Below are 72,089 nucleotides of genomic sequence, written 5' to 3'. Positions count from 1 at the left end.
TTGCAGAGAGTTGTGGACATAGCCCAGACCATCTCGCAAACCAACCTCCCTCCCATTGACTCCATCTACACTGCACATTGCCTCAGCAAGGCCACAAGCATAATCAAGGACCAGTCTCACCCCAGTCACCACCTCTTCTCCCCTCTTCCATCAGACAAGGGATTAATAAAAAGACTACATTTTAGTTTAGTTTATTTCACGAGTACCGTGGTACAGTGTAAAGCTTTTTTGTTGCGTGCTATCTATTCAGCGAAAAGACTATACATGATTACAATCAAGCTGCCCACAGTGAACAGATACAGGATAAAGGGAATAACATTTAGTACAAGATAATGTCTAGTGAAGTTCTATTAAAGATAGTTCGAGGATCTCCAGTTGTTGATAGGATGGTTCAGTTGCCTGATAACAGCTGGGAAGAAACTGTCCCTGAATCTGGAAGAGTGTGTATTCACACTTCCGCTTCCCCTGACAGGAGAGGGGAAAAGAGGGAGTGACTAGGGAGAGACTTGTCCTGGATTATCATGATAGCCTTGCTGAGGCAGCGTGAAGTGTAGATGGAGTCAATGGAAGGGAGGATGGTTTGTGTGATGGTTTGGGCTGCGTCCACAATTCTCCCCAATTTCTTGCGGTCTTGGATGGAGCTGTTCCCAAACCATGCTGTGATGCATCCCGATAAAATGCTTTCCACGGCGCATCTTTAGAGGTTGGTGAGAGCTGTCGGGCGCATGCCAAACTTCCTGAACCTACTAAGAAGCAGAGGCATTAGTGTGCTTTCTTGGCCATTGCTTTGATATGGCTGGTCCAGGAGAATTTCCTGGTGATATTTACTCCTAGATACGTTCAGTATTATAGTCCTCATCATCTCCAGTTAATAGAAAGTATTCACACAAATTACAGATCTGACACTCACAGCACTATTGTTATATTTTGTCCGATTTAATTCATGGTGGGCACTGTTCAACTAATCCACATTGAAGCTCATTGTTTTAAGATACAAATGTTTGAGAGTTTGGCCATGTTTGCTGGCTCCACTTCATTGCATTCACTCAGCTCACAATGTACTTACTGTTCCAAGGCTGATTCAGTTGCATGCCTGGACAAAGTCACGTTCGATAACAGTCAACTAGTCGTTGGTAAAAATGCAGCGCGGTGGCACAGCAGTAGAGTTGCTGCCTCACAGCGCCAGAGACCCATCTTTGATCCTGACCTCAGATGCTGTCTGTGTGGAGTTTGCACGTTCTCCCTGTGACTGCTTTGTCCTCTTCAGTCTCCCTTTTCTCTGTAACTTTCAACGCTTTGTTTGACTTTGAACCTGTCTTAGTTTTGATGAAAGGCCATTGCTGTGAGGCAGCAGCTCTACCAGCTGAGCCCTTTATTGAAAGGTGGAGTGTCCTGGGAGGATATTTGGTCATTTCCAATTTCTTCTGTTCAAAAACGTAAACAGGGATGTGTGTACTGGGAAGTCCATTTGTATAGCTTTATTCAACTGCAATCAGTAAAATAGCATGATATTGTTTTTTAATACGAAAAAAGTTTTTTAAAAAATAAAAAATTTCATGAGTCAAGCAAGAAAAGCAAAGCAAAGTTTTAGCTTGTAGCAACTTGATGACAAACTAATTTCGATCAGTTCTGGGAGCATGATTCACGTCCACAATGGGAGCAAGGCAAGCCATATTATTCAGGGAGGGGTTAGATGTCAATTTATGTTAAACAATTCTTGTTTCTTAATCCTCACCTGAAAATTCCTTTCCAAAAATAACTTTTGATACTACATGGTTATAGTGTAGATTAGACCAATTAGAACGGTTGCGCAGCGGTATAGTTATACTCCTCATAAAGAGGAGGAGCCATCTTGGTGAACGGCTGCTAGCAGCAGCCGTCCGTCTTAAATTCGTTTTTTTTTTTAGTTTTTAGTGAGTCCTGTTTTTTTGTTTGTAGGGGATATGGTCTTTTAATGTGGGGGGTAGGTGTTACTTTATTTATAGGTCCCTACCTGGTCGGTGTGGCAGCCTTTTTTCCGGGCTGCCCGTCGACCCGTCGTCGTGGCCTACCAGCGGGCTTGGAGCGCCGTTTCTTGGCGGGAACCACCCAGCACCTCGGCCTGCGTGGCGGCACTGCATTGGAGCGCTGGAGCGCTGGAGCGGAGCGGAGCGGGCGATGCCTTGCCTGGGTCGCCGCGCTGGAGCTCTGGCGAGCTGGACCGCCGTAAGCAACATCTCCGGGCTGCGGGTTTGCGGAGCGGAGAGGCGGCGTGCGGAGAGACGGCGTGCGTAGAGGCGGCAAGGCGGCAGTGCGGTGAGCGGGCGCCGACTTTTTCATCTGGATCCTAGGAGCGCCAAACCGGCGCGGCCTTGTCGGCTTCGGCAGCCGCGGGCTCCAACCAAGAAGCGGCCGTTCCAGGTGGCCCAGCCGCCGAAAGGACTCTCCCGACGCCGGGGCAAGACCACCCGGTGAGAACGGCCAGGGACATCGGGCCTCCGTAGAGGCAACTGCGGTGGCCCCAATAGGCCTGACTTTGGGGTGAACATGGGGTGGGGACTGGACATTGTGCCTTCCTCCACAGTGCTATCCACTGTGGGGGGATGATTTTTTTTGTCTAACTGTAGTCCTGTAGGTCTGTGTCCAAGATGGCTGCCGTGAAGGGAGAGTGGACGCTGGCACGATTTGGTTGCCGCTGCTCTCTCTTCACACTGTGTTTTTGATTTTCTGTTTTTGGATTGAATTCTGTTTTTAATTTGTGTCATTGTGATGTCTTTAATTACTTGTTTTACTCCGATTATATGTTTTTATTCCGATTACTATGTAAGGTGTCCTTGAGATTTTGTATGAAAGGCGCCCATTAAATAAAATTTATTATTATTATTATAGGTGCTGCCTTACAACGAATGCAGCACAGTGGCACAGCAGGAGAGCTGCTGCCTGATAGTGCGAGAGACCCAGGTTCAATCCCGACTACGGGTTCTGTCTGTACGGAGTTTGTACATTCTCACCGTCACCTGCGTGGGTTTTCTCCGAGATCTTCGGTTTCCTCCCGCAATCCAAAGATGTACAGGTTTGTAGGTTAATTAACTTGGTAAATGTAAAAATTGTCCCTAGAAGGTGTAGGATGGTGTTAATGTGCGGGGATCGCTGGTCGGCGCACACCCGGTGGGCCGAAGGGCCTGTTTCCGCGCTGTATCTCTAAACTAAACTAAACATAGAAGTGAGAACAGTATAGCACAGGAACAGGCCCTTCAGCCCACAAAGAACATGGTGTCAAGAGAAATAGCTATCTATCTATCTATCTATCTATCTATCTATCTATCTATCTATCTATCTATCTATCTATCTATCTATCTATCTATCTATCTATCTATCTATCTATCTATCTATCTATCTATCTATCTATCTATCTATCTATCCTATTACTAAAACTTTCATCTTGACCACTTCCGGTCTGCATAATTAAATTTGCGCAAAAACGATCCCCCATAGCGCCACGATTTTTCGCCACCTTACTCACCATTCTCCTCTGCTGCAAGTCAAATAAGTTGTTCCGATTGGTGAAATATTAGAAAAGTTATTGGTCTGTTATTTGCCAGGACAGCGACGCCCCTTCAACCCCCTCCCCTACAACTCCCCCTCTCCCATTCAACCCCCTCCCCTCCCCCTCCCCTACACCTCCCCCCCTACACTGCAGGGCTGCCAACACTTACGCATTGAGCGTGAGACTCACGCATTTCGCCCAATTCTCACGCTCTCACGCTGATCACAGAATTTATCATGTGTTCAAGAAGGAACTGCAGATGCTGGAAGATCGAAGGTACACAAAATTGCTGGAGAAACTCAGCGGGTGCAGCAGCATCTATGGAGCGAAGGAAATAGGCGACGTTTCGGGCCGAAACCCTTCTTCAGACTGATGGGGGGTGGGGGGGAGAAGGAAGGAAAAGGGGAGGAGGAGGAGCCCGAGGGCGGGCGGATGGGAGGGTGGGAGGAGACAGCTAGAGGGTTGAGGAAGGGGAGGAGACAGCAAGGACTAGCAAAATTGGGAGAATTCAATGTTAATGCCATCCGGACGCAAGGTCCTCAGACGGAATATGAGGTGCTGTTCCTCCAATTTCCGCTGTTGCTCACTCTGGCAATGGAGGAGACCCAGGACAGAGAGGTCGGATTGGGAATGGGAGGGGGAGTTGAAGTGCTGAGCCACCGGGAGGTCAGGTTGGTTATTGCGGACTGAGCGGAGGTGTTCGGCGAAACGATCGCCCAACCTCCGCTTAGTCTCCCCGATGTAAATCAGCTGACATCTAGAGCAGCGGATGCAGTAGATGAGGTTGGAGGAGATACAGGTGAACCTTTGTCGCACCTGGAACGACTGCTTGGGTCCTTGAATGGAGTCGAGGGGGGAGGTGAAGGGACAGGTGTTGCATTTCTTGCGGTTGCAACGGAAAGTGCCCGGGGTGGGGGTGGTGCGGGAGGGAAGGGAAGAATTGACGAGGGAGTTGCGGAGGGAGCGGTCTTTGCGGAAGGCAGACATGGGGGGTGATGGGAAGATGTGGCGAGTGGTGGGGTCACGTTGGAGGTGGCGGAAATGGCGGAGGATTATGTGTTGTATTTGCCGGCTGGTGGGGTGAAAGGTGAGGACCAGAGGGACTCTGCCCTTGTTGCGAGTGCGGGGATGGGGAGAGAGAGCAGTGTTACGGGGTATGGATGAGACCCTGGTGTGAGCTTCATCTATGGTGACGGAGGGGAATCCCCGTTCCCTGAAGAACGAGGACATTTCCGATGCCCTGGTATGGAATGTCTCATCCTGGGAACAGATGCGGCGTAGGCGGAGGAATTGGGAGTAGGGGATGGAGTCTTTACAGGGGGCAGGGTGGGAAGACGCGTAGTCCAGATAGCCATGTGAGTCAGTGGGTTTGTAATGTATGTCGGTCAGGAGTCTGTCCCCTGCGATGGAGATGGTGAGGTCAAGGAATGGTAGGGAAGTGTCGGAAATGGTCCAGGTGTATTGGAGTGCCGGATGGAAATTGGTGGTGAAGTGGATGAAGTCAGTCAGTTGTGTGTAGGTGCAGGAGGTGGCCCCAAAGCAGTCGTCAATGTAACGGAGGTAGAGGTCGGGGATGGGGCCCTGGTACGTCTCGAACAAGGATTGTTCAACGTACCCGACAAAGAGGCAGGCATACCCCGTAACACTGCTCTCTCTCCCCATCCCCGCACTCGCAACAAGGGCAGAGTCCCTCTGGTCCTCACCTTTCACCCCACCAGCCGGCAAATACAACACATAATCCTCCGCCATTTCCGCCACCTCCAACGTGACCCCACCACTCGCCACATCTTCCCATCTCCCCCCATGTCTACCTTCCGCAAAGACCGCTCCCTCCGCAACTCCCTCGTCAATTCTTCCCTTCCCTCCCGCACCACCCCCTCCCCGGGCACTTTCCGTTGCAACCGCAAGAAATGCAACACCTGCCCCTTCACCTCCCCCCTATTCAAGGACCCAAGCAGTCGTTCCAGGTGCGACAAAGGTTCACCTGTATCTCCCCCAACCTCATCTACTGCATCCGCTGCTCTAGATGTCAGCTGATTTACATCGGGGAGACTAAGCGGAGGTTGGGCGATCGTTTCGCCGAACACCTCCGCTCAGTCCGCAATAACCAACCTGACCTCCCGGTGGCTCAGCACTTCAACTCCCCCTCCCATTCCCAATCCGACCTCTCTGTCCTAGGTCTCCTCCATTGCCAGAGTGAGCAACAGCGGAAATTGGAGGAACAGCACCTCATATTCCGTCTGGGGACCTTGCGTCCGGATGGCATTAACATTGAATTCTCCCAATTTTGCTAGTCATTGCTGTCTCCTCCCCTTCCTCAACCCTCTAGCTGTCTCCTCCCACCCTCCCATCCTTCGCTCCATAGATGCTGCTGCACCCGCTGAGTTTCTCCAGCAATTTTGTGTACCACAGAATTTATCATGCTCTGTCGTGAGAAATTCTGTGATGAACGAGAATTTCAAAACAAATATCAACTGCTTCTGTGCGCGTCTGTTGACAAGGCAGCAGCATTCTTATTCTGTCAGTTATTTTCACGACCGACAACCACCACACACTTCCAAAGCATGTCCCCATACAAATTTACATTGAATGACACGGACTGGGCAGTGAATGAGTGTCACCCAGCGCAGCAAGTAAGGCCATGTCCTGCTCCCGGCGGCAGTCGGAATTTAAGGACTTCCAGGAAGCGGCTGACATGAGCGAGGCTGGCGAGCAAAGATCATAGTGGGCTGCCAGACGTGAGTGGCGAACTGAGGCCAGTTGTCCGCGATGTTCGGACCCCAATGCTCAGCGCTTCGTGTTTCGGAGTTGGCTAATGTTATTGATTTGTAATTAGCCTCAGTTGACAAAACCTTAATTTATTAATCCAGAATATCCAGGGGGATGGGATAATATTAAAATGACATGCAAGGTGTCAGGCTGTCTGTCACAACATACAGTCCCGATAAACCATTCTTTCCCGAAGTTAAATATTGGGAAGGTAGCACTATTTGCCACTCAACTATTATGTTTGTTTACCTCACTGACTATCAATTGTGCTGATACTGACTCCAACCAACCACGTAATGAATATCATCCATTCAGGGGGTTATATTGTTCTGATGCCATTTAAACTTCACTTGGATTTCAATCACTTCAATGTAAAAATAATTCGGAATGGGGAGCATTGGAACAAAAATTTGCCTTTGGTACATAATAACTGTAATATAATAATGTATGCATGTTGGTAGGTGCAATCAAAAAATATTTTTTTTTTTCATTGTTATGTTATGAATACCACATAAAATATTATTTACTCTCAAAATCACATTAAAGAGAATATTATTGCTTAAATATTTATTGTTATTGGACTTTGCATTTCGAAAAAGTCCCAGCTGAGAGGAAGACAGCAAAATACTTAAAATATTGGGGACGCAAATGACTTCAGGACAGTTTGTTAGGAAAATGAAGGAAATGGTAACAGAATACATACAGCTGAGTGAGTATAATTTTATGGATAAGAAATTGTGTTCAACCAATTGATAACTTCTTTGACAAAGTAACCAGCATGTTAGATAACAAGGAAGCCAATGGATGTAGCAAATTTTGTTAAGTGAAATTTTGTCCGTGAAGTGCCCCATAAAAGATTACCGCATTAGATAAGCAACTGTGAACTTGAACAAAATTGGTTAAGTCCAGGGGGTCAGATATGGGGCTTTATGTGTGGGCCAGATATATTGTCAGAGCAGAGGGGCTAGGAACAAGGCCAAGTGTTCATCCAGTGTCAAGGTCTGGGATAGTACTAGGTTTGCAGTCAAAGCTGGGACATTGGGAGTGTTCAGCACTGGGAATCTAACCAGGTAAGCAGCTATGATCAGGGTAGAATAGGGGGGCAGGTGTAAGGCTGGACTCAGGTTTGCAACTGGAGTCAGGGTCAGGAGTAGTACCAGGTGTGCAGTGAGACCTAGGTTGGTCAACATGGGCCAAGTGTTTGATTATAATCTGATTTCGATACATGAATATGCTAAGATCATTCATGTGCTGCACGTGTTGATCAGAGCCTGGCTCAACTGTGGAATGTAATTAGGAATGTAATTTAGCCTAATCCAATTTAAAGCATAAATGTTGCATTCAAGTGTAAGTTAAAAGACTCGCTACAGTATGCACCAGATTGCACAATTTCAAGATGAAAAATGCAAAAGCTCTGTATCACACCCTCCCAACAACCTCTCACTACTCGGTCGCTACGCTCCCTCGGGCTTGGTCTCTCGCAATTTCTCACTCCCAACTCTCAACCAATGTTGGCAGCCCTGCCCTACACCCCACCTCCCCTACATCCTCCCTCCCCTACAACCCCCCCTCCCCTACAACCCCACTCCCCTACAAACCCCCCTCCCCTACACCCCACCTCCCCTACACCCCCCTCCCCTACACCCCCCTCCCCTACAACCCCCCTCCACTACAACCCCGCTCCCCTACATCCCCCCTCCCCTACAACCCCCTCCCCTACACCCCCCCTCCCCTACAACCCCCCTCCCCTACATCCCCCCCTTCCCTACACCTGAATCCCCTACACACTCCGCCCCACTCCCCGCTACAACACACATCCGTCCCCCCCCAACACACACACCCCTCCCCCAACCACACACACCCCTCCCCCACACTCCGCCACCCCCCCTCCTCCCCCCACACATCCCCCCCCCCCCCCCCCCCGACAGGCCCCGCCTGAAGTCGTCTCCCTCCCCTGGCTCTAGAGAGAAGGAATAGGTGATGTTGCGGGTCGAGATCCTTCTTCAGACTGACCATATATATGGTAAAGGGTATATAATTTAGTGCAAGATAAAGTCTGATAAAGTCTGATTAAATATAGTTCAAAGGTCTCCAGTGAGGTAGATGGGAGGTCAGGACCACTCTCTATGTGATGAGAAGATGGTCCAATTACCTGATAACAGCTGGGAAGAAACTGTTCGTGAATCTGGAAGAAAGCCACAAAAAACTGGAGTAACACAAGGGTCAGGCAGCATCTCTGGAGAAAAAGGAATAGGTGATGTTTCAGGTCGAGACCCTTCTGCAGACTAAGAGTCAGGGGAAAGGGAAACGAGAGATATAAGATGGTGATATAAATAGATATAGAGCAAATGATTGAAAGATATGCAAAAAAGTAACGATGATAACAGAAACAGTCCATTGTTGGATGTGGGCTCGGTGAAAACGAGTTATACAGACAATGAAACTCACCAGGATGACAGTGAAACTAGTACAACTAGTGGGGGAGGGACGGAGAGAGTGGGAAAGCAAGGGTTACTTGAAGTTAAAGAAATCAATATTCATACCACTGGGTCGTAAGCTGCACAAGCGAAATATGAGATGCTGTTCCTCCAATTTGCATTTAGCCTCACTCTGGAGGTGACCGAGGACAGAAAAGTCTGTGAGGGAAGTGGGGAATGGGAAGACAATTTAAAGTATATAACAACCTGGAGATCAGGTAGGTCCAGGCGGACTGAGCAAAGGTGTTCAGTGAAACAATACGTTTGGTCTCACCGATGTAAAAGTGTACACACCCTGAACAGCGGATATAGTAGATGAGGTTGGAGGAGGTGCAAGCGAATCCATGCCTCACATGAAAGGACTGTCGGGGTCCCTGGACAGAGTCGAGGGAGGAGGTATACTGTAGGGTCAGGTGTTGCATCTCCTGCGGTTGCAGGGGAAGGTACCTGGGGAGGGTTGGGAGCTTGGGAGGGATAAGTTAACCAGGGGGTTGTGGAGGGAACGGTCTCTGTGGAAGGCAGAAAGGGGTGGATATGGCAAGATGTGACTAGTGGTGGGATCCTATTGGAGGTGGCGAAAATGGTGGAGGATTATGTGTTATTTGCAACGGCTGATGATTCTGCAAGTATGTGTTTTTAAACTTCTGTACCTCTTGCCTGATGGAAGAGGGGAGAAGAGGGAGTGACCCGGGTGAGATTGGTCCGTGATTATGCTGGTGGCCTTGCCGAGGCTGAGTGAAGTGTAAATGGAGTCAATGGAAGGGAGGTTGGTTTGTGTGATGGTCTGGGCTGCGTATACAATTCTCTGCAATTTCTTGCAGTCTTGGATGGAGCTGTTGCCAAGCCAGGCTGTGATGCATCCTGATAAAATGCTTTCTACGGCGCATCTGTAGAAGTTGGTGAGGGTTGTTGGGGACATGCCAAACTTCCTTAGCCTTGTAAGGAAGCAGAGGCATTGGTGAGCTTAGTGTGTTGGTTTTATTTTCTATCTGTGGGACCTTGTGGCCCTGTGTCAAGAGATCTGTTATTCTCCTGTGTCACTGCTGAACCCGTTAACTGGGATGTGTCTAGGTGCCTTTAGATCTGTTCCTTAACATTGACCTTTCCCATAAATGTTCTGAAGAGCAGGAAAAGGAACTGGAAATGTCCTCCCATTGACATTGGCTGCTGGCAGGAAAAGCTGGCTTCTAGAAATGGAAACCGGGTGGAGCTGAATTGTGAACTTTGCGTCAAAATATTAGTTTAGTTTAGATTAGTTTAGTATAGTTCAGTTTCGTTTGTCACTGTACCGAGGTACAGTGAAAAGCTTTTTTTGTTGAGTGCTATCCAGTCAGTGAGAAGACTATACATGATTACAGTCAAGCTGCCACAGCGTACAGGATATAGGGAATAACGTTAAGTGCAAGATAAATTCCAGTAAAGTCCGATTAAAGATAGTCCGAGGGTCTCCAATGAGGTAGATGAGAGGTCAGGCCCACTCTTATGTTGGTGATAGGATGGTTCAGTTGTCTGATAACAGCTGGGAAGAAACAGTCCCTAAATCTGGAGGTGTGTGTTTTCACACTTCAGTACATCTTGCCTGATGGGGGAGGGGAGAAGAGGAGGTGTGACTCCTCCTTGATTATGATGGTGGCCTTGCCGAGGCAGCGAGAGGTGTAGATGCAATATAGACCTGACTTCACTGTTCACGCAGCCATTCACTTGCTTCCCATCCTACTTCACATTAGACTTGCAGACAAAAGGGAAAATTACCACAGGCCTCAGCATCTCACAACCAAAGGAAGATCCTGCCACATCTGGTGAATGGTGAGGTACCATTTGTACTGCGTGGGTTTCCTCCAGGTGCTCTGGTTTCCTCCCACATCGCAACGATGTGCAGGTTTGTAGGTTAAATTCCCTCTGCAAGGTTGCCCCTAGAGTGTAGAGCGTGGGTGCAAAAGTGGGATAGAATTAGTGTGATGGGGTGATCGATGATTGTCGTGGACTGTATGGGCCGAAGGGCCTATTTCCATGCTGTATCTCTAAAAGAGTTTAGTTTAGTTTAGTTTAGTTTAGCTTAGAGATACAGTGAGGGAACAGGCCCTTCGGCCCGCAGAAGTCTGCACAGACCAGCAATCTCCACACATTAACATTATCCTACACACGCTAAGGACATTTACACTTATACCAAGCCAATTAACATACAAACCTGTACATCTTTGGAATATGGGAGAAAACCGAAGATCTGGGAGAAAACCCACGCAGGTCACGGAGAGGACATATAAATTCCGTACAGACAAGCACCCGTAGTCAGGATTAAACCTGGGTCTCTGGAGCTGCGAGGCAGTAGCTCTACTGCTACGCCACTGTATCACCCTAAGTTAAATTGTTATTTTAAACTTGTTTGGTGTTGGTACTGGGTTTTTTATTCTCAAATGTACCAAGATACAATGAATAAGTTTGTTTTGCACACTATCCAGGCAACTCATATTATACACAAGTACAACAGATTGTGCATAAGAGAAAAAAAAGAGAGTGCAGAATCTCTGTTGCAGCTGCAGAGAAAGTACAGTTTAAAACAATGTTCAAGAGTTGCAACCAGGTAGATTGGAGGATCGGGAATCCATCCATAGCTACTGAGAGGCCATTCACTTTATCTTGCACTAAACGTTATTTCCTTTACCTGTACCTGTACACTGGGCGGCGTGATTGTAATCATGTATAGTCTTTCCGTTGATTGGATTGCACGGAACAAAAAAGCTTTTCACTCTACCTCGGTGCATGTGACAAACTAAACTAAATTAAACTAAACTAAACTAAACTAAACTAAACTAAACTAAACTAAACTGAACTAAACTAATATTTTGAAGTGGAGTTTGCAATTCATCTCTACCCTGTTTCTAAACTAAAAGTAATCCTAACCATTTCCCTCATTGGAGACCCTTGAACTATTTTTAATCGGACTTCACCGGACTTTATCTCGCACTTAACATTATTCCCTTGATCCTGAATCTGTGCACTGTGGACGGCTTGATTGTAATCATGTATAGTCTTTCCACTGACTCGATAGCACACAACAAAACATTTTTCACTGTACCTCAGACTGAAGAAGGGTTTCGGCCCGAAACGTTGCCTATTTCCTTCGCTCCATAGATGCTGCCGCACCCGCTGAGTTTCTCCAGCAATTTTGTCTATCATCTACAGGGAGAAGTTGGACAGACTTGGATTGTTTCCTCCGGAGGTTGTAGGGAGACCTTTTGGAAGTATATAAATGATGAGAGACATGGATAGCATAGACGGCCAGAAGCTTTTTCCCGGGATGGAGAAATGCAACAGCAGAGGGCATAGCTTTAAGGTGAGAATGACAAACTTAAAAAGAGATGCCTCATAAATGATGCTGTTCGAATTCAATCTGCATCATTTCAACCGTGACTCATCCTTCGTCAGTAGCTCAAGGCTTTGAATTCTACAGAGCATTTAATCATTTATGTTTCCATACCACCTTCAGTCTTCCTCTTAAGCATATATATTTAATCTATTTTTAAAACCTCGATGGCAATGACAGTCGAAAGAAGGGTCCCGACCCAAAATGTCACCTGTTCCTTTCCTTCAAAGATGCTGCCTGACCCATTGAGTCACTCCAGCACTTTGTATCTATCTTTGGTATAGAAATAATTAATTTACCTGACAATTCCATACACTCATCTCGTGGGGGAGGAGCTCCCATCATATAAAAGAAGGAATTAATTTTCATTTTACCTTACTTTGGTAGTTTAGAGATACAGTGGGAAACAGGCTCTTCAGCCCACCGAGTCCGCGCCGACCAGTGGTCACCCCGTACACTAACACTAACCTACAAACTACACACCAGGGACAATTTACAATTTTACTGAAGCCAATTAACCTACAAACTTGTACGTCTTTGGAGTATGAGGGGGAAACCGGAGCTGGGAGAAAACCCGAGCGGTCACAGGGAAAACGTACAAACTCCGTACAGACCCTTCAACCCATTGTCATGATCGAACCGGGGTCTCGGGCGTTGTAAGCAGCAACTCTACCGTTGCGCCGCTGTGTCCCGCAAAGCCTCGTCAAGGCCACCAGCAGAATCAAGAATGACTCTCACAACGGCCACTCCCTCTGCTCCCCTCCATCATCAGGCAAGAAAAACCGAAGTGTGAAAATGCAACTTCCAGATTCAGGGACAGTTTCTTCCCAGCTGTTATCAGACAACTGGTCACTGGCAAAGGGCGGTCACGGTGGCGCAGCGGTAGAGTTGCTGCCTTACAGCGAATGCAGCGCCGGAGACCCGGGTTTGATCCTGACTATGGGTGCAGTCTGTACGGAGTTTGTACGTTCTCCACGTGACCTGTGTGGGATTTCTCCGATTTCCGGTTTCCTCCCACACTCCAAAGTCGTACAGGTTTGTAGGTTAATTTGCTCGGTGAATGTAAAAATTGTCCGTAGTGGGTGTAGGATAGTGTTAACGTGTGGGGATCACAAGTCGGCGCGGACCAGGTGGGCCGAAGGGCCTGTTTCCATCCGTGCTAAACTAAACTAAACTAAACTAAACTAAACTAAACTGAACTGTCCTATCATTCAACTAAAGAGCGGTCCTGACCTACCATCTACCTTATTGGAGATCCTCGAATTATCTCTAATTGGACTTTACTGGACTTTATCTTGCACTAAACGTTATTCCCCTTATCCTGTATCTCTATACTGTGAACAGCTTGATTGTAATCATGTGTAATCTTTCCGCTGACTGAATAGCATGCAACAAAAAAGCTTTTCACTGTACTTTGCTACGCTTGATAATAATAATAAACTCCACTAAACAGCTCCAATGAGCAGGCATCAATCATGACCTCCTGTGTGGTCTGTGTGAAGTTTGCACCTTTACCAGTGGATTTCCTTCAGGTGCTCCAGTTTTTATCCACAGCCTAAAGTGATGTGGTTTTAGTAGGTTAATTGGGGCCAAGGAAAGAGCGTTCACGTCGCGGCCCTGTTTCAACCAATCTTTCCCCCACCACGCACAAGAAGCACAAGAAGCGCAAGACAGACACCATTGTGCAGATGCCGAGAAGTGTGTTCAGCTCTGGCTGAACAACTTCTAATCTTGTGTGTGGACTCGATAAGAAGAAGAAGTAGGTTAATTGGGCAGCCCTGGAGCATTTGTGAATGGCATAATCTGGGAGTATTGATGGCAATGTAGTATGATGCGATCGGCACAAAACGCTCTCTGTCCAGCTGAGTTACTCCAGCATTTTGTATCTATCTGCGGTGTAAACCAGCTGTTATGTAAAAGTTTCTGCATTTCCTTCCTACACAGAGTATAATGGAGTCAGTGTAAAAGGGTTGACATGGACTCAATGGGTTGAAGGGCCTGTGTTGTCCCACACTCCAAAGTCGCACAGGTTTGTAGGTTAATTTGCTCGGTGAATGTAATTTGCTCGGTGACACAGTTTGTCTCAAGTTTGCGCCGCATCACAGCGATCTGCACGGATTGGGGAAGCGCGTCGGTCCCGGGCAGCGGGTGCCAGCGATTTTGTGAGCTGTCTACGAGCGCTGCGCTTTCGGCTTGCGCGGCAACCTCGCTCCCTCCCTCCTGCCCGTCTACGAGCGCCAGCGCCGCCAATCCATGCTACACCGTGCACGCCAGACTCCCCCATTGGGCGGCTGGAGAAAGAGAGGGAGGGGAGAAAGGGAGAGAGTGAGAGAGTGAGAGAGAGAGAGAGAGAGAGAGAGAAAGGGAGGGAGGGATGGAGGCAAAGAGAGACAGGGGGAGGGAATGTAGAAAGGGGATGAAGGAAGGGAAGGAGAAAGGGGAGAAAGGGGAGAAAGGGGAGAAAGAGGAAGCGTGAGGAAAAAGAGGGAGGGGGAGAAAACAGGGAGGAAAGAGGGAGGGAGGGGGAGGATGGAGGGGGGAAGGAAAGGTGTGTGTGTGTCTCCCTGTGTGTGTGTGTGTGTGTGTGTCTCCCTGTGTGTGTGTCTCCCTGTGTATGTGTCTCCCTGTGTATGTGTCTCCATGTGTGTGTGTCTCCCTGTGTGTGTGTGTGTCTCCATGTGTGTGTGTCTCCCTGTGTGTGTGTGTCTCCCTGTGTGTGTGTCTCCGTGTGTGTGTCTCCCTGTGTGTGTGTGTGTGTGTCTGTGTCTCCCTGTGTGTGTGTGTGTATTCCTGTGTGTGTATGTGTGTCCCTGTGTGTGTCTCCCTGTGTGTGTGTGTGTGTATCCCTGTATGTGTGTGTGTGTGTGTCTCCCTGTGTGTGTGTGTGTCTGTCTCCCTGTGTGTGTGTGTCTGTCTCCGTGTGTGTGTGTGTGTGTGTGTGTGTGTGTGTGTGTGTGTGTGTGTGTGTGTGTGTGTGTGTGTGTGTGTGTGTGTGTGTGTGTGTCTGTCTCCGTGTGTGTGTGTGTGTGTCTGTCTCCCTGTGTGTGTGTGTGTCTTCCTTTGTGTATGTGTCTCCCTGTGCATCTGTTGTCATATCCTGGCCTTAGACAGGGCTGCCAACTCTCACGCTTTGAGCATGAGAGTCACGCATTTCAGCCTATTCTCACGCTGATGACAGAATTCTCACGCTGTCTTCAGTCCCTGCACAGTTTGTCTTTTTGCGCCATATCACAACGATCTGTGCGGTCTGTGGAAGCGCGTCAGTTGGCAGCTGTGAGTGACGTCGCATCTCTTCTCTTCTCTTCTTTCTTGGTTGGATGTGCAGCCGCCGACAACATGAAGCAGCCGGAGATAAAACTAACCAGGTGAATCGGTTGTAAAACATGGGGAGGACCACAATGAGGCCAAACATCTAAGACAGGGTTCGGCAACCTACGGCACACGGGCCGTAACCCAAAAAATCCTCCCTCCTCCCATCCACTCACCCCCTCCAGTCGCGACGCTCCCTCGCAATTTCTCACTCTCAACTTTCACCCAATGTTGGCAGCCCTGCGTGTAGTCTACATAGGCAGATACAGAAAGAAGCATGCAGACATGCAAATAAACACACAACGCTCATGCAAATACAACGTCACACAAAAACACACATATACACATTAATTGACACTTAGACAAGCACACATGCATACAACATTAACAAAAACAGTCCCGAAAATAGTGGAGAGTGTCAAATATATATTTTCTATGCTCACAAGAGCTCAGGGTCTAGTCCTGCTTGCCACTCTTTGGCTTGAATGATTGGTATTTTGAAGGACCTAAAACCTTTTGCATAACATGTCCAATAATTTTGCAAGACAGATAAGTGGCAAGGCAGTTTTGTTTTGTTTAATGGTAGGAGCGAACACGACTGAGTATGATAGCAATCGACACTGAAAATGTCTGGAGATTTTGCACAGTTTTGCACGGATCAGTCTGAAGAAGGGTCTTGACCTGAAATATCACCTATCCATCTTCTCCAGAGATCCTGCCTGACTTTAGACTTTAGCCTTTAGAGATACAGTGTGGAAACAGGCCCTTCGGTCCACCAAGTCCAGACACACTAATACTATTCTACACACTTGGGACAATTTACAATTAAGGGTGTCAGGGATTAAGAGGAGAAGGCAGGAGAATGGGTTTGAGAGGTTTGATAGATCAGCCATGATCAAATGGAAGATTTGACAATGGGCTGAATGGCCTAAATCTGCTCCGAGAACTTTTGAATTTAGAAACAATTTTACCAAAGCCAATTAACTTACATGCCTGTATATCTTTGGAATGTGGAAGGAAGCCGGTGCACAGCAGCTGTAATCAGGATCGAACCCGGGTCTCTTGCGCTATGAGGCAGCAACTCTACCGCTGCAAGTGTGTGGCTTGGTTGATCAGAGGTTATATGATGAAATTGCCAGGAATATGTCAAACAGGAATTAGCAATTCTCACTGTAAGCTTGACATGAAATGAAAACTCTTCATCTATTTCAGGCTTCCACAATGTGAGATCAAAATAGGAAATTGTCTCCAGTGACATATAGGTGCACACAAACACAACATACACACACTTGTACAATCACACTTACTCCATACAAGCACACACACCTACATACATTCATCTTGTAGGCCCCCCTCGGTCATGACTGACCATGGGTGATGCATTCTGGTCGGATGCAAGCCTGGGCAATGTCATATGGAGGACAGGCTGTTGCCCATGCAGCACATCCCTCCTCTCCACGTCACTGATCGATCCAAAAGATCAGCAGGGCCACTACAGTTTGGCACCAGCGCCGTCGCAGGAGCTGCCAGAGCGAGGTTGTAGACAACAACAAACTGCCTTAGGGACTCCGACTCCGGATTTTCTTGAGGTTTATTCCTGGAGCCTTTTCCATGACTGGATATGGCCACAAGGCAGTGGAGGTTTTAAATCAGATTGTGTGCATACATTCACATGCACACACATAAAAGCATACCTATGCACATGTACATACAAACACACATGTGCATTCACTTTTGTACAAATATACAGCGCACACGTGTACACACACACACACACACACACAGTCTCACTCACTCACTCACCCATTCAAACCCACCCACTCACTCACTCACTCACCCACCCACCCACTCACACACTCACTCACCCACTCAAACCCACTCACTCACCCACCCACCCACTCACTCACTCACTCACCCACTCAAACCCACTCACTCACCCACCCACCCACCCACTCACCCACTCACTCACTCACTGATACCAACCCACCCACCCACTCACCCACCCACTCACCCGCTCACAGAAAATGCCACTTAATAGTCTGTGAGATTCTCCTGCATTTCGGATTAGATTTGCAAGCACCAGAAAATTCCATAGCAACAGCTGAAACAGAATAATATTTATTCACCCTAGGATAAAAATAAGCCAATGTTTCAGTCGTGTGGTGTATGTTAAACAAGACAGAAGGGCAAGCTGCTACAGGTACAATACTAAGGCCATGTTATTGAATGATAAAGTCCCAAGGCAATTTAAATCCTGCATATTTAAATGAACCTGGAATTATATTCCAACTAGAATCTCCGGATCATGAAATGACTGGGTGTCATCATTTAGTTTAGTTTAGTTTAGAGATACAGCGCGGAAACACACCCTTTGGCCCACCGGGTCCACGACGACCAGCGATCACCAGCACTATCCTACACATTAGCGACAATTTACAATTTTTCTCAAAGCCAATATATCTTTGGAGTGTGGGAGGAAACTGGGGCACACAAGAAAAACCCACAAAGTCACAGGGAGAACATACAAACTCCGTACAGCCAGCACCCGTAGTCAGGATCGAACCCAGGTCTCTGGCACTGTAAGGCAGCAACTCTACCAGCACACTATTGTGCCGCACCCAAGATTCTCATAAATCATCTCTGCACCCTTTCCAGCTAAACGACATCTTTACAAAAACATTGAGACTGAAACTAAACACAATACTCTAAATGTGTAGGAAGGAACTGCAGATGCAGGTTTATACCAAAGATACACACAAAATGCTGGAGTAAATCAATGGGACAGAAGGTCTGAAGAAGGGTCTCGAACCAAAACCTCATCCATTCTTCCTCTCCACACTACTCTAACTGTGGCCTCACTAATGTCTTGTACAACTGCAACATGACCTCCTAACATTCCAAAGAATGGATCGACTGGACTTGTATTCACTGGAATTTAGAGGGATGAGAGGGAATCTTATGGAGACATATAAAATTCTTAAGGAATTGGACTGGCTAGATGCAGGAAAAAAATTCCCCATGTTGGGGGAGTCCAGAAACAGGCACAACTTAAGAATAAGGGGTTGGCCATTTAGCGCTGAGATGAGGAAAAACTTTTTCAGCCAGAGAGTTGAGAATCTGTGGAATTCTCTGCACCAGGAGGCATTCAAGAGAGAGTTAGATATAGCTCTTAGGGTTAACGGAATCAAGGGATATGGGGAGAAAGCAGGACAGGGTACTGATTCTGGATAATCAGCCATGATCAGATTGAATGGCGGTGCTGGCTGGATGGGCCGAATGGCCTACCCCTGCACCTATTGTCTATGTTTCTGATGGATGATGGCAAAGCCTCCAAGGATGTGAGGAAGAGCAGGGAGTGGACATTGATGGAGGTCTCCCCCTGCCACCACAGTCTATATCTGATTCCCTGGGCTTTGTCCTGTTGTTTCTGCAGGAGCAAGTTTAAGGCTGCTCCCGCTGGGAACTGCATGCAGAGTTAATCCTCCATTTCCTTTGCTTCATTTATGCAGCAAGAGTTAATTAGCCTTGCTCAGAAAACACCTTCCTCGTGTCGTGCCGGTGAGAAGGTAAACAAGTCCAGTCACTGCCTTGATAATTGGCAGGCGGAGACCACGGAATGTGCTGATCTTTCTTGAGTGAGTGAGGCTGAAAGTTTAATCATCGCTCGCAATGGCGATAGGCACATTCCACACTCCTGCTGGTGTTGCAAATGAACTTTATTCAAAATAAAAAATATGTACAAAACACACAAACTGTGTAAAAGTACACAGAGTGCTGGAGTAACTTGGCAAATTCACTGAGGAAGTGCTTGAGGCAGAACTATATCATTGCTGGGAGATTTTCTGTGCAATCACCCTAGGCCTCTGAAAAATTAAATGGCCCTGGCCATTAAATATTGGGAACTATCAAAGGAGAAAGTATTGCTGGAAGCAAGGAAGGTATACATGCATTCTCACAATAAGTGTTCATAGAGTCATACAGCACGGAAACAGGTCCTTCGGCCCAACTTGCACATGCTGACCAAGACGCCCCATCTACACTAATCCCACCTGCCTGCATTTCACTCATATCCCTCTAAACCTGTCCTTTCCATGTACCTGTCCACATATCTTTTCAATTTTGTTGTAGTACCTGCCACACGTATCACACCCGTTCCACTCCCTCTTCTCCCATCTCCCATCAGGCAAAAGGTACAGAAGTGTGAAAATGCACACCATCAGATTCAGGGACACTTCCCAGTTGTTATCAGGCAACTGAACCATCCAACCACAACCAGAGAGCAGTGCTGAACTTCTATCTACCTCATTGGTGACCCTCGGACTGTCCTTGATTGGACTTTTCTGGCTTTACCTTGCACTAAACGTTATTCCATTTATCATGTATCTATACACTGTAATCACTTGATTGTAATCATGTATTGTCTGACGTGATTACGCAACATAAGCTTTTCACTGTACCTCGTTACACGTGACAATAAACCAAACTGAATTACCTCCGCCGGCAGCTCGTTTCACATATCCACCAAACTCTGTATGAAAAAGCCCCTCAGGTTCCTTTTAAATCTTGGATTTCATGGATTTTTTTAAAAAACTGTAGATGCTGAAAATCTGAAACAGAAAGAGAAAATGGAGGAATTTTCAGGGAAAGTAGAGTTCTCAGATGGTTAGACGTTGGAGTAGAATGAAGAAGGAAAGAGGGATATTGGAGAGGCAAAGGTTGAAATCTGAGTGTTTCTGGGTTCCACTGGATGGCTGACATTATTACTTTACTTTTCTTCAGAGATACTGTGCGGAAACAGGCCCTTTCACCCCGCCAATCAGCAATCACCCCATACACTAACACTATTCTACACACTAGGGATAATTTACAGCTGCCAATTAGACTACAAACATGCACGTCTTTGGAGAGTGGGTGGAAACCGGTGCAACTGGAGAAAAACCCACATAGTCACTTGGAGAACGTACAAACTCCATACAGACAGCACCTGTAGACAGGATCGAACCTGGGTTTCTGGCATTGTAAGGCAGCAACTCTACCGCTGCGCCACTGTCGTCCTATTAAATGGCTCTATATCCACTTAAGATTAGAGTCACAGAGTCGTACAGCACAGAAATAGAATGTTTGGCACACCCCGCCTAAAACGACCATCAAGTACACGTCTACATACTGGGATTAACTAATTATAGGTCTAGTTGAGAAATAATTGAAGTTGGAGGGTGGCAGCAGGAAAGCTCAGGGTTGGCAGCTTATCAAGTTAAAAATGTTGAGGGTTTTTTCCAGTTCTATAATTGCCCTACACTTAGCTGCTGGTTCATATCCTTTAATTAAGACTGCAGGCAAGCTGGTGTGGAAGGAAGCACTAACAACTACTCATTGTAAAGGTTAGGATGTGTTTGTTAGTCTCCTGGTGAGCGGTTGATTTACACACTAACGGAAGGGCCACAGCCAGCTAATGAAGAGAGGACAACGGCAAATAATAAATGTCTCCCTCCCCGGTTAACCCTTCGAAGCCCAGAGGTTGCAATTAGTCAAGAGTAAAGAGAAGCAAGAGTGTTTTATTGTCATATGTCGCAAATAGAACAATTAAATTCTTACTTGCAGCAGCACAACGGGATATGTAAACATAGTACACTGTAAACTATATATATATATGTGTGTGTGTATGTGTGTTTACATACATATATATGCACATACACACGCACATACACAGACACACGCATATCTTTAGTCTGAAGAACGGTCTCGACCCGAAACATCACCCATTCCTTCTCTCCAGAGATGCTGCCTGTCCCGCTGTTACTCCAGCATTTTGTATCTCCCTATCTATATATATGTATATATATGTATACACACACATGTATATATATGAATAGATTTGTTTAATATCAGTCTGAAGAAGGGTCTCGACCTGAAACATCAGCATTCCTTCTTTCCAGAGATGCTGCCTGTCCCACTGAGTTACTCCAGCATTTTGTGTCTATCTTCGATTTAAACCAGCATCTGCAGTTCTTTCCTACACGTTGTTTATTATATTGTTATATATACATATGCATACACACTAGGGACAATTTGTCTAACAATTTGACAAACCTGCATGTCTTTGGTGTATCGGAGGAAACCGGAGCACCCGAAGAAAACTCACGCAGTTTATACAGACTCCATACAGACAGTACCAGTAGTCAGGATCGAACCCAGGTCTCTGTCACTGTAAAGCAGCAACTCTACGACTGCAGGATTGGATTATCCACCTGTTGTAGTTCTTTTCTGTTGAGATGTAAAGTGGAAAAAGTCCATATCAGGTCCATATCCTATCTCTCTGCTCCCGCCCGACAGAAGGTACAGAAGCTTGAAAGTGCGCACCACCAGACTCAGGAACAGCTTCTTCCCCTTTGTTATCAAGCTTCTGAATGGTCCTTCCATAAGATAGGGTGCAGTCTGATTCACCTCTACCCCATCGTTGACATTGGACTTTGTCTATGGAACTGGTGCACTGCAATGCTGAGAACTATATTCTGCACTCTGTGTCATCCTCTTTGCTCTACCTATTGTACTTGAGTTTGAACTGATTTTATCTATGTATGGGATATCTGATCTTTTGAATAACATGCAAAACAAAGCTTTTCACTGTCCCTGGATATACCTGACAGTAATAAATCTAAACCTCATCATATATTGGGAAAACACAAGGTGCTGGAGTAATTCAGTGGGTCAGGCAGCATCTTTAGAGAACATGTATGTGATGTTTCAGATCAAGGGTCCCGAGCTGAAACGTCATCTATGCATGTCTAACGAGCTGAGTCACTCCAGCATTTTGTATCTTTCATTGGTAAACCAGCATCTGCAGTTTCTACCTTAACCTAGATTACCAATTTTACACTCTCATTGATATAGGGTGAGTCACTGTCTGAACGGACCAGAAAAATCACACACAGATTGCGTACAGAGCCTTGGGCAGCCATTCAGCCTGACGTTTCCATACTAGCTCCATGTAAGCGACAGTGTATTCCCACTTGACTTTTCCTTCACTTGTGGATATTTTTAAATTGAGGGCTCATGTGTGTGAGCCAGGACTGTCGACCTACACCCTCCCCTAATTTGTGGAAGTACATTCGTGCCATTGAGGGAGTGCAGCATAGGTTCACCAGGATAATGCCCGGGATGGCGGGACTGACATATGATGAAAGAATGGCTTGTATTTACTGGAATTTAGAAGGATGAGAGGGTATCTTATAGAAACATATAAAATTATCAAGGGATTGGACACACTAGATACAAGAAACATGTTCCCGATGCTGGGGGAGTCCAGAACCAGGGACCACAGTTTAAGAATAAGGGGTAGGCCATTTAGGACTGAGATGAGGAAAAACCTTTTCACCCATGAGTTGTGAATCTGTCGAATTCTCTGCCACAGAAGGCAGTGGAGGCCGATTCAAAAGAGATAGAGCTCTTAGGGATGGCGGAATCAAGGGATATGGGGAGAAGGCAGGAAAAGGGGTACTGATTGTGGATGATCAGCCATGATCACATTGAATGGCGGTGCTGACTCAAAGGGCCGAATGGCCTACACCTGCACCTATTGTCTATGTATCTATGTTTCTATGTCAGTATTTCCAGTCTTGAGGTAAACAAAGCAACCAGGGGGAATCTATACACATGACCCCCATGAGGTCACCACACATAGCAACCGGGCCAAGGTTCCACCCATCCCTCACAACCCTTACACTGATGACTATTTAACACCAGTGTCACCTGTTGCTGCCTGCAGCCTCGGGCAAGATAGGTTCACACAACGAATCAAACCATGTTCAATTGTAGGGCTGGTCCTGAACTCTATTTACAGTCACCTTGATTAATTTTCACAAGTAAAATCTGATTGCCTTAGTGAAGTATCTCGGCTCCATTAAGAACCAGCTTATTACCTAAACGCAATGCTCGCTTTCTTTATCGATGAGGAGTGGACTGATGGAACTTTCTGAGTGAAGGTGTGTGGAGGAACAACATTGTTTATACCCTGGCAAGAGGATTCCTACAAGACTACACCAGGCCTCTCCAAGGGGAGAATGGAATCTTTGCTCATCAACACATCCCAGCCACCTTAGTGGAAATAACAGCAGCTAGGGCAGAACAGGAGGAAACTCAACTCTTTCTGTTTGTACTGACTTTCTAAGTGCTATCTCCTTGCTGTCTCTCCATATTAGAGTCACAAAGCACAGAAACAGGCCCTTCGGCCCAACTTGCCTCGGCCAGCCAAGATGCCCCATCTACACTCGGCCCACCTTCCTGCGTTTACCCATATTCCTCTAAACCTTTCCTATCCGTGGACCTGTCCAAATGTCTTTCAACGTTGTGATAGTACCTTGCTTCAACTACCTCATATAGTAGCGTGTTCCAAATACCTACCTAAGTGAAAAGGTTGCCCCTCGGGTTCCTATTACATTTTTCTCCTCTCACCTTAAACCCATGTCCTCTGGCACTTGATTCCCCTACTCTGGGTAAAAGACTGTGCATTTACCCATCAATTTCCCTCATGATCTATGTCTACTTTCACACCCAGGCTGGAATGAGGTACTGATTGGGGATGATCAGCCATGATCACATTGAATGGCGGTGCTGGCTCAAAGGGCCGAATGGCCTACTCCTGCACCTTTGTCTATTGTGTATTGAAAGAATGAATAGACTGGAATACTTTCCTCTAATGGGTGGCACAGCGGCACAGTGGTAGAGTTGCTGCCTTGCAGCGCCAGAGACCCTGATTACGGGTGCTGTCTGTACAGAGTTTGTACGTTCTCCCTGTGACCTGTGTGAGCTTTCTCTTGGAAGCTCCTGTTTCCTCCCGCATTCCAAAGATGTATAGCTTTGTAGGCTAATTGGCTAATAGACAGGTCTGCTATCGTGCAATCTGTGGGAGAACACCATCTGCCAGCCTTTATTTATTAGAGGCAATATTATTTGTGATAGAGTCATACACAGTGGAAACAGGCCCTTCTGCCCAACATGTCCCATCTACACTAATCCCACCTGCCTGCATTTGGCCCATATCCCTTGAAGCCTATCCTATCCATGTACCTGTCTAAATGTTTCTTAGACGTTTCGATAGTACCTGGTAAACATTGCGATAGTACCTTATGCTACAATTGTGTAGGTAGTGTATATGATGGTACAGAAGTGTGAAAACCCACTACTCCAGATTCAGGGACAGTTTCCTCCCAGCTGTTATTATGCAACTGAACCATCCTATCATCAACTAGAGAGTGGTCCTAACCTACCATCTACCTCATTGGAGACCCTTGGACTATCTTTAATCGGACTTTACTAGACTTTATCTTGCACTAATGTTATTCCCTTTATCCTGCATCTGTACACTCTAGATGGCTTGATTGTAATTATGTACAGTATATTACTTTCGCTGAATGGGTAGAAGGCAACAAAAAAGCTTTTCACTGTACCTCGGTATACGTGACAATAATAAACCTTTTTATCTGGCAGACCTAATAAAGCAGAGGAAAAACTCTCATACGGGAGAGAAAAAAGTACTTGGGCCCAGAAAACCAGTTGTTTGAGATCAGGCACCCTTCAAGGTCTCTGCATCCTTCCAACAGCAGGGCTGATGGGCTGAATGGCCTATTTCTGCTCCTCTGTCTTATGGTCTTATGGTCTCTCTTGTACAAGATGTCTATCCAGGAACAGTGGGCACAGCTCCAGCCACAAACACTGCTGGCTTTCATGAAGCATCAAGGAGAACAAGATGGCTACTGTTAGCACGGAGGCAAAGTGCTACTCCCACTCTGTGAACACAAGAAGACTTGTAAACAATACACCCGCATCGTTCGACGGGGTGTTCTGAAACCGCTGTCTCCGCTTCATCCTTCTCAGCCCCCGTCCCATCAAGAAATATGATGAAGGTAACATTGCCTTCGCCCAGCTGGGAAGTAGGATCACTGTAAACAGCAGATGCGATATTTGTCAATGTGTGGGAGTTGCAGGTTTATCAGCTGCCATGAGAGGTTGCTTTTATTTAATGGGCATGAAGCCAGTTTTTTTTTTACACACAGTATATTCTTGTTAGACAGTGTTTCTTTCCTGGGGACTAGAAAGGAGTATTATGGAATTTTACAAATGATGCAACGTTCATACAGCAGTTCCCATCCCATGAAAAGTCCTGAGTAAACCCTTTCATGAATATTGGCGGTAATACAGAGAGCAGAACAGCAACGGGAATAGGCCTTTCAGCCCACCGTGTCCGTGCCGACCAGCGATTATCCCCTGCACTAGCACTATCCTTCACAGTAGGAACAATTTACAATTTTCACTGAAGCCAATTAACTGACAAACCTGGACGTCCTTCGAGTGTGGGAAGAAACCAGCGCACCCAGAGAAAACCCACGCGGTTACAATGTTTGTGCCAAACAGGATGCCTGGTTGAATTGATCTCATGTGATCCATGTACCTGCAGTTCCATGTGCCGATCTAGAAGCCTCTTAAACACCACTATCGCATCTGCCGCCACCACCTCCCCTGGCAATGCGTTCCAGGCTCCCACCACTCTCTGTGTAAAAAACTTGCCCCGCACATCTCCATTAATCTTTCCCCCTCTCACCTTACAGCCATGCGCCCCAGTGTTGGACCTTTCCACCCAGGGAAAAAGGTTCAGTCGGTCCACCCTATCTGTGCCTCTCATGATTTTATATAATGTGTTAATGTTTAATTACATCGCGCAAAGGAGAGATTATTCATACATCCCTTTAATTCAGCAGGTTGTGGTATCAAGCGTTGATCCAGAGACACGAGGCACAGGGTGGCACAGCAGGAGAGTTACTGCCTCACAGCACCAAGGACCCGGGTTCAATCCTGACTACGGGTGCTGTCTGCACGGAGTTAGTACGTTCTCCATGTGCTCCGGTTTCCTCCCGCATCCCAAAGATGTGTAGGTTCATTGGTTTCTGTAACATTGTCCCGAGTCTGTAGGATAGAACTGGTGTACAGTTGATCACTGGTCGGCACGGACTCAGTGGGCTGAAGGGCCTTTTTCAACCCTGTATCTCTGAACTAAACTAAATAAAGCATAATATAGGTGAACACTTGCTCTCAAGGCAAGGCACGAGGGAGCCCTGATTTTTTGGAAGGAAGATAAACCGTGAACTGTCCGTGCTTTCAGTGAGTTCAGCACCACCACTATGAAGGACAGGAAGTTTCTCCTTGATATTCGAGCCTGTATTCATTCATCACCCAACACTGTCAAACCACAATGTCTGGTCACGGACACACCCAGCTTTTGGAAACGTGCCACGCCCAAATTCGATGTCAGGTTAAAGGTGGCAGCACAAGTAGTTTAGTTTAGTTTAGTGTCGAGATACAACGTGGAAACAAGTCCTTCGACCCACCGAATCCGCGCCGGCCAGTGATCACATTAGAGGCAATTTACAAAAGCCAATTAACCTACAAACTTGCACATCTTTGGAATGTGGGAGGAAACTATTGCCACTCGACGTGATGCATTGGAGAATGTCCAGAGGATATTTAATGGTATTTTTGTCCTGGACAGAATATTTTAATTATGAGGATAGGTTGGGTTTGTTTTCCTTGGAATGGAGAAGATTTGAGAGGGGACCTGTTAGGGGTGTACAGAATTATGAGGGGCAACATTTCTCCATATCAGAGACATCTAAAACCAGAGGACCATAGATCTTAGGTGAGATTAAAATGAAGGAAGGGATCTCAGGAAAATATATTTCAGTATCGCTGAAGAAAAGTAAAGCACGTCAGCCATCCAGTGGAACCCAGAAACACTCAGATTTCAACCTTTGCCTCTCCAATATCCCTCTTTACTTCTCCATTCTACTCCAACGTCTAATCATCTGAGAACTCTACTTTCCCTGAAAACTCCCCATTTTCTCTTTATGTTTCAGATTTTCAGCATCTAGAGTTAAAAAAAAAATTCCATAAAATCCAAGATTTAAAATGAACCTGAGGGGCTTTTTCATACAGAGGTTGGTGGATATGTGGAACGAGCTGCCGGCGGAGGTAGTTCAATTTAGTTTATTGTCACGGGTACCGAGGTACAGTGAAAAGCTTTAGTTGTGTGCTATTCAGTCAGCAGGAAGACAATACATGATTACATGATAAGGGAATAACGTTTAGCGCAAGGTAAAGCAAGTAATGGCTGATTAGTTTAGAGCTACAGCGCAAAAACAGGCCCTTCAGCCCACCGAGTCCGCACCGACCAGCGATCCCGCACATTAGGAACACCATCCTACACACACTAGGAACAATTTAAAGATACACCAAGCCAATTAGCATACAAAACCTGTACGTCTTTGGAGTGTGGGAGGAAACCGAAGATCTCGGAGAAAACCCACGCGGTCACGGGGAGAACGTACAAACTCCATACAAAAAGCACCCGTAGTCGGGATCGAACCCGGGTTTCCGGCGCTGCAAACGCTGTAATGCAGCAACTCTACCTCTGCGCTACGGTGGCCTCCCTAAAGGATAGAGAGTTAAGAGTGAGGAGCGATTATAATATGAGTTTGTAGATCTGATTCTGCGCTAGTAGGCAAATGGGCACCTGAGTTGGGCGCCATCTTGGGAGAGTATTTAACCCATAGGGTGGTTGCAAGATGAATGCTTGAGAAGGGGATGAAGGCAGGTACTCTCGTACCATTCAAAAAGTATCTGAATGAGCTTATGAGCCACCAAAGCATAAAAGGCTATAGACCAAGTGCTGATAAATAGAATTAGTGAATATGGGAACACTTGGAATGCTCCATACTTCTAACTGACTTGGATATAACTACACTTAAAAGACATTTGGACAGGTACATGGATAGGAAACGTTTAAAGGGGTTATGGGCCTAAAGTGGAACTAGTGTATGGGGCATCTTTGTCGACATGGCCAGGTTGGGCCGATAGGCCTGCTTCCCTACTCAATGGTTCTATAATTCTATAACCGAGTGATACGGACAATTCAAATTAAACTGGGATAGAGCTGGACTATCATGGATCACCAGAGCATGTAAACAGACCCTTTGGCCCAAGTTGGCCATGCCGATCAAGGTGCCCCAACTAAAAATTTGGTCATATAAACGAAAGCAACAGCAAATGATGGGAAATGAGAGGAATAGATCGGGTAGATGCACAGAATCTTGTGCCCAGAGTAGGGGAATCGAGGACCAGAGGACATAGGCTCAAGGTGAAGGGGAAAAGATTTAATAGGAATGTGAGGGGTAACTTTTTCACACAAAGGGTGGTGGGTGTATGGAACAAGCTGCCAGAGGAGGTAGTTGAAGCAGGGAATATCCCATCGTTTAAGAAACATTTAGACAGGTACATGGATAGGAGAGGTTTGGAGGGATATGGACCAAGCGCAGGCAAGTGGGACTAGTGTAGCCAGGACATTGTTGGCCAGTGTGGGTGAGTTGGGCCGAAGGGCCTGTTTCCACACTGTATCACTCTATGACTATCTGAATCCTAATGTTCCAGTATGATTGTTTCCAGATTCCAGCAACGTGGGGTGGCATGAGAGCGGTAGAGTTGCTGCCTTACAGTGCCAGAGACCCGAGTTCAATCCTGACTACAGGTGCTGTCTGTACAAAGTTTGTACATTCTCTCCGTGACCACGTGGGTTTTCCCCGGATGCTCCAGTTTCCTCCCTCACTCCAAAGACCTAGAGGTTTGTAGGTTAATTTGGCTTTGGTAAAAATTGTAAATTGTGCCTAGTGTGTAGGATGGTGCTAGTGTACGGGCTGATTGCTGGTCGGCGAGGACTCGGTGGGCCAAAAAGCCTGTTTCTACGCTGTATCTCTGAACGAAACTAAATCCATTGCCAGTTTTGTCAAAAATCATAATGCACAGAAGCTGTAAATATGGAATAATAACAGAAAGAAGTGCTTAAACTCTCAGTGAGTCAGGCAATATCTTTGGAGCCAGAAATAATATCTAATGTTTCAGGTTCTATAGGAACTGGGGGAAAAAACTTCCTTATTTTAAGTGGGTGGTGCATGGGTGACGTGCGCATAGCGCATGGTGAGGCGTGGAATCGCATGTAGTGGCGCGCGGTATCGCGGTACCGAAATCCTCGCGCGCCACCTGCGTAACGTATCGCTTACGCACGCTGACGCATTGGCTACGCACGCTGACGCATTGGCGTCGCACGCTGACGTCCCGGCGTAGCACGTGTATCGCGTGGTGACGCATGGTTACGTCACCGTGCGTCAACGTCTGTAAACATGCATCGCCGCGCGCCGCCGATACGCAGTCGGCCCGCCTTTTACGCGTCATGTGAGCACTGCATCACGTCACCACCCAGATATAAAGCGCATGTGTTTTCAAAATTTTCACTCACCGGAAAATGTATTGCCACGGAGTTTATTTCTTGCCAAGGAGTTCGAACGACATCGCGAATGGCTCCTATAAGAAGCAGGGCCATCAAGAACAAAGCCCAAAAGAAGCCAGCCATGCAGGAGCAGATCCATGTGGAGCAGATTGAGATCCAGGAGGATCCAGCCCCTGTTCCTGGCCATGTTGCTGCTCCTGCCCCAGCTCCAGGCCCCAGCTCCTGCCCCCAGCTCCTGCCCCCAGCTCCTGCTTCCTGCCCCAGCTCCAGGCCCCAGCTCCAGGCCCCAGCTCCTGCCCCCAGCTCCTGCCCCAGCTCCTGCCTCCTGCCCCAGCTCCTGCCCCCAGCTCCTGCCCCAGCTCCTGCCTCCTGCCCCAGCTCCAGGCCCCAGCTCCTACCCCCAGCTCCTGCCCCAGCTCCTGCCTCCTGCCCCAGCTCCAGGCCCCAGCTCCTGACCCCAGCTCCTGCCCCCAGCTCCTGCCCCAGCTGCAGAATAGCACTCTGATTTGGCTCAGGACACTGATGCCTCAGCTGGGTCAGTAATTAAGAAGATGAGGCTTATGGTAACCAAGCCGTACGATTTTAGAAACATAGAACATAGAAACATAGAAATTAGGTGCAGGAGTAGGCCATTCGGCCCTTCGAGCCTGCACCGCCATTCAATATGATCATGGCTGGGAAGAAGAGGGGGAGCTGGTAGAGTGGTATCAGGCCCACCCAGAGTTGTATGACAAAGGCCACAAGAATTTCTGGAACACGGAACTTCAGAACTCGCTGCTGGAAAACATGGCTGCGGTTGTAAGTACACACTTTGTAGTTTGTCTGCATTTCTGTGGTTGTAATTGCAGTTCCAATTAAGATTACAATTTGATCCACACTTATCTTCATTCATTCTATGTTTTCACAGATGACCAACTGTGCCAATGGTTCAAAAGCCAGAGGACAAGGTTTGGAAGGCTGTCGCACAAGTCTGGCCCTACCAGTAAGCTGGTGACTGAGAGACAACAGTGGATCGTGGATAAATGGGGGTTTGTGCAGAACCACATAGTTTGAGTGGAGAGGAAGGAGAGCACCAAGAAGGTGAATAGTTTAAAAATATTTAACAGTGATAATTTGTTGGTCACCTTTCTTGCTGCGTCCCGATGGTCTTGAACATCTGTGATACACATTTACTTTCATCCAGTTTATCAAGGATTAATGCCTGTGCATTATCTCTAGTGATGATGAGCCGGATCCTCTTGAGGGACCCTCTGGGTCCAGCACTGTGGCCAAACAGCAAGCGGAAGCCGGCCCGCACAACTGCGCCTGAATGAGAAGAGGCTGGAGAGCAAAGTCAGTGGGAGATGTTCGCAGATGTAAGTGCTTTTGGGTGAATTATCAACAAATGTATTATTTAACCCACTCCTACGTCCATGTTTCTCCATTGCCTCCCGAAATGTACTTACCTGGATCGCACTCTTTTGTTGCAGAACAGGCGAAGACAACGGCAGACGTCATGTCACACCCAAGGACGGTACACAAGAGGACCGTTTATGCCTTCTCAGCTTTCTTGCGAGAGGAGATGCTGCAAATCCCAGAATGCGAATGGCTTAGCTACTCCTTGGAGGCTTTTGCCTTGGCAAGGCCCCACAGATCTCCTCAGCCAGTAAAATCTTTTAATCAAAGTTCAGGGGATTTAGAAAACGTTTGACTTTTAATACTTTGTATGAATTACTCACTATGAATTCCTTGGTGTTGCAGAGTCTGATGAGGCACTTACCATTCATGGGACACCAACAAATGGGGATGATGACACCACGCCATGTTCACCAGGTACACTGTGAAACCTTTTCTGAGTCTGAGTCAAGATTATCTGTGACACACAGCTTGTGAAAGGTTGTGATTTATTTTATATGATTTGTTTACCTCCCAATTGATATTGATAGAGATTTATGTGTTTTACCCACAGGCGATGATGGGACCACGACACCTGGCATTCCCATGGATGGCAAGCTCACCCAGCATCAGGGTAGGCAGCTCAACGCCACACAAGGCACACCCTGCATCCGGCCAGGATGCATTCGCACCCACAGCATTCCCAGCGCGATTAGAGAGTCAGGACGCAAGTGTCAACTTGAGTCTGAATCTCTCGGACTATTTGATGGACAATAGCCCAGCACAGGCCAGCCGTAAAGAATGATGTCCTTTCACCAATATTCAATATTCTGTTGATGTGTTGTATATTAGAATTATGTTTCTTGTTGTCATTGTTCAATATGTTTTCTGTTTGCTTGCACTAAACAATTTATTTCTTAAAAAATTATTGGTCTTTGTATTTATTGTAAGTAAGTTCACGTACAACGTGATTATTATACTTCAGTGGAACCTTTTCGCGTTGCGGGAGAAGCAGTTTTTTGACTATTAATAAAATTCTTGTCCTTTGTATGAAAATTTGATGTGTGATGATCTTCTCATTTCTCAGTATTGTTAATCATGGAATTAATCTCACATATAGAAACCACGATTTATTAGATAAATAAAACACACAGACATTGAACTGCATTGAAATGCAAAATGTGTCATACAATGTAATATAATGTGGTCAATAAAGAAAGCCAGACACAAGCATTTAACTGCTTTTAAAACTATGGCATTTCTATGAAGATCCGATGTGCAAGGTATTATTATCACAGTATTAATAATCTCACATACATAAATCCTCCTTTTATTAGATCAGTTCCTGTAGTGGTGGTCCTCCGTTTGTGGTGTGGGATGTCAGCTGCTGATCCTCACCACATATTGTTCTGCCAGGGTACACTGCCCAGCTCGGAGTTGTAGTAAGCACAGAGATGGTCTCTCTGCTCCTTGGCTCTCTTGTTGCAGGTGTTTCCTTGCAATGTGCCCAGTGCCACCATCGGTGCAGCCTGTCCTCCAGCTCTCCATAAACCTGGTGTGACGTTCCCTGTCTGTTTGTCAATCGTGTCACCTTCCATCATGGCTGCTGCTGCTGCAACTCTGGTGTGGATCAGGTTGTGGAGGACACATGCTGCGTAGACAATGGTCTGCACATTCTCAGGCTCCTGCTCCGTTGTAGTCAGCAGGAATCTGAATCTGCTAGCAAGGATACCAAAAGCATTTTCCACGACCCTCCTAGTCCTGGACAACCTGTAAATAAAGGTCCTCCGCTCCCTTGACATCTGCCTGTAGGGTATGGCTTCATCATCCATGGGCTGAGTGCGAAGGCATCATCACCAACCAGTGCGTAGGGGATGTCAGGGTTGTCTTCTCCCGGCAGAGGTACTGGCTCAGGAAAGCCTGCTCTCCCTTCTTCCAGTACTTGCCCAAGGGAGGTCTCTCTCCAGATCCCTCCATCTGCGGCACTGCCAGGTGTGCCCACATCCACAAACAGGAAGTTGTAGTTTGCATCCACCACAGCTAGATAGGCAGATTGTTGGACAAAAGTCTATGATGGGAAGTCAGGTGTGAGCCCGCCAGGATAAAGAGTTGTGAATTGTTAAGGTGGAGAAAGGAATGCAGGTGGAGGGGGAGGGGAGAAACCGGTGTACGGTCCGCCAAGGTTTGGGGCAAAGAAAGTGGGGTGGTGGGGGGCGGGAATCTTGACGGAGAAAGGTGAGGGGAGAGGAGACTATTTGTGCGTTAGGTACATAAAATTGGATAATTCAATGTTCAATTTTGTATACAGTATTATATTCTCTACTTGATTAGTCACTGGTACGGTGTGGCACGGTGGCGCAGCAGTAGAGTTGCTGCTTTACAGCGTGAGAGACCCGGGTTCGATCCTGACTACAGGTGCTGTCTGTACGGAGTTTGTACGTTCACCCCGTGACCGTGTGGGTTTTCTCCGGGTACCCTGGTTCCCTCACACATTGCAAAGACGTATAGGTTTGTCAGTTAATAGGCTTGGGTAAGAGTTGGAAAAATGTCTCTAGTGTGTCGGATAGTGCTAGTGTACGGGGATCGTCGGTCAGCACGGGCTCGGAGTACCGAAGGGGCCTGCCCATGCTGTTTCTCTAAACTGAACTAAACTAGTCATTGAGTATAGTCAGGCCTGTCTTCAGTTATGATTTCAGTAAACAAATTTGAAGTGAGTTTACTGATTTAGAAGGAGCCTGAGGGGCAACTTTTTAACACAATGGAACGTGCTGCCAGGGGTAGAGGCAACATTTCAATGTTAATGAGCTCTTTATTGTCACATGTACCAGGTACAGTGAAATACATTTTTTTACCCACAGCTCAGAAAGACTGCCCCCGCACATAAGCACAATCCCCTGGTCAGTACAGAATGTACAGAGCTGCCCACTGAGTCAATGTGCAGCTGGCCACAAAGGCCCGTTGCAGCAGTCACCTCCATACCAGTCGTCCCGTAAACTGCCGTCCCTCCCTCTCCTTGCACGGCCCTCTTCAGCCCTTGTTCCCTGCGGGAAGCGTCCCGCAGACGACCTCGAGGGCGCAGAAGGTAAGACCCCTCTGGTTCTTCTCACTTGTCCCGCGTCCGATGCCATCTCCATTTCCCTCCATCTCCGCTCCGATTCCCAGACCAGTGGGCGAGCAGGGGCCCCTCTCCAGGCACAAGACATTTGGCCAGGTACATGGATAGGAAAGGTTTAGATGGCTATGGGGCAAATGGGTCTAGCTTCAATGGGGCACCTTGGTCAGCATGGACAAGTTGGGCCGAAGGGCCTGTATAAGTTTATGACTCGACATTACATTTCATGTCCTTATGCATGGAGTGAGTTATCTGATACCAAACAGCTGCACCCAAACAATAAATGGATCAGAACAGTGCAGAACTTCACAGAAGGACTGGGACTGGAGTTTCTGCAGAAATATGCAGAGTGACAAACAATCTGCTGGAGGAACTCAACATGTTGGGCAGCGCCTGTGGAGGGAAATGGACAGACTACAGTCCGGTTAGGGACCCTTCATCTGGACAAAATTAGTCTAGAGATAGAGTGTGAAAACAGGCCCTTCGGCCCACCGAGTCCATACGGACCAATGATCACCCATTGTTGTCCCAGTTTCACATCCTACACACTAGGGGCACTCTACAGAAACCAATCCACCTACAAATCTGATGAAGGGTCGCAACCTGAAGCCTCACCTATTCCTTTTCTTCAGAGATGCTGCCTGGTTTGCTGATTTGCTCTAGCATTTTGTGTCTATCTTTGGTGTAAACCAGCATCTGCAGTTCCTTCCTACACATGAACTACAAACCTTGACGTTCTTGGGATGTTGAAGGAAACCGGAGCACCTGGAGAAAACCCACGTGGTCACAGGGAGAACGTGCAAACTCCACACAGACAGCACCCGGGTCTCTGGTGCTGTGAGGCAGCTGCTCTACTGCTGCGCCACTGTGCCACCCTGTCAGATGTCAAGAGTGTTATATTGTCATATATCCCGAAACGGAACAACTGTCTATTGTCTATAACAGTTGACTGTCCATTTACCCCCACAGATGCTGCACAGCCCGCTGAGTTCCCCCAACCAATTGTTTGTTGATCCAGCTTCCAGCATCTGCAGTTTCTTGTGTCTCCACTCAGACATGTAAGTACCACTTCAGGGGTACTTACATGGCTGCAAGTTTCATGGTGACCAGAGAAAGCGTACAATGAATGCACTGTAGCATTTCCCTCTGAGTTATAGTCATAGAACACAGAAACAGGCCCTTTGGCTGGCTTGCCTATGCTGACCAAGATACCCCATCTACACTAGTCCCACCTGCCCACGTTTGGCCCATATCCCTCTAAACCTTTCCTATCCATGTACCTGTCCTAATGTCTTTTAGATGTTGTTATAGTTTCTGCCTCAACCACCTCCTCTGGCAACTCGTTCCATACACCCACCACCACCGTCTGTGTCAAAAAGTTGCCCCTCAGATTCCTATTACATCTTTCCCCTCTCACCTTAAACCTCTGTCGTCTGGTTCTTCAGAACGATGGATCTTCAAGTCTGAGTAGAGAATTGAGCGAAAGGTCCCGGCTGATGATTGTGTCTTTCAGATGAAAACAGAAAACAATTTGTAGGCCCATTGAGGTGAAAATGAAAGTCCTTTGAAGTGAAAACGGAGGTCCTGAGAACACTTTAGGCTTTGGGATAGTGAAGGAACCAATGGATATGGGGTTTGGGAGGGAAAGTGAGCTTGAGATGAATGATCCAAGACCTGCTTCTTCCCGGCTGTTATCAGGTTCTTGAGCAGGTTCAGTGGGCTACTATGGGTCAAATGAACTAGCGCAGATGGACTAGCCTAGTGTGCCAAACTTGGTCAGCATGGACAATGTGGGCCGAAGGACCCATTTCTGTACTGTGTAGCTCGATGATCTTGCAGAAGCTAAACTTATTTTTTAATGGAGATGTGTGGGATAGGATTTTATTCCCAGAAAGTGGGAGTCTGGAACACATTGCTCGGGGTGGTGTGGGGGCAGATACGATAGTGGCGTTTATGAGGGTTTTAGATAGGCACGTGGAAGTGCAAGGAATAGTAGGATATGGATCATGTAAAGGCAGATGAGATCAGTTTAACTCGGTATTGTTCGACACAAACGTTGTGCTGTACTATCATTCCACAACAAAAATTGCCACCAAGGCGATTAACCTTCATGTAATGCTGAGGCTTTATAAGGCACTGGGCAGACCGCATTTGGAGTATCGTGAGCAGTTTTGGGCACCATCTCTGAGGAAGGATGTGCTGGCGTTGGAGAGGATCCAGAGCAGATTTACGAGAATGATCCTGAGAAATGATTGGGTTAACATATGTTGAGCATTTGATGGCACTGGGCCTGTACTCGCCGAAGTTTAGAATGATGAGGGGAGATCTCATTGATACTTTCCAAATAGAGTGGATGGGAAGAAGATGTTTCCACTAGTGGGAGAGTCTAGGACCACTAGACACCCTTAGAATAAAAGGACGTACCTTTAAAAAGGTGATGAGGAGGAATTTATTTCGTCATAGGTGGTGAATCTGTGGAATTTATTGCCACAGATGGCTGTAGAGGCCAAGTTCTTGGGTATTTATAAGGCGGAGATTAACAGATTCTTGATTAGAACAGGTGTCAAAGGTTATGAGAAGGCAGGAGAATGGGATCGAGAGGAAAAGATAGACCAGCCATGATTGAAAGACGGAGTAGACTAGATGGGTCAAATGGCCTAATTTTGCTGCTATAACTATCTTATGAACCTCACTTTCTGTTTCACGATGCATCTCCAACATTTTTCTGGCGCTTTCTCCCTTTTTGTCACAGAGAAGAGATTCTTGTGCATGAATATTTATTGTATTTGGTAATTTTTACTTCGATGAATACTGAATATCTACCAGCCCGTGTACATTGCAGCAGGAAGCGGAACTTAGTAAGTCTGACCAACTGAGAATGGGACAATGAGCTAAAATAGTCAGGTTAAATAGTTCAATGGACAGATACATAATGTGACGCATTTACGTATAGGTGCTCACAGAAAATAACATTGAGGAAGATTACATCTTTTTGCAAAACAAAATTAGATGCGTTTTTTTTCTCCCCCCAAACAAAATTAACTATTTCAATGTGATTCCAGTAGTGACCAAAGTAACCCGACGCAACATAATTTAAAACAAAACATGCTTATTTCATTTGCTTCTCTTCTGCAATGATCTTCTGGTAATGTTTTTATTGTTAAGATCGTGCCGACTGTCATGTCTGAGGATGTGAGGAGCTCGCACTACACGTGGCTCTCGTACAGAACCCGGGTGGGTTTCCGGACCACGGCTGGTGAAGGATGCTCGATGTTTTCCATCACCACCTTGGCTTCTGGCACCGTATCCTCGCAGGCAATCTCCGGTTCGGAATTCTGGCCAGCATCCGCCGGTCCGGAGTTCTGGCCAGCATCCGCCGGTCCGGAATTCTGGCCAGCATCCGCCGGTCCGGAGTTCTGGCCAGCATCCGCCGGTCCTGCCTCCGTCTCCTCGGCATCCTCCTCGGGCTGGTGGCTGGCACTTTGCTGAGATTGTCCCTCCTCGCTGTTAGTCAAGGGGTGCACCGACACCTTAATTGCAATCTGTTGGGGCTGCTCGTGCAAAGACACCTCGTCCGAGTCCCCAGCCGACGAGTTACACCATTTTATAGCGTTGGGTACGGAGTACAGTTCACCCTGAGCGTCCCGCCTGGCCGGCACATCTCCCACGTACATATGACCTGGCTCTTCCATGCCTACAACCTCCATGATCTCCTCCACAAACGTCTTGCAGTTCATGATGAGCGGAGGGAGAGGCACGCTTCTGGCCAGCTCCTCTATGTAGCGGGCAAATTCCATCGTCTTGAATTGGGTGACCTTGGCCAGCTCTAGGGTCTTGGCCGACGTGATGATGGGGATGCGCTTCGCAATCTCGAAGGCTTTCTGCAGCTTCTCAACACCCTCTGTCCTGAAAAACTCATTGATGGCTTTCTCGGTCTTCTTGAGGTGGCTGCTCATCATACACAGGCGGGTGACGTTCAAGATCATCACTATAGTGAACGCCACAAGGCAAACGATCATGTAGTAAATGCCCATATCCCCCGAGGTGAAGATGACTCGTAGAGTCACCGTGTAGTTGATGGTCCCGTAAGGGTTGGAGGCCACACAAGTGTACTTCCCTCGATCCTCAAACGTCACCATGGTGATGTTCAGCAAACCGCTCTCCGATATCCAACACTTCCCTGGTGAAAGAATAGGGAAAAATCCTTTGAATAAATTGGTCATAAGTTCGTAAGTTGCAGGGGCGGAATTAGGCCATTCGGCCCATCAAGTCTACTCCGCCATTCAACCGTGGCTGATCTATCTATCCCACTCGACAGTGCAGAAACAGGCCCTTTGCCCCAACTCAATCACGTTGACCAAGATGCCCTCATTTGGCCCTCATCCCTCCAGATCTTCCTATCCCAGTACCTTTCCAAGTGTCCTTTAAATGTCGTCTATTGTAACTGCCTCAACCACTGAAGAAGGGTCCTGACCCGAAACGTCACCTGTTCATGTTCTCCAGAGATGCTGCCTGACCCGCTGATTTACTCTAGCACTTTGTGTCCTCTTCAGGAACAGATAGTTTCCACCCATCAGCTTCTTGAATCAACCTGCATAACACTAATCCTACCTCAGCAATGGAACATAGATACATAGAAAATAGGTGCAGGAGTACGCCATTCGGCCCTTCGAGCCTGCACCGCCATTCAATATGATCATGGCTGATCATCCAACTCAGTATCCCGTACCTGCCTTCTCTCCATACCCCCTGATCCCTTTAGCCACAAGGGCCACATCTAACTCCCTCTTAAATATAGCCAATGAACTGGCCTCAACTACCCTCTGTGGCAGAGAGTTCCAGAGATTCACCACTCTCTGTGTGAAAAAGTTTCTTCTCATCTCGGTCCTAAAGGATTTCCCCCTTATCCTTAAGCTGTGACCCCTTGTCCTGGACTTCCCCAACATCGGGAACAATCTTCCTGCATCTAGCCTGTCCAACCCCATAAGAATTTTGTACGTTTCTATAAAATCCCCTCTCAATCTCCTAAATTCTAGCGAGTATAAGCCAAGTCTATCCAGTCTTTCTTCATATGAAAGTCCTGACATCCCAGGAATCAGTCTGGTGAACCTTCTCTGCACTCCCTCTATGGCTATAATGTCCTTCCTCAGATTTGGAGACCAAAACTGTACGCAATACTCCAGGTGTGGTCTCACCAAGACCCTGTACAACTGCAGTAGAACCTCCCTGCTCCTATACTCAAATCCTTTTGCTATGAAAGCTAACATACCATTCGCTTTCTTCACTGCCTGCTGCACCTGCATGCCTACTTTCAATGACTGGTGTACCATGACACCCAGGTCTCGCTGCATCTCCCCTTTTCCTAATCGGCCACCATTTAGATAATAGTCTGCTTTCCTGTTTTTGCCACCAAAGTGGATAACCTCACATTTATCCACATTATACTGCATCTGCCAAACATTTGCCCACTCACCCAGCCTATCCAAGTCACCTTGCAGTCGCCTAGCATCCTCCTCACAGCTAACACTGCCCCCCAGCTTAGTGTCATCCGCAAACTTAGTGTCATCCGGAACACTGCAAACCATCCATTGCACTCCCCTGGACTTGGTTTCTAATTGTGCGTTTTGCACATGTCTTGTTTTTGGCAAGTCCTTTTCCTATACAACTAAAGTGTACAACTTGTACAACTAAAGTGTAATTCATACGCAATTTGTTTATAATAGACGCTGCCCGACTGATGCAAGGGTTACGTCCTGCATGCCCTTGCGCAAGTCAGATGTACGCAAGTCGGAAACGGAAGTGCTACTGCGCACACTCAAATTTACTATTCAACACGGGGGGGGGGGTGAAAGCTCTGATTTTACTGAAGCCAATTAACCTTTACGTTTTTGGAGTTCAGGCCCTTCGGCCCACCGAATCCATGCCGACGTACACTAGTTCTATCCTACACACTAGGGGCAATTTACAGAAGCCAATTGAAGTACAAACCTGCAAATCTTTAGAATGTGGGAGGAAACCGGAGCATCTGGAGGAAACCCACGCGGTCATAGGGAGAATGTATAAACTCCGTATAGTCAACACCCGTGGTCCAGATCGGACTCTCTGGTGTTGTAAGGCTGCAACTCTACTGCTGCACACACTGCAGAATAAGCTGTTCCCGAACCTGGACGTTAAGTTTTCAGGCTCCTACACCTTCTGCCCGATGGCAGGGGTGGAATAAGAGGGCGGGTCTTTGATGAAACTGTCTGAGGCAACTCCTGTAGATGGGACTAGTGTAGATGGGGCATGTTGGTCGGATTTGGGAAGTTGGGCTGAAGGACCCGTTTCCATGCTGTATGAAAAATTTCCTAAGTTCATAAGAGCAGAATTAGGCCATTCGGCCCATCAAGTCTACTCCGCCATTCAATCATGGCTGTTCTACCTTTCCCTCTCAACCCCATTCTCCTGCCTTTTCCCCATTACCCCTGACACCCGTACTAATCAAGAATCTGTCAATCTCAGCCTTAAAAATACTCATTGACATGGCCTCCGCAGCCATCTGTGGCAATGAATTCCACAGATTCACCATCCTCTGCCGAAAAAAAATCCTCATCTGCTTTCTAAAGGCACATCCTTTTATTCTGAGGCTATGCCCTCTGGTCCTAGACTCTCCAACTAATGGACATATCCTCTCCACATCCATTCTATCCAGTCCTTTCTGTGACTATATGCCTATGACTCGATGATCTCTTCAAAGTCGGGACCATAATGACACATCATCCAAATATAATCAATTATTCACATTTTATTGATATTGATTTAACTATTAAAATGTTGCCTGGAGCATAGCTGGGATTGTATTGAACCTTCCATGACAGTAGAGGACATGGAAGTAACTCTCAGCATAATATAAATAGTTCCATTAAGATTCACTGTAAACTTTACCAAAACAGACGTGTTTTAACAACAGGGTTTCCATTCGAAATCACAGTGACGTTTGAAGCCACTGCAGCCTGTGGTTATGGTCCCAGACACACAGTTCAAACATGCTATTTAAAACCTCCTTCTTCTTCTTCTTCTTCTTCTTCTTCTAGCGTATGGCGTGCACAGCCTAAAGTTGTAGGTCGACTTGTTCTATTTGTGCACGTCTTGTTTGTGCACGCCGGGTTGATTGCAATAGTCGGAACACGTGAAGGTTGCAATCTCCCATGCCACGCTTTAACATGAATCTTGAGTTTAGAAATACAGTGCGGAAACAGGCCCTTCAGCCCAAGTCCGCACCGACCAGTGATTACGGCGTACACCAGCACTATCCTTCACACCAGGGACAATTTACAAAGTTTACCAAAGCACGGGGAGAACGTACAAACTCCGTACAGACAACACCTGTGGTCAGGATTGAACCCGGGTCTCCGGCGCTGCATTCGCTGTAAGGCATTCGCTGTAAGGCAGCAGCTCTACTGCTGCGCCACCGTGACCGAATAGGTAGACACATGCGAGAGGTGGAGGGAGTTTAAAGGTAGATGGTTGGAACAAAGGCCAGAGATAAAAGCAAAAGGTGTGAGACAGGTTTGAAGAGTTGCGAACGGTGAAGGCAAAGAATGGAATGTGGGATGAGGAGGGGAGAGAGGGGAGAAGTAAGTGGGAATCCAGGTGGGGGACAGGAGCGGGGAGTAGGAGAAACGGGAGGGGGGGGGGGGGGGGGGTGTTGTTAGAGGTTACCTAAAATTGGAGAATTCAATATTCATACCGTTGGTATGCACATTAAGTGGTATTTTTAAAGTTAAATAAAGGCACCATTTCCACAGACACGGGACTAGTAACTGGACTGTGGTCAAAAGACCTAAGGGAAGATTAAAACATAATTGTGCTAAGGCAATGAGTTTTTTTGTCTGCAATGCACTGCTAAAGAGCAAGGTTCAATAGAAGCGAGAAAAGAGGAATTGATTATCGAATCATAGGACATTCTAATGGGAAAATGCACAAGGGGAACTAATTGGTTAACTCCACGAACAGACAGGGAGTCAATGATGGGCCAAACAGGCTCTCCCAGCCACCAAACATTTTAACTCCCCTTCCCATTGCCAGAATGATATTACATGGAAACTGGGTGAACAGCACCTCATATTCCACTTGGGTAGCTTACTGTACAAACCAACTGTATGAACATTGAATTCTCCAGATTTAGGTGACTTCTAACAAACCCCCACCTCTCAACTTTCCCCACACATTCCTCCACCAACCTTTCTCCTCTCCCCTTCCATGTTCCCCACCTGGATCCACTCATTTCTCCCCTCTCCCTGCCCCTCTTCCTACATTTTTTCTTCTGGCTTCACTATGCACAACTGTTCAAATTTGTCTCACACCTTCTGCTTTTATCTCTGGCCTTTTCTCCACGACCTGCCTATCAACCCCTCCTTCCTTGCCTGTGTTCACCTATTACCGCTCTGTCCTGCCTCTCCGCTCTTGCAGCTGCCCACTCCTATGACGATCAGTCTGAAGAAGGGTATTGACAAGAAACATAATCTATCCATGTTCTCCAGAGATGCTGCCTGACCCGCCGAGTTACTCCAGTATTTTAGGGTGGCACAGTGGCACAGCGGTAGAGTTGCCACCTCACAGCGCCAGAGACCCGGGTTCGATCCTGACTATGGGTGCTGTCTGCACGGAGTTTGCACCTTCTCCATGTGATGCGTGGGGTTTCTCCGGGTGCTCCGGTTCCCTCGCACATTCCAAAGAGTTTGTAGGTTTAGTTTAGTTTAGAGATAGAGTGTGGAAACAGGACTTCGACCCACCGAGTCCATGCCGACCAGCTATCACCCCGTACACTAGCACTCTCCTACACACGAGGGGCAATTTTCACCTGCTAATTAACCTCCAAACCTGTACGTCTTTGGAATGTGGGAGTAAACCGGCAGAGTAGCCGGAGAAAACCCAAGCTGCCACAGGGAGAACGTACAAACTCCATGCAGACAGCACCCATAGTCAGCATCAAACCCAGGTATCTGGAGCTGTAAGGCAGCAAATCTACTGCTGCGCCATTATGCCGCCTGCATACGAGGTGATCGCTGGTCGTCGTGGACTTGGTGGGCTGAATGTCCTGTTTCCACGCTGTATTTCTAAAACTAAAACACATTGTGTCCTTTTGTGTAAACCAGCATCTGCAGTTCCTTGCTCCTGGATTTTGACTGCTCTCTTCCCACTGTGCGCAGAGTGCAGTGCTTTCAGCTTTTTTGCATTTAATCCCAGGTGCTGACTGGTGAAGAGGCCTCTGCTGCTAAGCTTTTGCCAAATGGGTATTTTTAGAAATCCTGACACGTTCCCTGGTCGACAAATTGCGTATTCAGCTGCATTCTGTGACGCTATGTGATGGGCGGACCTGCATCATTGGCAACTGGCCACCAGCACGGCAAGTGTTTCCTTAAAAGTACTCAGACATTTTGTGCAAGATCTTCCACATTAAGCAGATTGCATGCTAATTGCTATTCTTTGTGCATTTAACTTACAAGCACAAGCAAGTCACCCAGCACTGCCAGTCTGCACTGGAGTTTATGCTTCATACGGGGCTTCCATCGACAGATCCCCTTCCTTATCACAGATGCTTAGACCAAAGATGCTGGAATCTTGAGCAAAACAATGGGCAGATGCAATGGTAGCATTTATTTAGATTAATATACAACCAGGGATGTAATGCTGAGTCTACAAGGCACTTGTCAGACAGCATGTGGAGTATTGTGGGCTATTTTGGTCCTCATATCTGAGGAAGGATCTTCAGAGGTCATAGTATCAGTATAAAAGGACGGACCTTAAAGGAGATAAGGAGGAATTTCTTTATTCAGAGGGTGGCGAATCTGTGGAAGTCATTGCCATAGAAGGCGGTGGAGGCCGTCAATGGATATTTTTAAGGCGGAGATTGACAGATTCTTGATTACTAGTAAGGGTGTCAGGGGTTATGTGGAGGAAGCAGGAGAATGGGGTTGAGAGCGAAAGAGAGGCCAGGCATGATTGAATGGCGACTATGGCCACTGGTCCCAGACTCTCCCACTGGTGGAAACATCCTCTCCACATCCACTCTATCCAGGCCTTTCACTATTCGGTAAGTTTCCAGGAAAGAACAAAGGAGAATCTGGCGTGGGGGGGGGACCTCCGTGAGGGGGAGGGGGGGGGGGGAAGAACAAGGGAGGACCTGGCGTAGGAATCCGTAACTTTGCAAGCGCCCTTTATGGATTAATTTCACTGCGATGTTACATTTGACAATAAAGTATTCTATTCAATAAGGTCCCCCCTTATCCTGCTAAACTCTAGCGAGTACAGGCCCAGTGCAATGTATGGAATCTTCTATCCAGAGAGCTGAGGATGTTCAGACTTACTGTTATCAGACTCCCACTGCTGTCAGACTATTGAATGCACCTCCCCTAATCCAAGGGTGAAGTTCAGATGACCAAATCTACAGTGCATTCAGAAAGTATTCAGGCCCCTTCACTTTTTCCACATTTTGTTACGTTACAGCCTTATTCTAAAATGGATTAAATTCTTTATTTTATTATCAAACTACACGCAATACCCCATAATAAAAAAGTGAAAACAGGTGTTTAGAAATGTTTGCAAAATAATTTAAAAGAAATAACTGAAATATCACATTTACATAAGTATTCAGACCCTTTACTCAATACATTGTTGAGGTACCTTTGGCAGCGATTACAGCCTCAAGTCTTTTTGGGTATGACGCTACAAGCGTGGCGTAATTTGGGTAATTTCTACATACTTAGTGTCCTTTGATTTAGAGATACAGCGTGGAAACATGTCCTTTGGACCACCGGGTCCACGCCGACCAGCGATCACTAATTCTATCCTAAACACCAGAGACAATTTACAGCAGCCAATTAACGTACAAACCCGCACAGTTTTGGGATGTGGGAGGAGCCTGCTGCACCCGGTGGAAACCCCCATGGTCACAGGGAGAACATGCAAACACCACACAGACAAGTTCAGAATCGAACCCGGTCTCCGGTGCTGCGAGGCAGCTACTCTACTGCTGCGCCACTGTGCCTCCCTATAGAATTGGCGCGCTACAATGATGAGAACTGTATTCGGTATCATCCCCCTTGCTCCATCTATGGTACTTGAGTTTGATTTGATTGTATTTATGTATATTGTATTATCTGATTGGATAGCATGCAAAACAACGTTTTTCACTGTACCTCGGTACATGTGACATTAATAAACCTAAAGCAAAACATGCAAAGCCTGAATTGAAACCTCCAGGTAAAGCTGTTGTGTCAATGGAAATGGCATCCGAGAATGCTCGAGAATGTAATCGACCAAATACACTCATAATAGCCATAAGATGCAGCAAGAGGGCTGTAATAAAGTGGCACGCTGTGAAATCATGTAGGGACTATGCTGGTGGCACCAATATAACCATATAACAATTACAGCACGGAAACAGGCCATCTCGGCCCTACAAGTCCGTGCCGAACAATTTTTTTCCCTTAGTCCCACCTGCCTGCACTCATACCATAACCCTCCATTCCCTTCTCATCCATATGCCTATCCAATTTATTCTTAAATGATACCAACGAACCTGCCGCCACCACTTCCACTGGAAGCTCATTCCACACCGCTACCACTCTCTGAGTAAAGAAGTTCCCCCTCATGTTACCCCTAAACTTCTGTCCCTTAATTCTGAAGTCATGTCCTCTTGTTTGAATCTTCCCTATTCTCAAAGGGAAAAGCTTGATCACATCAACTCTGTCTATCCCTCTCATCATTTTAAAGACCTCTATCAAGTCCCCCCTTAACCTTCTGCGCTCCAGAGAATAAAGACCTAACTTATTCAACCTATCTCTGTAACTTAGTTGTTGAAACCCAGGCAACATTCTAGTAAATCTCCTCTGTACAGCTATCACTGTAATAGCCAAGATGCTCACAGCATTATCGTGCCATCATCTGAATGGTTCGTTGAAGTATTAAATCTCTCTTTCTGTTGTCATTTAGAATTGGTTCTGAAATTGCTTCCATGGCTTAGCAGGGTTTAGTTTAGAAGAGCTATGTACTTCAGTTTAGTTTAGAGATACAGCATGGAAACAGGCCCTTAGACCCACCGGGTCACACCCGTGCACCAGTTCTATCCTACACACGAGGGGCAATTTACAGAAAGCCAATTTAACTGCAAAGCACTTCTTTGGAATGTGGGATGAACCCGGAGCACCTGGAGCAAAACCCACGTGGTCACAGAGAGAATGTGCAAACTAGATACAGACAGCACCCGGAGACAGGATCAAACTATTTCTGTGCTGTATGACTCCAGTTACCTAGTTAATGAGGAACTATGATTCTTTGTGGTAACGTCAGTACCTAAATATGTGGTCACTGTTGTTTGGAGAGATTACTGTAACATAAGAACTGCCAACATATAACACATACAGCGTTCCATCCTGACCTCAGGTGCTGTCTAAGTGGAATTTGCACGGTCTCCCTGTGACTGCGTGGGTTTCCTCTGGGTGCTCTGGTTTCTTAGGTTCATAGGAGCAGAATTAGGACATGCGGCCCAACTGGTCTGCTCCGCCATTCAATCATGGCTGATCTATCTTTTCCTCTCAACCCTATTCTTCTGCCTTCTCCCCATAACCCCCTTACTAAGCAAGAACCATCAAACTCTGCTTCAAAAATTACCATGTGTCCCAGAGATGAGTTACTCCGGCATTTTGGTGTTCAACAACATTCCAGCATCTGCAGTTCGTTGCGTTTCCATTGCAAGCTTTGCCCTTTGATACCTCCTCTCCTCCCCCTTCCTTTGGACCTCTTATCATGATTTACCCTTAACTCTAGACTGGGGGTAATACCTGCACCAGAAGGATTTAAGGACAAGGCAGAGACGAGCAATACCCACACCTGAGGATCAATGAAGGACCCATGCAAGCCTCCCGCTACTATTATGCCACCCCGTATATACACCCTTTCAGTTTGCAATCGTTGTCGGTTTCCTCACTAAGCGGCATAATTTAACATGGAAAGAAAGATACAAAGTGCTGGAGTAACTCAGCGAGGGCCAGACAGCATTTCAGGAGAACATGGTAAGGTGACATTTCGAGTCGGGACCCTTTAATCATTCTGTATCCACCCATCACTCACCAGGCTTTGTCCCACCTCCCTTCCAGCTTTCTCCCCACCTGCTACAATCTGCTTGAAGAAGGGTCCTGACCTGAAAAATCGCCTATCCATGTTCTCCAGAGATGCTGCCTGACCCGCTGATTTACTCCAGCACTTTGTGGCTTTTTGGGGGGAAATCAGCATCTGCAGTTTCTTGTGTTTCAAATTTAACATGGAATTCATTTAGCCTCTTTTAAGGCGAATTGTCCCATTGCCCTGAAGCTTATTGTGATCTTACTGAATTAACTATTCTTTTTTAATATGGGCAGGATGGGCTAATCGAACATCGCTGATCACCTGCCCATTCAAACATCACTCGAGAAAGTCACAAAGTGCTGGAGTAATTCAGCGAGTCAGGCAACATTTCTGGAGAACAGAGATAGGCGATGTTTTGGGTCAGGGTCCTTCTTCAGACCGATTGTGGTGTTTGGGTAGGGGGGGCGAAGGGTTCCTTCCCTATTGCATGAACATCCCCTATCCATGTTCCCCAGAGATGCTGCTTAAGATCCTCCAGCATTTTGTGTCTTTTTTGGTAAACCAGCAGCTGTAGTTCCTTATGTCCACATCACTCATTCAAGCACTAAAAGCAAATGACTAAAGTGAATAAAACACAATAGACCAGAACAGGGATGTGGCTTCCAAAGCTTCACACTACCTCTGACAACGTTGCAATTTCTTGCCTACAGACTCTTGGAAGAAACTCAGCTTCCATCCAACCCACTGAATATGAAGTATAGTGGCACAAGCACAATGCATACACGTTTGACATTCATTCACCTCTCTGACTCAATTATAGAGTCGCACATCGTGGAAACAGGCCCTTCAGTCCATCTTTCCTACGTGCCCCATCTACACTAGTCCCACCTACATGGGTTTGGTCCATATTCTTCTCAACGTATCCTATCCAAGTTCCTGTCCAAATGTTTTGTTTTAATTTAGTGATAGTACCTCCCTCAACTAATTCCTTAGGCAGCCCATTCCATACACCCACCACCCTTTGTGTAAATAGGTTGCTGTGGCGGCTCCCGAGGGTCGTGCCATCATAGTGTCGAACCCCTCGGCACAGGAGTGGTTCCTTTTGAGACCCACGCACTACATTGCTTTGTCAGGTTCTATTCAATCATTCCATCCTCACCTTAAACCCATGTCCTCTGGTTCTTGATTCCCCTACTCTGGTAAAAGACTGTGTATTTGCTGCATGCTATCCTATAAATTATTGTGACCACGTACAACTTTCTGTCCCTAACCTCTGTGGTCTAAAGGGTATCGACCCCAAACATCAACATTTGTGTCTATCTTATAGCTGTGTTTGGCCTGCCTTCTACCTCCTCAAAGCTTTCAAAGGATTATTAAGCATGTTCATCACGTTTGAATTCCATGTTGGTAATTTCTAGCTTTATATTTCATCCTTAATTACAGGCATTATAATGGGCCCACCAGAATCCAGAGATGTTAAATGGCACATAATGGCACTGACTCATTCTGTAAAAAATGTAAATTACAATGGACAGTTTCTAATTATGTATCCATGCACAATAAAGTACTAAACATAATTAGATTTGATTAGAGATACAGCGTGGAAACAGGCCCTTTGGCCCGCCAAACCCACGCAGACCAACGAGCAGCCATACACCAGTTCTGTCCTACACATCAGGGACAATTTACAGAAGCCAATTAAACTACAAACCTGCACGTCTTTGGAGTGTGGGAGGAAACCGGAGCACCCAGAGGAAACCCACGCAGTCACAGTGAAAACATACAAACTCCGTACAGACAGCACCCGTAGTCAGGATTGAACCAGGGTCTCTGGTGCTGTGGGGCAGCAACTCCACCGCTATGCCTCTGGGCCGTTATACTTCTCCCTCCATGTTCTTGCGCTGCTTCCCACTGGTGAACAACACTTTGTTTCCCTTTAGTTTATTTGAAACTCGAGAAGATGAGTAAGCAACATATCGGCTCAGGATCCCTTTTCACACTGTTAAGCATTATCTAAACATGTTCTCCAGAGATGCTGCCTGAACCGCTGAGTTACTCCAGCACTTTGTGTCTGTAAACCAGCATCTGCAGTTCCTTCCTGCATACTATTTCACTCTCCATCATTAACTGCACTGTCAGCTCATCCATCTCCTTCGTCAGCCACAGAGTATTGATCATCTACTTTTTTTCAGCAGGCTTTCACCTCCACGAATCTTGAAAGACACAGGGAAACAGAGAGACCATGCAGTCACCTCCAACACAGAGGAATTAACGGAGAACTGCAGATGCTGCTTTACAAATAAACTCAGTGGGCCTGGCAACATCTCTGGAGAACATGATCGTCGATGTACTGGGTCGGGATCCTTCTTCAGACTGATTGGGGTAGGGTGGGGGAGAGAAAGGGAGCTGGAAGAGAGGAGGGTCCATGACAAAGCCTGGTGAGTGATAGGCGAATGCAGACAAGAGAGGGTTTCTATGGGACATAGGTGGATCAAGGGCAGAGATGAAAAGAAGAAAATAATGTTTTTAGTTTTAGAAATACAGCCTGGAAACAGGTCCTTTGGCCACCGAGTCTCATGTTGACCAGCGATCACACTAGTTCTATCCCACACTAGGAACAATTTACAGAAGCCAATTAAGCTAAAAACCTGCACGTCGTTGGACTCTCAAGAATCTTTGAAGAACTTTTGTACGTTCTCCCTGCACGTGGTCACAGGGAGAACATACAAACTCTGTACAGACAGCACCCGTAGTCAGGACCGAACCTGGGTCTCAGGCGCAGTAAGGCAGCAACTCTACTGCTGCGCAACCGTGAAGCCCAGGTGTGATATAAGAATAGAAGTGTGAATGCGAAGGCAGAGGAAGTAATGGAGGTAGAAGTGGAGAGGGAAGTAAGAAACAGGTGCGAGTTCAGGTGGGTGCACTCTCCCCCACAGGTAAGAGCAGGTGGAGGGTGAGGCAGGGCAGGAAGAGGGGATGAGGTAAGTCACCAAAAATTGGAGAATTCAATACTGAATGAGTTAATGAGTTGTACAATATCCTTTATCATTTCATCAACACATCAAACCTGTTCTTCCAGGCTATCTCATGCCTCACACAAAACGTCAACGTTTGCTTGCTTGCTATGTCGAAACAAAGCCAAGAGTTTAGTATTTTAGTTTAGAGATGCAGCATGGAAACAGGCCCGTCCGCCCACTGACTCCGCGCCGACCAGCGATCCCCATACACTAGCACTAGCCTACACACTCGGGTCAATTTACAAAAGCCAATTAACCTACATGTCTTTGGAGTGTGGGAGGAAACCGGAGCACCCAGAGAAAACCCAAGTGATCACAGGGAGAATTTACATACTCTGTACAGACGGTACCCGTAGTCAAGACCGAGCCTGGGTCTCGGGCGCTGTAAGGCAGCAACTCTACCGCTGCGCCCCTGTGCCACCCCATGCCCGGTGCCAACAGCATGCAAACAATTTGGCTGCAACTGATGGAAGCAGTCATTGCATAAGGTCAACCAGAGACCTGTGAAGCCTTTGTTGGTTGGTCCTTGCAAACCCTTGGATACTGGTCTCAATGAGGGAGATGAAGTTACAAAAGCCTGAAAGCAACAACTAGGTTTAGAGTCATAGCGTCATCCAGCACGGAAACAGGCCCTTCTGTCCTTCTGCCCATTCCAACCAAAATCCATCTACACTAGTCCCACCTGCCTGTGTTTGGCCCACAACCCTCTGAACCTTTCCTATCCATGTACCTGTCCAAATGTCTTTTAAATGTTGTTATAGTACCTGCCTCAACTTCCTCCTCCGGCAGTTCTTACCATATACCCACCACCCTCTCTGTGTGAAAAAGTTCTCAGTAGCCTCTCAGGTTCCTACTGAACTTTTCCCTGTCACCTTAAACCTATGTCCTGTTGTTCTTGATTCCCCAACTTTGGTTAAAAGACTCTGTGCATACACCTGATCTCCTCCCCCCTCATGATTTTAGACACTGCTATAAGATCACCCCTCATACTCCTGTGCTCCAAAACATGTTTATTTATAGAAGTTTCCTGTTTTGATAGGAATCAATTAGGTTAGGTGTTTATATATTCAAATGCATGGTGCTGGGGGGAGGAGGATGCTCCTCAAACTGCAGAGCATCCTGGACAATATAGCTCACCCCATCCATGACACACTGGTCAACCTGAGGAGTACCTTCAGCAACAGACTGGCTCCACCAAGATGCAGAACAGAATGCCATAGGAGATCCTTCTTCCCTTGTGGCTATCAAATTGTACAACTCCTCCCCCTTCTGTCATGGGGTAGACTGACTCCCCAGTTCACATCAGTTCCATGTTATCCCACTCTCATCCATGCTCCGTACTGAAGAGAGACACAATAACACCCCAAAGCTTCTGCCTCACTTCTCCAGTGACACAGGTTCAATCCCAGCTTCCAACACTGTCCATGTGCAGTTTGCTCCTTCTGGGAGCGCCAGTTTCTTCCTAAATCCAAAGAATGTTGAGGTTGATAGTTTTAGTCACCATAAATTGCTTCTGGAGAATGAGTGGTAGAATTTGGGCGAGGGGATGGGAATACGAAAAGAATAAAATGGGATTAATGTAAATGGTTGCTTGATGGCTGACATGGACTCGGTGGGCTCAAGGCCCTATTTAGTGCTGAATGCCTCTGAGCTTTCAGGGAAAGTACACAATTTTAACTGTTGATAGAGTAATGGTGAAGGCAGTGCTTCTCGTGTCATCAATCAACAGATAATGAGGACACTTAGGATCTGTAAAGAACCATGCCTATTTCATTCTGAATAGACTTGCTTTCTAATTGTGTATTTTTGCACAAATATCTTGGGGGGGGGGTTCCCAATTATTTTTATTTTCACTGCTTTCCTGTAGAATTTAAGCGTAATTTCCCTCTAGTTTCATGTATCTATAGAATCATAGTCATACAACGTGGAAACAGGCCATTTGGCTCAACATGCCCATGCCGACCAACCTGACCCATCTACTAGTCCCACCTGAATGCATCTGGACCATATCACTCTAAACCTGTCCTACCCATGTAGCTGTCTAAATGCTTCTTAAATGTCTTAATAGTACCTGCCTCAACTGCCTTCTCAGTAGCTATGTTCCATATACCCACCACCCTTTGTGTAAAAATAATGGTTTGTGCTAGATGGGTGGACTGTAGGGCCTGTTCCAATACTGTATCACAAAACTGAATTTCTTGAGTGAGATTTTTATTTTTTTTAATCTCACTTCTAATATTTTAACCAACCAACAAATCCTTGCTTCCAATTGACTTCCAGCCAATTAATCTTCCTCTTTCTCCATTGCCCTGGAATTTTTGTTAGTTATCCAATTCCCTTGTGCAATGAATTAACTGCCACCTTTCCTTCAAATGGTTCAAGACAAGCGGAATTGAGTTTATTGTCATCTGCACAGGTATGGTGAGGTACGGTACGGTACAATGACAGTCTTGCTTGCAGCAGCATCACAGGAACACAGACTCAGACAACACACAAGACCGAAAATTATTCATAGACCTGCTATCAGGCAACTGAACCGTCCTCTCACCAACTAGAAAGCAGTCCTGCGCTATCATCTACCTCATTGGAGACCCTTGGACTATCTTTAATCGGACTTTATTGGACTTTATCTTGCACTAAACGTTATTCAATTTATCCTGCATCTGTACATTGGAATCATATATTGTCTTTCCGCTGACTGGTTAGCACACAACAAAAATGTTTTTCACTGTACCTCAGTACATGTGACAATAATAAATGAAACCAGAGTAGGGGAATCGAGGACAAGAGGTGAGGGAGGAAAGATTTAATGGGAACCTGAGGGGTAACTTTTTTTGAACCTGAGCGGTAACAAGCTGCCAGAGGAGGTAGTTAGAAACATAGAAACATAGAAATTAGGTGCAGGAGTAGGCCATTCGGCCCTTCGAGCCTGCACCGCCATTCAATATGATCATGGCTGATCATCCAACTCAGTATCCCGTACCTGCCTTCTCTCCATACCCTCTGATCCCCTTAGCCACAAGGGCCACATCTAACTCCCTCTTAAATATAGCCAATGAACTGGCCTCGACTACCCTCTGTGGCAGGGAGTTCCAGAGATTCACCACTCTCTGTGTGAAAAAAGTTCTTCTCATCTCGGTTTTAAAGGATTTCCCCCTTATCCTTAAGCTGTGACCCCTTGTCCTGGACTTCCCCAACATCGGGAGCAATCTTCCTGCATCTAGCCTGTCCAACCCCTTAAGAATTTTGTAAGTTTCTATAAGATCCCCTCTCAATCTCCTAAATTCTAGAGAGTATAAACCAAGTCTATCCAGTCTTTCTTCATAAGACAGTCCTGACATCCCAGGAATCAGTCTGGTGAACCTTCTCTGCACTCCCTCTATGGCAATAATGTCCTTCCTCAGATTTGGAGACCAAAACTGTACGCAATACTCCAGGTGTGGTCTCACCAAGACCCTGTACAACTGCAGTAGAACCTCCCTGCTCCTATACTCAAATCCTTTTGCTATGAAAGCTAACATACCATTCGCTTTCTTCACTGCCTGCTGCACCTGCATGCCCACTTTCAATGACTGGTGTACCATGACACCCAGGTCTCGCTGCATCTCCCCTTTTCCTAGTCGGCCACCATTTAGATAATAGTCTGCTTTCCTGTTTTTGCCACCAAAATGGATAACCTCACATTTATCCACATTATACTGCATCTGCCAAACATTTGCCCACTCACCCAGCCTATCCAAGTCACCTTGCAGTCTCCTAGCATCCTCCTCACAGCTAACACTGCCCCCCAGCTTCGTGTCATCCGCAAACTTGGAGATATTGCCTTCAATTCCCTCATCCAGATCATTAATATATATTGTAAATAGCTGGGGTCCCAGCACTGAGCCTTGCGGTACCCCACTAGTCACTGCCTGCCATTGTGAAAAGGACCCGTTTACTCCTACTCTTTGCTTCCTGTTTGCCAGCCAGTTCTCTATCCACATCAATACTGAACCCCCAATGCCGTGTGCTTTAAGTTTGTAAACTAATCTCTTATGTGGGACCTTGTCGAAAGCCTTCTGGAAGTCCAGATACACCACATCCACTGGTTCTCCCCTACCCACGCTACTAGTTACATCCTCGAAAAATTCTATAAGATTCGTCAGACATGATTTACCTTTTGTAAATCCATGCTGACTTTGTCCAATGATTTCACCACTTTCCAAATGTGCTACTATCCCATCTTTAATAACTGACTCTAGCAGTTTCCCCACTACCGATGTTAGACTAACTGGTCTGTAATTCCCCGTTTTCTCTCTCCCTCCCTTCTTAAAAAGTGGGGTTACGTTTGCTACCCGCCAATCCTCAGGAACTACTCCAGAATCTAAAGAGTTTTGAAAGATTATTACTAATGCATCCACTATTTCTGGAGCTACTTCCTTAAGTACTCTGGGATGCAGCCTATCTGGCCATGGGGATTTATCGGCCTTTAATCCATTTAATTTACCCAACACCACTTCCCGGCTAACCTGGATTTCACTCAATTCCTCCAACTCCTTTGACCCGCGGTCCCCTGCTATTTCCGGCAGATTATTTATGTCTTCCTTAGTGAAGACGGAACCAAAGTAGTTATTCAATTGGTCCGCCATATCCTTGTTCCCCATGATCAACTCACCCGTTTCTGACTGCAAGGGACCTACATTTGTTTTAACTAATCTCTTTCTTTTCACATATCTATAAAAACTTTTGCAGTCAGTTTTTATGTTCCCTGCCAGTTTTCTTTCATAATCTATTTTTCCTTTCCTAATTAAGCCCTTTGTCCTCCTCTGCTGGTCTCTGAATTTCTCCCAGTCCTCCGGTATGCTGCTTTTTCTGGCTAATTTGTACGCATCATCCTTCGCTTTGATACTATCCCTGATTTCCCTTGTTATCCACGGATGCACTACCTTCCCTGATTTATTCTTTTGCCAAACTGGGATGAACAATTTTTGTAGTTCATCCATGCAGTCTTTAAATGTCTTCCATTGCATATCCACCGTCAACCCTTTTAGAATTAATTGCCAGTCAATCTTGGCCAATTCACGTCTCATACCCTCAAAGTTACCTTTCTTTAAGTTCAGAACCATTGTTTCTGAATTAACAATGTCACTCTCCATCCTAATGAAGAACTCAACCATATTATGGTCACTCTTGCCCAAGGGGGCACGTACAACAAGACTGCTAACTAACCCTTCCTCATTACTCAATACCCAGTCTAAAATAGCCTGCTCTCTCGTTGGTTCCTCTACATGTTGATTTAGATAACTATCCCGCATACATTCCAAAAAATCCTCTTCCTCAGCACCCCTGCCAATTTGATTCACCCAATCTATATGTAGATTGAAGTCACCCATTATAACGGTTTTGCCTTTGTCACACGCATTTCTAATTTCCTGTTTGATACCATCTCCAACTTCACTACTACTGTTAGGTGGCCTGTACACAACACCCACCAGCGTTTTCTGCCCCTTAGTGTTTCGCAGCTCTACCCATACCGATTCCACATCCTGCAAACTAATGTCCTTCCTTTCCATTGCGTTAATCTCCTCTCTAATCAGCAACGCTACCCCACCTCCTTTTCCTTTCTCTCTATCCCTCCTGAATATTGAATATCCCTGGATGTTCAGCTCCCAGCCTTGGTCACCCTGGAGCCATGTCTCCGTGATCCCAACTATATCATAGTCATTAATAGCTATCTGCACATTCAACTCATCCACCTTATTACGAATGCTCCTTGCATTGAGACACAAAGCCTTCAGGCTTGTTTTTACAACACTCTTACCCCTTATACAATTTTGTTGAAAAGTGGCCCTTTTTGATTTTTGCCCTGGATTTTCCGGCCTGCCACTTTTACTTTTCACCTTGCTACCTATTGCTTCTACCCTCATTTTACACCCCTCTGTCTCTACGCTCACACATTTAAGAAACCCTTTCCCTTTAACTCCATCCTCCACTAGCCCATTCGACACCCCACCCCCCTTATTCAGTTTAAAACCACCCGTGTAGCAGTGGCACATGACAATGAACTAAAATAAAACAAGCTCACGGTCCAACGTCCCTCAGACCATCTTTGATCGGACTTTGCTGGCTTTACCTTGCACTAAATGTTATTCCCTGATCGTGTATCTGTACACTGTAATGGCTCGATTGTAATCATGTACTGTCTTTCCTCTGACTGGTTAGCACGCAACAAATGCTTTTCACTGAACCCTGGTACACGTGACAATAAACTAAACATGCCTTCCTGAGCTAGTCCCATTTCACGTCACCTGTCTGTCTGACCCGCCGAGTTACTCCAGCACTCTGTGCGTCTTATTTTTCCGTGTACTGAACAGGGAGCAAGCTCTTCCACCCGCTGCTGTGGCTGAGTTGGGACTTACCCTCCTCCTGATTCAGCAAGCGGCCGTTCGAGTTGTACCACTGGACATGCAGCACGGGGCTCCCACTGACGTTGCAGCCGATCGCCACGCTGAGCCCCTCCTTGGCGATCAGGTGATCCAGCTGAGACGTAATAAAAGGCACCCGTCCCACCATCCGCTCCGTCCCGTTTACAGCGGTGAGGTTTGTCCCCTGGGCCAGGGCACACAGCAAATAGCCAGACACGGACAGGAGGAAGCAGCATCGCAGGCTTATCCTTGCAGCCATCTTCACTGCTGAGTTCTCACTGACCAGCTAGTCTTGGATCGAGAGCCAGGCAGACTTCAATCCCATATTAAGACATCAAGCAGTGTTTTTATTTGATATGCAGCTGTTGGTTGTTCAAATTTCATTTGAAGACGGTGCAACCTGAAAATCAAAATGGACATGCTTAAGGTCATAAGTTCATGTGATAGGAGCAGATTTAGGCCATTTGGCCCTTCAAGTCTACTCCTCCATTTAATTATGGCTGATCCAGCTCTCTCTCCTAACCCCATTCTCTAGCCCTCTCCCCATAATCTCTGACACACGTACTAATCAAGAATCCATCTATCTCTGCCGTCTGTGGCAATGAATTCCACAGTTTCACCACCCTCTGACTAAAGAAATTCCTCCTAATCTCCTTCCTAAAGGAACATCCTTTAAATCTGGGGCTCTGACCTCTGGTCCTAGACTCCCCCAGTGGTGGAAACATCTGCTCCACATCCACTCTATCCAAGCCTTTCACTATTCAGTAAGTATCAATGAGGTACCCCCTCATCCTTCTAACTCCAGCGAGTACAGGCCCAGTGCAGTTAAACACTCATCATATGCTAACCCACTCATACCTGGGATCATTCTCGTAAACCTCCTCTGGACCCTCTCCAGAGCCAGCACATCCTTCCTCAGATACGGGGCCCAAAATTGCTTCTGGTGGGTGGTAGAAGAGTGTGTACACATCTTTGAGGCATGGCAGTGTTGTCACCAATCAACCAGACTCTGACAACTTGCACTCGTTTGCAGATACACTTTATTTACTTTAGTTTAGTTTAGATATACAGCGCGGAAACAGGCCCTTCGCCCCATCGAGTCCACGCTGACCAGCGAGTCCCGTGCATTAACACTATTCTACACACACTGGGGACAATTTATAAATTTACAGAAGCCAATTAACCTGTGGGTCTTTGTAGTGTCGAAGGAAACCGGAGTACCTGGGGAAAACCCATGCAGGTCACGGGCAGAACATACAAACTTCGTACACACTGTACCCATAGTCGGGATCAAACCCGGGTGTCAGGTGCTGTAAGGAAGCAACTCTAGCGCGCAGCGCAGTCTCAGTTGCAGGACTACTACACTGAAACTCTACTTGGAACTGTCTGCTTTTAAACAAATTTTGACCCTTGAAATCGTGCACACTTAGTAATTTCTTATCATCGATCTTATACATTCGTTAAAACACGGATACAACTACAATAACACTTATATAAATAAAACTACTTGCTATTAAATCTTTTATTTGTATTCAATTTTAGTAAGGTTGACTATCAAGAACCTTGTGCGCTAGGTTCTAGCTAGCAGTACATCAAAGGATGTCTATCAAGAACTTGATGCTGTACGTTAAAGGATATCTTATGGTCCTTGTGCTGTACAGCTATTTTAACCTTTGTCATACTGAAGCTTCCACAGCAGGACAGTTTAGGAGAGCAGTTCATAAAGCAAATGAGATCCTCGGCTTACCAGAGGCAGCAGAAAAAGGCAGCAAGCACCACCAACTTCCATCCGGCACTCCAATACACCTGGACGATTTCAGACACTTCCCTACCATTCCTTGACCTCACCATCTCCATCGCAGGGGACAGACTCCTGACCGACATACATTATAAACCCACTGACTCACATGGCTATCTGGACTACACGTCTTCCCACCCTGCCCCCTGTAAAGACTCCATCCCCTACTCCCAATTCCTCCGCCTACGCCGCATCTGTTCCCAGGATGAGACATTTCATACTAGGGCATCGGAAATGTCCTCGTTCTTCAGGGAACGGGGATTCCCCTCCGCCACCATAGATGAGGCTCACACCAGGGTCTCATCCATACCCCGTAACACTGCTCTCTCTCCCCATCCCCGCACACGCAACAAGGGCAGAGTCCCTCTGGTCCTCACCTTTCACCCCACCAGCCGGCAAATACAACACATAATCCTCCGCCATTTCCGCCACCTCCAACGTGACCCCACCACTCGCCACATCTTCCCATCTCCCCCCATGTCTGCCTTCCGCAAAGACCGCTCCCTCCGCAACTCCCTCGTCAATTCTTCACTTCCCTCCCGCACCACCCCCTCCCCGGGCACTTTCCGTTGCAACCGCAAGAAATGCAACACCTGTCCCTTCACCTCCCCCCTCGACTCCATTCAAGGTCCCAAGCAGTCGTTCCAGGTGCGACAAAGGTTCACCTGTATCTCCTCCAACCTCATCTACTGCATCCGCTGCTCTAGATGTCAGCTGATTTACATCGGTGAGACCAAGCGTAGGTTGGGCGACCGTTTCGCCGAACACCTCCGCTCAGTCCGCAATAACCTACCTGACCTCCCGGTGGCTCAGCACTTCAACTCCCCCTCCCATTCCCAATCCGACCTCTCTGTCCTGGGTCTCCTCCATTGCCAGAGTGAGCAACAGCGGAAATTGGAGGAACAGCACCTCATATTCCGTCTGGGGTCCTTGCGTCCCCTTGGCATCAACATTGAATTCTCCCAATTTGGCTAGCCCGTGCTGTCCCCTCCCCCCCTCCCCTTCCTTCACCCTCTAGCTGTCTCCTCCCATCCGCCCGCCCTCGGGCTCCTCCTCCTCCTCCCTTTGTCCTTCTTTCTTTCCCCACCCCCTATCAGTCTGAAGAAGGGTTTCGGCCCGAAACGTCGCCTATTTCCTTCGCTCCATAGATGCTGCTGCACCCGCTAAGTTCCTCCAGCAATTTTGTGTACCTTAAGCTATAATAAACGTTCTGCCGGTGCTGGATATCTGAAATATAAAGAAAGCATGCTGGAAACTTTCAGAAGAGAGGAAGAGCAGGTTGTCCAGTTTTGATGAACCATCCACAGGCCTGAAACATGAACTGTTTCTCTCTCCACAGATGCTGACAGTTTTTTTCATGTTAAACACTGATTCTCCTGGCTTGGATGTTGTATCCACTTTTGTACTTATGAGGTGCACAGATAGAGAAGACAGTAGGAAACGTTGCCCCAACGAAGGGATACCTAAGGCGGCACAGTGGCCAGGGTGCTCCTCGATTATGCTGGTGGCCCTGCCAAGGCAATGATAAGTGCAGATGGACTCAATGGAAGGGAGACACAAAATGCTGGAGTAACTCAGCGGGTGAGGCAGCATCTTTGGAGAGAAGGAATGGGCGATGTTTCGGGTCGAGACCCTTCTTCACACTGATCTAATCACAAAGGGGGAGCAGTGAGAGAGGATGTTGCTAAACTCTCGTCGGAGAGAGGAGGAGAACTTCTTCAAAGTCAACATACCTTGAGGAGATTTTGCAGTGGAGTGGACAAAATGTGTAAGAAAGAACTGCAGATGCTGGAGTAAATCTAAGATAGACACAAAATGCTGGTGTAACTCAGCGGGCGATGCAGCATCTCTGGAGAGAAAGAATGGGCAATGTTTTGTGTCGAGGCCCTTCTTCAGACAATGGAAGGGAGGGGAGGGGAAAAGAAAGGTGGGTGTAGGGGCAAAGCAGGTTTGATGGTGGCTAAAGAGCCTACGTGTGTGACTGTTGGTTGTGGAAAACATGTATAAGCTAAGGAGGATTCATGGAAGAGAATAATTGAAAGGGTTCCAAGGATCAGGGTTGAGAGGCACGCAGACCGATTGGAGTATCTGCCATTGTCGAATTTAATTAAGAGAGGGATGAGAAGCGATTAAAATCATAAAGAGTTTGCCTAGAGTATTTAGAGAGAAACCATTTATAATCAATGATCTGATAAACAAAGCAAAAGACAGACACAAAGTGCTGGATTAACATAGTGGGTCAGGCAGCATCTCTGGAGAGAAAGGACGGGTGACGTTTCGGGTCGGGATCCTTCTTCAGGCTTCTTCAAGATGGTTCCGAACCCAAAAAGTCACCCGACCTTTCTCTCCAGAGATGCTGCCTGACCTGCTGAATTACTCCAGCGCTTTGTGTCAATATATGGTATGAACCAGCATCAGCAGTTCTTTGTTTCTACGTGTTATAAACAGTGCACATGGAACATACAATCCATACAATGAGTGACTAGGATTTGCTGCCTGACAGGATGGTGATTCATAACATCACTGAATTGTAACATCACCACAGGTAACTATTCAGCCCATTAGTTCCCCACACCGCAGTATATTATTCTCTCCCAAGTGACGCAAGCGTAGAGCTGCTGCCTCACATCGCCAGAAACCTGGGTTCAATCCTGACCTCGGGTACTGTCTTTGCAGATTCTGCACGTTCTTCCTCTGACCCACGTGGGTTTTCTCCAGGTGCTCCGGTATCCTCCCACATCCCAAAGATGTGCAGGTTTGTAGGTTAATTGGGTTCTGTAAATTACCCCTAGTGTGTAGGTTGACATTGGAATTAGTGTGTGGGTAATTGCTGGTCGGCTTCTACTCAGTGGGGCGAGCATCTGTGGAAGCTGAACAAGGGTCTCCACCCGAAACATCCTCAATCTATGTTCTCCAGAGGTGCTGCCTGACCTGCTGAGTTACTCGAAAGGGGCTGTCCCACTTGGGCGACCTAATTGATGAGTTTAGAAGTTTAGGAGAGTTTGAAAAAATGTCATGTTGAAGACCTCTTTCGACTAAGTAGAAGACCTCCTTCGACTATGTTGAAGACTAACTTCGACTAACTTCGGGAAAATTGGACACCGAATAGTGGAGAGTGAAGACTGCGATCTCCTTCGACCTCCCTTCGACTATGATGAAGTCTATCTACGACTACCTTTGACTACCCTCGATTACCTACGACTAACATGCCAACCTACCACGATCTACTACGACTAAACCTACGAGTAAAAAAAGTATTGTTTTATTCCATGGTGACCTTTTTTTACTCGCGGGCATTTTTCAACATGTTGAAAAATACGGCGTGACCTAGCTGAGGCCTCGAGTACGCGGGGACTACTCTCGAGCATGAAGGGAAGTTACAAAGACCTCCTACGACCTTGTGTCGACCATGCTGCGAGTACGAGTCGAGGGCAAACTATTTTGTTTCTACATCTGGGAAGTGAATGGACAGGCAAAGTTTTGGGTTGGAACCCTTCTTCTAAATTGGGCAACAGTGTATTTTTCAAAACAAAATCTGAACCCAAACCCAATTAGAAGCTTATGTGAGTCACACAGAGTGCTGAAAGTCTTCATTACAGCAGTAACTATACTTCAAAATGCTTCACTGGTTGGAAAGAGCATTGGGACATATTGAAAGGAACATAATGAGCAAGGCAGAAAAAAACAAGGCTTCCTTTCCTGCCTTCCAACTTAATTACAATAGTTGCTTCATCATGCGAGTTACCGAAGCAAAATATGAGGTGCTGCTCCTCCAATTTGCGCTGGGCCTCACTCTGACAATGGAGGAGGCCCAGGACAGAAAGGTCAATTTGGGAATGGGAGGGGAAGTTAAAGAGCTGAGCAATACACAAAATGCTGGAGTATCTCAGCGAGTCAGGTAGCATCTCTGGAGAATGTTGATTCTCGTGGATGTCCTCCTTCATGTAAGATTGCACGGCACAGTGGCGCAGCGGTAAAGTTGCTGCCATACTGCAGCAGCAACCCGGGTTTGATCCTGACTACGGGTGCTGTCTGTATGGAGTTCGTACATTCTCCGGATGCTCCACTTCCCTCCCCCACTCCAAAGTCTCCATAGGTTTGTAGGTTAATTGGCTTAGTTAAAATTATCCTGAGTGTGTAGAATAGTGTTGGTGATGGTGATCGCTGGATAGTGCAGACTTGGTGGACTCTGAGCTGCATCCCTCTCTCTCTCTCCCCCCCCCCCCCCCCCCCCCCCTCCCCCTCCCCCATGTCTCTCCATCCTCTCCCCCTTCCCAGTTCTCTCAGCAGTCTTACTGTCTCCGACTACACTCTATCTGTCCCGCCCACTCCCCTGACATCAGTCTGAAGAAGGGTCTCGACCCGAAACGTCACCCATTCCTTCTCTCCAGAGATGCTGCCTGTCCCGCTGAGTTACTCCAGCATTTTTGTGTCTACCGCTGAGATACTCCCTCACTTTGTGTTTTGCTCAAGGTTCCAGCATCTGCAGTTCCTTCCTCTGTCCAAGATCCGGTTTACCAGGAATAGCAGATAATTATATTTATTTGGAGACACAAGGGTGCTGAAATCTTGAGCAAAACACAGTGTGCTGGTGGGACTCAGCGGGTCAGACAGTATATGTGGAGAGAAATGGACAAGCGACGTTTTGGGTCGGGGTCCTTCTTGAGACTTGATTACATTGGAGGGTATCTGACACAGGGTGGTGAAGTCTGCTGAATATAATAAGTATTGATTCTATGAAAGAACGGGACGTTTTAAAGGCGCCACATAGAGTCAGACATCGTGGAAACAGGCCCTTCGGCCCAACTGGCCTATGCTGACCAACATGTCGCATCTACACTGGTCCCACCTGCCTACCCTTGGCCCATATCCCTCTAAACATGTACCTGTCTAAATGTTTATTTAACGTTGCGATAGTCCCTGTATGTTGTAAGTTACTGCGGTGTGGGATCTGCAAAGTGGATGTTGGGTTTAACATTAGAAGCACAGATTCCTTCAGCGAGGGTACATGTACAATATGCACCGGGTCACATTGCGGGGTTGCAGTATGCGGGGAGCCCAGGACACCTCCGCACTCCCACGCACTCTACATTAAGGGGAGCAGGTATTAGCAGACTGGGAACGGACAGTAACTATTTAACTCACCAATTGATCTGTGTTCTCTGCCGCACCACTTTGCCCTCTTTTCAAACCCCGAGCTTGGGAATGGCAGCTTTCTCTCCTGAGCACGGATTGCACCCTGTCCCTCTCGCTTCCAAGGCACTTATTAAATAAACATTGGTTTTCCTGGTTGCTGTTTTTTTTTATTTTTTAAGAATAAATGATATCTAATGAAAATAAATCCTCGAGATTCGTAACTCCGACCCTGCTCGTCTGCACGCCTCTTTTTTCACTTGCGGCAATTTGCTTGTCTGCATTGAGGGCTGCCAGCGCCTCCATTCCTCGCTGCAGGGCTGCATGCAGGTCGTTGCGTCCGCTCCGCTGCAGCGCTGCCGGCCGAGCAGAGCCGAGCGGCTTGTGAGCAGCGGCCCCGGGCTTGCCAAGGTGACGGCACAGTCAGCCCCGCCCGGGACGCTGTGTGAAACCATCTCCCGCCCTCCCAAGCTGGGAGCCGGCCCGCCCCACCCGGGACGCTGTGTGAAGCCATCTCCCGCCTCCCCTAAACTGGCTGGCGGCCGGCCCGCCCCGCACCCTGCATGGCGTAAGTGCGCGTTGCATGCCCAGGGCTCTGAATAATCCAATCATTCTTCCGCCCACCCCAACTCCAACAGATACAAAATTCCTTCTCCTCCAGAGATGCTGTTTGGCCTGCTGAGTTACTCCAGCATAACAGATGATGGTTTGCAGACCTGGGTGTCACTAGCAAAAATCACTGTGTATTAAACCACCCCTAATTAAACTTACAAAGTGGAGTTAGTTTAGTTTAGTTTATTGTCACATGTATCGAGTTCAGGGCTGCCAACATTGGGTGAGAGTTGGGAGGGAGAAATTGCGAGAGACCAAGCCTGAGGGAGCGTAGCGACCGAGGGGGTAGGGGGGACAGGGTGTGGGAGGGGGTGTCCCATTGGTACGAAGCTTTTGCATTTTTCAACTTGAAATTGTGCAATCTGGTGCATACTGTAGCGAGTCTTTTAACTTACACTTGAATGTAATATTTATGCTTTAAATTGGATTAGCTATGAATAAGGTTAGGCAAAATTACATTCTTAATTACATTCCACAGTAGAGCCAGGCTCTGATCAACAGGTGCAGCACATGGAGGATCTTAGTATATTCATGTATGGAAATCAGATTATAATCAAACACTTGGCCCATGTTGACCAACCTGGGTCTCACTGCACACCTGGTACTACTCCTGACCCTGACTCCAGTTGCATACCTTCTCTCATTCCTGACCCTAAGTTCAGCCTTACACCTGGCCCACTATTCTACCTTGATCATAGCTGTTTAACTGCTTAGGTTCCCAGTGCTGAACACTCCCATTGTCCCAGCTTTGACTGCACACCTGGTACTATTCCAAACCTTGACTCCAGATGCACACTTGGCCTTGCTCCTAGCCCCTCTGCAAGGACAATATATCTGGCCCACACATAAAGCCCCATATCTGATCCCCTGGACTTAACCTACTATGTTGAAGTCCACAGGTGCTTATCTAATGCGGTAATCTTTTATGGGGCATTTCACAGACCAAATTTTGTATAACAAAATTTGCTACATCCATTGGCTTCCTTGTTATCTAACATGCTGGTTACTTTGTCAAAGAAGTCATTAATTGGTTGAACACAATTTCTCATCCATACAATTATACCCACTCAGATGTATAAGTATTCTGTTACCATTTCCTTCATTTTCCTAACAAACTGTCCTGAAGTCATTTTCACCCCCAATATTTTCAGTATTTTGCTGTCTTCCTCTCAGCTGGGACATTTCCGAAATGCAAAGTCCAATAACTATATATTTAAGCCATATTATTTTATTAAATGTGATCTTGAGAGTACATAATATTTTCTGTGGTATTCATAACACAAGAATGATAAATAATATCTTTGTCTTGATTGCACCTACCAACATGCATTCATTATTATATTACGGTTAATATGTACCGAGGGCAAATCTTTGTTCCAATGCTCCCCATTCCCAATTACTTTTACATTGAAGTGATTGAAATCCAAGTGAAGTTTAAATGGCATCAGAAAAATAAAACCTCTGGAATGGATGATATTCGTTACGTGGTTGGTTGGAGTCAGTATCAGCACAATTACTATATTAAACTTTGAATCTTCAGATGTCCTGGTTCAAGCTAAAACTAAAGACAAATAATAACCTCCTTGCACATTCCCCTGCAAATATTTCTGTCACTCCTTTAAAATATGCTCCTTCTTTGAACAAGCTCTTGAACATCGCATCTGAATCAGTTTCCATCTGATTATACTCCTTGAGGATGTTCATCTACGTGTTCAATTTGTAAAACAAAAAGATTGGGGACATTTCTATTCACCCTGTCAAAAGAATTTGGGGGCCGGGGGTGTTAGAAACAGTCAGTGAGGTAAACAAACATAATAGTTGAGTGGCAAATGACAATAGTGCTACCTTCCCAATATTTAACTGAAGGAAATAATGGGTTATCGGGGCTGAATGTTGTGACAGACAGCCTGACACCTTGCATATCATTTTAATATTACACTTATCCCATCCGGATTATTCAGAATTAAAAAATTAAGGTTTTGTCAACAAATTACAAATCAGGCTAATTACAAATCAATAACATTAGCCAACTCCAAAACACGAAGCGTTGAGCATTGGGATCCAGACATCACGGACAACTGGCCTCAGTTCCCCACTCACGCCTGGCAGTGCTCTCTGTCTGAATCAGGGGCCATGAAGCGTTTTTGAAAGTGGGAGGATGAGCGATCACTGATCACTGGCCTTTGGGGTACCCGGTGAGGGAAAGGAGCAACCGAGTGGGGAGAGGGTGTGGGGAGGGGGGGGTGTCCCCCCTCCCACGGTAGGGACTTTTTGAAATTTGATGTATTAAAATTATGTTATAGTGCATTGTAGAAGTATGATTTCAATGTTTTTTGTTTGAAGTATTTTTAAGAACTTTTTAAGGGGTAACCTTTCCACACAAAGGATGGTGGGTGTATGGAACAAGCTGCCAGAGGAGATAGTTGAGGTAGAGACTATCCCAACATTTAAGAAACAGTTAAACTGATACATTGATAAGACAGGTTTGGAGAGGTATGGACCAAAAGCAGGTGGTGTAGCTGGGACATATTGGTGGGTGTGGGCAAGTTGTGGGCAAATACATAGAGTGACACACTGTATCACTCTATGACTACATTATACCTCCACCATGCATGAATCCTTCAAAATCAATGGTCGAGTTTTATTGCCATATACTCAAGCATAAAACATAGAAAATAGGTGCAGGGATAGGCCATTCGGCCCTTTGAGCCAGCACTGCCATTCAATATGATCATGGCTGTTCATCTAAAATCAGTACCTCTTTCCTGTGTTTTCCCCATATCCAATGATTTTGCTAGTCCCAAGAGTTAAATGTAACTCTCTCTTGAAAACATCCAGTGAATTGGCCTCCACTGCCTTCTGTGGCAGAGAATTCCACAGATTCACAACTCTGAGTGAAGAAAGTTTGTCCTCATCTCAGTCCTAACTGGCCCTTTATTCTTAGTGTGACCTCTGCTTCTGAACTCCCCCAACATCAGGAAAATTTTTTCCTGCAGTTACAGTAAGGGAAAATCTAGTAGGCTCGTAGGATGCTTTCTCCATTTGCTTGGTACTTACTTCCAGCGGCCACTGATTGTCCTCCAGGATGCACCGAGCCGCAGCCTGATCCATGCCGGTCACCTGGGCGAATTCTGCACAGAGAATCTCACGGCAGTGGCGCAATGCTTCCGACGCCTCCGACAGCCCGGAACTCTTGCACTGAGGCTGCTCCATTGCTGGAGCTGCAGCGATCGACTCGCCAGCCCGGCAAACACTCGCCAGCCCAGCAAACACTCGCCAGCCCCGGCTCCCCGTCCGCATCTGTCCCCGCCGCTGCTTCTGCTTCCATCCCTCCCTCAGCCCCGGCTCTCCAACAGCCGCGGCCCATGCAGTTGATATGAGTTTTGAAATTTTCGTTGATCACAGACTTTCTCACGAAAGAGCGTGCAAAATTTGTGATCAGCATGAAAGCATGATCATTTGGCGAAATGCGCGATTCTCACGCTCAATGCGTGAGAGTTGGCAGCCCTGCGAGTTGCATGCTAGCCAGTCAGTGGAAAGACTATAAATGATTACAATCAAGTACAAATACAGGATAAAGAGAATAATGTTGAGTGCAAGGTGAATTTCCAGGAGGCCAGCACAGCGGTACAGTTCCTGCTTCACAGTGCCAGAGACCCAGGTTCAATCTTGGCTACAGGTGCTGCACGTACAAAATTTGTACATTCTCCTTGTGACCCGCGTGGGTTTTCTCCGGGTGCTCCCTATTGTATAGTATAATGGTCCCTAGTGTGTAGGATAATGCTAGTGTACGGGATGATCGCTGGTTGGCGTGGACAATAGGCAATAGGTGCAGGAGTAGGCCATTTGGCCTTTCGAGCCAGCACCGCCATTCAATATGATCATGGCTGATCATCCCCAATCAGTACCCTGTTCCTGCCTTCTGCCCATATCCCCTGGCTCTGCTATCTTTAAGAGCCCTATCTAGCTCTATCTTGAAAGTATCCAGAGAACCGGCCTCCACCGCCCTCTGAGGCAGAGAATTCCACAGACTCACAACTGAAAAAGTGTTTCCTCAACTCCGTTCTAAATGGCTTACCCCTTATTCTTAAACTGTGGCCCACGGTTCTGGACTGCCGCAACATCGGAACATGTTTCCTGCCTCTAGCTTGTCCAATCCCTTTATAATCTTATATGTTTCAATAAGATGACATATATCTTGTAGGGGGCACCGTCGAGTATGGCTGCCCTGCCAGCAGCTGTTAGTCCTTTCACCCTTTTTTTTTTTATTTTTAGTGAGTTAAAAGTGTTTGTTTTGGAGGTCAATTAGTCTTTTATGTGGTGGGTGGGGGGAGGGGAAGGGGGAAACTTTATTTCCTAGTTCCTACCTGGTCGGAGAGGCGGCTTCCCTCCGAGCTGCTTCTTCGCCCCCTCCTCGCGGCCTACCATCGGACTGGAGCAGCGTTTCCTGTCGGGACCGGCCGGAACCCCAGCTTCGGCGGCGGCACAGCGCTGGGACACCATCGCAGAGCGGGTGATGCCTTGCCTGGGTCGCCATGTGGTGGGCTCCGGGGTGCTGTGGCCGCCAACTACAACATCTGCAAATTTGCTAATGTTACTTTGAATCCCTTCATCTAAATCATTGATGTATATTGTAAATAGCTGCGGTTCCAGCACCGAGCCTTGTGGTATCCCACTCGTCACTGCCTGCCATTCTGAAAGGGACCCGTTAATCCCTACTCTTTGTTTCCTGTCTGCCAACCAATTTTCTATCCATATCAGCACTCTACCCCCAATACCATGTGCCCTAATTTTGCCCACTAATCTCCTATGTGAGACCTTATCAAATTCTGTCTACAATAAAGAAACATCCCCAAACACCTGTCCGACAGATCAGAAACACTTGTCAGGAGTCGGGTGTGGATTTGTCAATGACCATTGTCCGCAGAAGACTTCATGAACAGAAATACAGAGGCTACACTGCATGATGCAAACCACTGGTTAGCTGCAAAAATAGGATGGCCAGCTTACAGTTTGCCAAGAAGTACTTAAAAGAGCAACCACAGTTCTTGTGAACAGATGAGACGAAGATTAACTTATATCAGAATAATGGCAAGAGCAAAGTATGGAGGAGAGAAGGAACTGCCCAAGATCCAACGCATACCACCTCATCTGTGAAACACGGTGGTGGGGGTGTTATGGCCAGGTGGTGGGGGTGTTATGGCTGATGAAGATACTGGCTCACTTATGTTCATTGATGATGCAACTGCTGATGGTAGTAGCATATTTAATTCTGAAGTGTATAGACACATCTTATCTGTTCAAGTTCAAACAAATGCCTCAAAACTCATTGGCCGGCCGTTCATTCTACAGCAAGACAATGATCCCAAACATACTGCTGAAGCAACAAGGGAGTTTTTCAAAGCTAAAAAATTGTAAATTCGTGAGTGGCCAAGTCAATCACCCGATCTGAACCCAATTGAGCATGCCTTTTATATGCTGAAGAAAAAACTGAAGGGGACTATTCCCAAAACAAGCATAAGCTAACGATGGCTGCAATACAGTCCTGGCAGAACATCACCAGAGAAGCCACCCAGCAACTGGTGATGTCTATGAATCGCAGACTTCAAGCATGCAAAGGATATGCAACAATAAAATACTTTTATCTTTTATTTACATGACATTGCTGTGTTCCAAACATTATGGTGCCCTGAAATGGGGGGGGGGGGGGGGGGGGGGGGGGGCTATGTATAAATACTGCTGTAATTTCTACATGATGAAACCAAAATGTATAAAAAATACCTGTAGATGGGTTATGCATGCAACCTATAATGTAGTTACCTCATCACCACTAACCACGCCCCATCATATTAGTATAACTGTAGTATCCTCCCTTTGTTCCTCCCACTAGGTCCCAGTACGCCTGAAGGCTGGATGCAGTCAGTGCTGGGACGTGTGTGCCATGTGCTATATTAAACTCTCAGTAAAGGTTACAGTGTGTCAGCTATCATTCCTTTACATGGTGTCAGAAGTTTAAACTCGCATTTCCCGTTTACCGGTTTTTATTTATTTTGTCCCCGTTAGTGCCCAGTGTTGGGCTTCCTTTGACATAGCATCCTCATGCCGCAAGCCATCTCCCCTTGTCTTCGACGCTGACATTGCGGAGCGATGGTCGAGTTTTGTGATGGACTACACTCACTACGTCAATATTGCGCACCGGAACGACCCAGCCGCGGTCAAAGCCTCACTCCTGCTCAACCTGGCCAGTCCCGACGCAATGAAGAGAGCTCAAGCTTTTGTCTACGAACCAGCAGTCCTGGATGACAACGACCAGCCGGTCGAGCCAGCTGAATCGGCCGACGACCCGGTATGTCTTTTGCGCAAGTTCGCGGAGATATGCGACCTGCCCTCCAACCGTATACTGGAGCGGGCCAGGTTCTTCTCACGCAAGCAACAGCCGGATGAACCTGTTGAGTGCTTCATCGCTGACCTGCGGCACCTTGCCCAGCGGTGCCGATTTGAAACCATGCGCGACCAGCTCACCAGGGACATTCTCGTCACTGGCATGATTGATCAGAAGCTACGTGCCGACCTACTGCAGCGGCCTGACCTAACCCTGACTCAGGCAATGCATGCGTGCCGCATTGCCGAAGTGGTCACCCCTCCTCATGGACAGAGGGGGTCTGACAGCCGAGCCATAAATCTAACTGGTGTTGCTGGACAACGACGTATGAGGGACAACTTTCGCCCTCCACCGCGGCCCGTTCGTACATCCCGGGTCCCGCGATCTCAAAAGTGTCCAAACTGCAATTATGTGCACTCCACGGAATCACAGTGCCCAGCCCTTGGGAAGACCTGCAATTTCTGCAGGAGAATGAACCATTTTGCAGCTGCCTGCCGTTCCCGTGGGAAAGTGCCCTCAGCTCCCAGACAACTCCTAAACAACCTTCTGCAAGTTGATAGTGAGATGGATTCTCAGTCCTCTGTTGACACTGCCCCCAGCTCTGAGAACAGCTATTCCATGGGAGATGCAAGTGTTTACACTCTCCTCCACAGCCGATCTCGCCTCCCTGATCCTTCTGTGAACATAACTGTAAACAATAAGTCCTTCTCTGCTAAGCTGGACACGGGGGCGAAAGTGAACGTAATGTCAACAAAGCTGTTCCTAGGATAAGGAATAATGAGCTGCTGACTGCAGATCGCTCTGTTTTGCGTGCCTATGGGGGAGAGGAACTAACACCTGTGGGGAGGGCGACCTTCCACTGCGTGCTGCAGATATCTTCCCAGGACCTGTTTTTCTTTATTCTGGACTGTGACTGTGTGACGTTGCTGAGCAACCAGGCCTGCCAGGATCTTGGTCTGGTGTCGTTTGACCGTACGGTCCACGAGGTGCAAGCTGATGATGGATCCACTATCCGAGTACCCAGACCTGTTTGACGACAAGTTGGGGAAGCTGCCGTTGGTGTACAAGATCGTGACTGACCCATCTGTGGTTCCTTGATCCGTCCACCCCATAGAGTTTCGTTCGCCATGAAGGGCAGGTGGAGGGCATGCTGAAAGACATGGTCACATGGAGTGCTGGAGGCTGTCAGCGATCCAACCGAATGGGTCTCCACCATGGTCGCCACGTTGAAGAAGGAAAAAATGAGATACGGGTATGCATCAACCCCAAGACTTGGATATGGCGATTAAACGCCCCACTACCCCATGAGGACTGTCCGAAGCTTGTTGCCGCCCAGGTGGTACAGCCCAGTGTTTCCGTCCTCCGATGCCAGAAGT

The 72,089-nt window shown here is 46.8% G+C and overlaps 1 protein-coding gene and 1 long non-coding RNA gene across 3 annotated transcripts; one reads left to right on the top strand and one right to left on the bottom strand.

The window, feature by feature from the left end:
- Positions 1 to 30,754: 30,754 nt before the first annotated feature.
- On the top strand, positions 30,755 to 31,310 carry LOC116970693. The gene is made up of 3 exons (XR_004411269.1): positions 30,755 to 30,854; positions 30,958 to 31,129; positions 31,244 to 31,310. It is a non-coding gene; the product is annotated as an uncharacterized LOC116970693 (long non-coding RNA).
- Positions 31,311 to 37,020: 5,710 nt separating this feature from the next.
- Positions 37,021 to 64,165, bottom strand: mfap3l (microfibril associated protein 3 like). Of its 2 annotated transcripts, none has more exons than XM_033018301.1 (3): positions 63,732 to 64,165; positions 56,783 to 57,188; positions 37,021 to 38,440 (listed from the first exon to the last, which is right to left on the bottom strand). In XM_033018301.1, exons 2-3 carry the CDS (start codon positions 57,045 to 57,047, stop codon positions 37,467 to 37,469), a joined length of 1,239 nt encoding a protein of 412 aa, XP_032874192.1. In that variant the 5' UTR covers positions 57,048 to 57,188; positions 63,732 to 64,165; the 3' UTR covers positions 37,021 to 37,466. The 2 variants fall into 2 exon arrangements, with proteins under 2 accessions (XP_032874192.1, XP_032874193.1); XM_033018302.1 differs by lacking the exon at positions 63,732 to 64,165 and adding an exon at positions 58,536 to 58,562.
- Positions 64,166 to 72,089: the final 7,924 nt, after the last annotated feature.

The sequence above is a fragment of the Amblyraja radiata genome, chromosome 3, assembly GCF_010909765.2.
Source record: "Amblyraja radiata isolate CabotCenter1 chromosome 3, sAmbRad1.1.pri, whole genome shotgun sequence".
Lineage (NCBI taxonomy): Eukaryota > Metazoa > Chordata > Chondrichthyes > Rajiformes > Rajidae > Amblyraja > Amblyraja radiata.
Note: the sequence above shows the minus strand (reverse complement) of the source record. Positions and strands in the feature narration are given on the sequence as shown.

Bases quoted from the DNA above. Each gene is read 5' to 3' on its own strand.
- mfap3l (XM_033018301.1), bottom strand. From the start codon at position 57,047: ATGGCTGCAAGGATAAGCCTGCGATGCTGCTTCCTCCTGTCCGTGTCT. The intron at 38,441-56,782 runs GTAAGTCCCAAC...TTCTTTCACCAG, and splicing joins CTTGCTGAATCAGGAGGAGG to GGAAGTGTTGGATATCGGAG.